The following is a 72,089-nucleotide window of genomic DNA, read 5'->3' on the forward strand; positions in this document are numbered from 1 at the left end:
CATGTTGCCCCTCCAGAACCAGTGGGGTATTCACCCACTTCGAGAGACTGTGGCCTTGCACTCCCCAGGACAAAGCACAGTGCATGCTGCCCCCTCCAGAACCAGTGGGCAAGACACCCACTTCGAGAGACTACGGCCTTGCACTCCCCAGGACAAAGCACAGGGCATGTTGCCCCCTCCAGAACCAGTGGGCAAGACACCCACTTCGAGAGACTGTGGCCTTGCAGTCCCAAGGACAAAGAGCAATGGGCATGTTGCCCCCTCCAGAACCAGCGGGGAAGACCCCCACTTGAGAGACTGTGGCCTTGCACTCCCCAGGACAAAGAGCAATGGGCATGTTGCCCCCTCCAGAACCAGTGGCCTTGTTCCCGCATCCGGCTGAGGTGCCCTCCTCCCTCCCCCTGAGGTCCGTGCCTATTTGACAGCTGATGCCCCTGCAGTGTTCTCTCCGGATTGGTGCAGGATTCGAATGGGGCCTTGGACTGTGCCCTGTGGCCATGTGGGCCCTGTGAACTATGAACTGGGCAGTGTCCCTTTGTTATACACATGTACAGATCTGTTTCATGGCCAAATCGGATTTTTCATTTTATTGTTGGACTGATTACAATCATTTCCATAAATTCCTGTTGCCTTTGCATTATTCTTCAGATTTCCATGGTCAAATTGTTTTTGTAATGCATATAGTTGTGTGTATGGCGTGCGTATGTCAGGTGTGTGTGGTGCATGTGTCTGTCACTCTTGTTTTCCTCCCTCCCTCCCTTGTGTGCTAGGTGTCTGTACTCACCGTTTTCGTCTTCGCCGACGTTGGTGTTCCAGGTGGAGCATAACGTTGAAGATCATCGGAAAGACTTGCAGTTCTGGTTCCATGGCGGCGTGGTTCTTCCCTATGTCTCCAATGGTGAGTCCTTTCTCTTCTGTGATGTGTTTCTGCCAGGCTTTTGATGGCATTGGTACCGCCCCGGAAAAGGTGGCGGAATCGTGTATCAAAATATGGTGGGTGGTACTTTGTCTTCCGCCTGGCTGTAGGTGGCTACCGCCATGGTGACTGTTGTTTCCACCCTGGCGGTCAGTGTGGTACATTGGCTGTCTGTGGGAGCTATCACCGCCATGGTCATAGTTTGACGGTAACTACCGCCAGCCTGTTGGCGGTATTATCGCTTCTTTATCACGACCGCCAGGGTCATAATGAGGGCCTTAATGCCTTAAATATTAGTTTTATCTCAGCTTCACATATTTTAAAGGCTCAGATCACAGATGGCAACCCATATTAATTCAGGAATTTATAAGCTCAGGCATTAGAGCTGGCTGGCTTGTACAAGAGAAGGTGCAGGCTTAAGCTTATAAGATATCCTTCGGGTTACCTAGTTCTTATAGATTTGTACTTTACACAGCAGCCTTATGTTATGTGTGCAGACTCAGGTCTTGGCCGGCAGAGATATGCCTCGGCCATCAGTGACCTTGCAGCTCAGGCTTCAGACAGCAGTCCCTTGGGTCACAGGAATCTTATGGTTCAGACATACTGGAGGCTACTGACATTGTAGAAGCATACATGGCAGGCAACTGTGCTATCAATAACCCTCAGGTTACAGAGCTTTCCGCAGGTCAGGCTTCCTTGACAAAAAATTTCCTCAAGTTATATTTGTTACAAACTCTCGGACCACAGAGCGGTGCCTGAATTTGCACACATTTTACAGGTGCAGGCCTCACACAGTAACCTCTCATTTCCTTTAGTATCAAATGTCAGAATTATCTTATAAATAGCAGATCCGAAGTATGCCTTGGATTACACATATTTTATTGGCATTGTGCAGCAAACCGATCAGATATTGCATGGTAAGGGTGAGTGGAAGTGTGGCTTCTGCCAAAAATTGGAAAATGCCATGTTCACCAAACCTCTGGTCCTCCTCCCCCCTCCACCACATAAGTTACAGATGCCGGAACCTGGTTTCAAATGGCTGTTTAAGAGTCCTTGAGGCCGGGACCTACTTTAAGGACTCCACATAAGGTTCAGTTTGCGTCTCCTGTATGTTGCCTACCACTGACTGACACTGATTACCAGTAAAGCTGAGACACAAAGTGGTCAGCACACCCATATGAGGGTTTTTCTCGGTTGTTGACTGGTTACTAAAGAACATGGATACAAGGTCTTGAGATGTAATTGTAGGCAAAGCATCCTACTCTAGTTTCCAGGACAAGTCCACCCCAGGTGCAGGTATGTAAATGTGAGGAGATTATAGGGTTTATTACAAGAGCTGTGTTTATTTGAGGGTATAGTGCATATCATACACAGGTCCCATAAACCCTAATGTGATTCTTTTAAAGGTTGGCACAGAATCAAGAATTATAAAGGAATGCATGAAGAACAGGAATATTTTTCACTGAAGAGTTCTCAGTGGAATCAGATAGACAATGAAAGCAACGACATTCAGAACCGCCAACATATCCGATATTCAGAGTTTAGCCCTCAACATTATTATATATAAATATCTATATCTATATACCTATATATAGATATATATATATATATATCTATATGCCTATATATATATATATATATATATATATATATATATATATATATATATATATATATATATATATATATATTACCAACAATCCTCCAGTTCTGGGAGGAAGCATTGGCGAATAAAGTCTTTTGGACCTCCACTTGGTGTCTGGGAACTTTCTGCATGTAACAGGAGGATTGTTGGTAATAATGTGTGGATGGCTAGGTCCACGCCTGGACCACTACTGAAATAGCAGCCTCGGATGTCTGGCAACGTTGGAGTTTTATATATATACCTAGTGGTGGTTGTAGGAGGCTGGCCCTCTATGTAGTGTGCAAAGCCAGACACACTGTGCAGGGGTCCAGGCAACCACACGTTGGTTTACAGAGGTAAAAACTAGATCACCCAATGATCTAATTTGTATGGTAGCCTGGTCAAGCAGTTAGGTCAATCAAAGCATTTGTTGTACTCACAGTATCAATCATGCAACTCACACATTTGAAGGAATAACTCCATTTATAAAAATACTTAAGATTTTTATATAATTTTTAAGACCAAGATTAGCTAAATTGGTTAAGTACTTCTTGAGATATGATTTTTTGAAGGTTAATAAAAATAGGCCCTCATTTGGACCATGGTGGTATATACCGCCTACCGCCGTGGCGACGGCTGCCAAAAGATCGTCGCCGTGGCTACCAGCCGTCCGCCGTATCATGGCCACAGACGGATTTCCGCCAGAAGGATGGCGGAAATCCGGCTGTGGCCATGCCAGCAGATGGCGGTAAGGTGGCGCTGCTGCCAGCAGCAGCGCCACGCCAGTAGACCGCCGCCGGCCGTATTATGAGAATTAATACGGCCTGGCAGTGTTCTGCTGGCAGATGCTGCTGCTGGCAGCAGCATCTCGTCCCGTCTCCTGCCGGAGGACCCCCTGAATCCAGGTGAGTGGGTGCTCCGACAGCCTCCAGCCCAGCGGCCGTTACTGCCATGGCAGTCGGTGTGGTACATTGGCGGTTTGGCTTCTGCCAAACCGCCAATGTCATAATATGGAGGAATGTACCGCCATCCTATTGGCAGCACTTTCCTTGATATTACCGCCGACCGCCGGGGTCATAATGACCCCCTTAATCTTTTGTGCATAATTATAGACCAATGGAAAGTCCCCTTTAAAAATACATATGAAATCACACAGTTGCTTTACCAAGTTCTCTTTTTGCAGGTTGGTCGAGATCGTTGGTGGGCACACTGTGCCAGCTGGAGAAGTTTGAGTGGCCCTCGGTTCCTGCGGGAGCAACAGTGAAATGTCTCTGGAGCTGGTGCAGGGCCACTGCGGGGAACCACTTGGAAAATGTCTGTGCAGGTAAATTTAGAGGTGGTTCCTTGGGGTCCCCTCGGAGTGTTGAGGTCACAAGTGGTGAGGGACCCTTAGGGCACAGCAGGTTCTTCGTTGCAGGGCACAGGGAGGCCGGGTGAAGAGCGAATTGGTGAGCCTGGAGGTAAGTCACTTTATGGGTCGCTTACAGGACAACGTGGGCACTCTGGCGGGAGGTCTGGGGTGTTCCTGAAGTCCCTCAACTGGGACTTCCTCCTGGTCCTTTTCAGTCCTAGACAGGCTAGTTTTCTTGGTGTCTGACTTCAGCTCATCAGTACCCAGGGTATTGGTACAGTTCGGCCACTGTAGGGTGCAGTGCCACCAAACTTGGCACACTTGCAGGGTTTGTCCTAACGGTTATTGGAGTTTAATTGGGCCTGACTGTCACTTCAGGTTTGGGAGTTAGCAGCCAGTCAGTGAAGTGACACTCACTGGGTTGCTGGTTTCTTCTTTGTTGCAGAGTGGTACCTCCACCCTGGAGGGGATTCTTGGGTGATTGGTGAAGCCTGGAGGTCCTCTGGGTTTCTTGAGATCAGTCCAGTTGTCCAGCAGCTCCTCAGCGGAGATTGTCGGGTTCAGGATGCAGCAAGCAGGGTTTGGCGCCTTTTCTTTGTGCAGCAGTTCCACAGTTCTCGTGCCTTGGATCTTCTTTGTGCTGGGCTTCTTTGTGTCCTTTGAATCTGATTATCTGGTCTAAGGGTGCCAACTAAATACTGTATTTAGTGGGTGTTTTAGGGGGAACCTGGTAGTGTCCAATGGGACACTTACCTTTGGGTGGCTACACACATTATAGTGACCACTTCCTGTGGGGAGAGTCACTTCCCTATCCCTGATTGGCTATTTTCCTTCCATCTAAAATGGAGGGAAATGAAATGGAGTGTCCACCTCGCAGGCAGCACCTTAGGGGTGGTGCATGCCGGGTGGGGCCACTCCCCCTACTCTTTGTGTGTCATTTCCCACGTTTGCTCCCACCAAAAGTGTGGGTTTGCAAAGGGGCTGGCCATCTGCTGCTAGCAGCAGGCCTGGGGGTTGAGTTTCAAAGGCAGTAAGCCCTTTGAAGTGCGTCGCCAGGGCAGTGCACATTCCTGAGGGGGGGGGGTGTTAGCACCTCCACCCAGGAAGGGCACTGTTCTACAAACCAGAAAGACAGCTCTCCCCCAAGGTTTGCAGATTGGGTGTCTGGAGGTGGCAGGCTGGATAGAACCAGTGAGCAACCATGCCAGGGTAGTTAGCTTTTGCAGGAGGCACCTCTAAGGTTACCCCAGGTACATTTAGGGATAAATCCAATACTGGTACCAGTTTAGATTTATCATTCTGAGTTGTTTGATACCAAACAACCCAGAGTTCAGAGTGACCCTCATGTTGCTGGGAAGCTCGTGTTGACCAGTGTCCAGCACATGTATTGAAATGGCTGCTCTGTTCACTCACTATGTCCCAGGTTTGGCAAGGACACAGTGGAGGCATACTGCTCATGCAGTCATGACCTCACATATAATATGGTGCACCCTGCCTTAGGGCTGTAAGGCCTGCCAGAGGGGTGTCTTACCCATAGTAAATGCAGTGTATGGTGGGCAGGGCACACAGGCAGTGTGCAATGTTAGTTTTCTGTTTTAGGTTTGCACTAGGACACTCAGGCGGTCATTCCAACCGCGGCAGCCATTCTGGCTTTCCCGCTGGGCCGGCGGGCGACCGCCAAAAGGCCGCCCGCCGGCCCAGCGCGAAACCCCCCTCAGCAATGAAGCCGGCTCCGAATGGAACCGGCGGAGTTGTAGGGGTGCGACGGGTGCAGTGGCACCCGTCGCGATTTTCAGTGTCTGCAAAGCAGACACTGAAAATCTTTATGGGGCCCTGTTAGGGGGCCCCTGCACTGCCCATGCCAGTGGCATGGGCAGTGCAGGGGCCCCCAGGGGCCCCACGACACCCGTTCCCGCCATCCTGTTCCTGGCGGTAAAAACCGCCAGGAACAGGATGGCGGGAAGGGGGTCGGAATCCCCATGGCGGCGAGGATTCCCTGGGCAAGGGGTAAACTGGCGGGAAACCGCCGGTTGCCCTTTTGTGACCGCGGCTTTACCGCCGCGGTCAGAATGGCCCAGGAAGCACCGCCAGCCTGTTGGCGGTGCTTCCGCGGTCCCTGGCCCTGGCGGTGATGGACCGCCAGGGTCGGAATGACCCCCTCAGTCCGCAATGGCAGTGCTGGGTGCAGCTGGATACATGGCCCTAGAGTGTGGCACAATTAGTGCTGCTGCCCTCAGGGATCTATCCAAAGTACCCCATGCTCTGAGTACCTAAGTATCCTTTTACTAGGAACTTGACGTGGTAGCTAAAGGTGTATCCAATTTTGCCAATGTATCACAACAGTTTTAGGGAAAGAGCTCTGGCCCTGGGAACCTGGTTAGCAGTGGCCCTGGGCACTACGATTTCTAGGCTGCATCATACATCAGGCAAAAAGTGGGGCTAATCATGTCAAAAAGAGGCCTTTTTTCACAGCGGTCGCCACAAGATAGTTGTAGTTAGGACTATGTTTCCATAGAAACAGCGTTTTTTGACTTGGCTATATCTTTGGCACCGTTTGACGAATCTTCACAATTATTTTCCAAAAAACGTGCCCCAGTGATTCCTGTTGTGCACTGAAAGTTTCAGGGTGATCCATCAAGCAGGGGCCGAGAAAAAGGAGGGGTCAATAAAGTTGAGTTTCCCATGTTAATTCCCATACGACATTTGAACACGACTACAGCCCGAACCACTGGACGGAATTGCACAAAATTTGACAGGAAGCTAGCTTTCGGTATGCAGATTGTGCTTTTGTTTGCTGTAGAACCATTCAGTAGGTTTTGAGAAATTTAAGGAAATACAAATTTGTATGTCTCTGGCCACAACAACTTCACAATTAATGACGAGGTCATGCAGGGAAATGCACAGCGCTGATTGGCTGGCAACACTTCAACCAGGAAGTGTTGGCAGCCACCTTGGGACTTGGCTTCAGCGCAAAAAAAAAGGAAAAGGGGCCAGTGTAGTGACACCCTGACCCCTTAGCTCTGGTGCTGGAGTCTCAGCGGGACCCCGCCAGAACAAACAGCACTTTTTACCAACATTTTTGCTGTGAATTTGTGGCAACATAAAAAAAAAAAAAAAATAATTAAAAGCATGGTCTCCTGCACTTGTTTTTACGAAGCACCCGGTTGGGCCAGGTCCTGGGGGGATATAGAAAACAAGGAGGGGCCACATGGGCCCCCCTACTGGGCTTATTATTGCTCCTGGGACCGCCACCTCCCCGGGCAAAATATATTTATTTGAGTAGAGATGGTCCTGAGGACCCCCCAAGCCACAGGGACCACCACCTCGCTGGGGCTTTATTTATATTGAATGCGGGTGGGCGGCCATGCAGTTCTCCCACAACCCTGGGACTGCCACCTCCACAGGGCGGTTTATTTATGATAAGGGGGAGCTGAGCTGCCACCCTGCAGCCCCAGGGACCTCCAAGTCCCCGAGGCTGAGAAATCCGATAAGGAGGGTGACTGTTAAGGGACCCTGAGCCACGGAGATCACTGCCTCCCCGGGGGCTATTTTAACATTGGAGAGGGGCCACACGGCCCCCCTCGAAGAGCTTATAATGGCCCTGGGACCGCCATCCTCTAGGGCTGGCTCCTGGTATGTCCTGCTGAATTTCTGTGGGTTTGTGTGAGTAAATTCACGAGTAGCGTCCCTGTAACCTTTGTTTTTTTTAAGTGAATTTATAAGGCTTTTTTTTATTATTCTATTTCCGAACTATAACAACCCTGTAACCTTTGTTTTTTTCAGTAAAAAAAACCCTATCCTCCCAAAATTTAAAAATGCATACATGGCCTCCTGCCACCCTCCACCAAACCGACACATACTTTCCTCTCGTCCCCAAAACTGAAAAATAAATACCCACCTCCTCCACCAGTGCCCTCTTCGACCGCGGCAAACAGCAACCCTCATCCTCGACCTGTCAGGTGCCTTCAGCACCGTCTCCCATTACATCTTGATCAACAGACTCCACCAAAGCAGACTCCAGTGAGACGTCTCAAATGGATCATCTCATACCTCACCAGAAGAACCTAGAAAATCTGTCTCCCAACATTCACCTCAGAACCCAAGAAGATCACCTGCGGCGTCCCACAAGGATTGTCCTTCAGCCCCACCCTCTTCAACACATACATGACTCCCCTGGCCAACACACTGTCAGATCACATGGACTCATCATAATATCCTATGCCGAGGACAAACAGCTCATCCTCTCGCTGTCAGAAGACCCCTCCAACATCAGAACCAACTTCCACAGATGTATGGTGAACGTTGCCGGCTGAATGAAGGACAATGTCTCAGGCTGAAATCAGACAAGACCGAAGTCTTCATCTTTGGAAACAACAACTCGCCATGCAATAACACTTGATGACCTGCTGAATTTGCCCCTTTCTGCCCCAACAGGCCACGCCCACAGCCTCGGCATCATCTTGGACAAAATGTTATTAATGCAGAAACCGGTAAACGCAGTCTCATCCATCTGCTTCCACACCCTGTGCATGCTCCATAAGATGTTCAGGTGGCTCCCAGTCGACACCAGAAGGCTGGATTACGTTAAGACTCTTTGCGTAGAAATCACTGCATGCCTTTTGAAGAGACTACAGACAACACAAAACTCAGCAACATCACTCATCCTTGACCTATCCAGACAGACTCACATCAGTTCGCACCTCAAGAAGCTAAACCGGCTGCTGATCCAGTAGTGATGCCAGTTCAAGATGCTGACCCACACACACAAAGCCCTGCACAATGAAGGACCAGCATACATCAGCAAATGAACGACCTTCCACCAACCAAACAGACACCTGCCATCCACCTCCCTTTTCCTTGCAGACACCCCCCGGACTTGCCGATACAACAGGGAAGAATGGTCCTTCTCCCCCCTGATGACCAAAGCCTAGAACTACCTTTCCCTACACTCCGCATTGCTCCGGGAACTCATAAAAAGACATGGCTGATCGAATGACCAGAGCACCGCAGAACAGCTCAATCAATGCTTATAAAGCGCGGCTACTCACCCGTGAGCGTCTCAAGGTGATGGGGAGGACCTAAACCGAAAGCCACAAGGGTTCCTGGCGCTGGTCGCGGACGGGCGCAGACGGGCTTGAATTTGGCACGCCTTTGGGGCAGCCACGATTAAGAAGGGGAGGGGGGTGGGGAGAGCAGTCAGTTGGGAGGTGGGAGGACGGGAAAGGTGTTTTGCGGGGGCAGAGGAAGAGGGTAGAAAAGAAAAAGCACTAGGGAAAAATGAGGGGTGATAGAAGAAAAAGGCAGAAAATGCAAAAGTGACAGAGAGAAGAAAAGAAAAGGCAAATGATAAAAGAGAAAGGCAGAAAATGCAAGAGTGAAAGAGCGACAGAGAGAAGAAAAGAAAAGAAAAATACTTGTGATGGCCACTAGACCACCAGGGATGAGGCACAGGGACAAGCCTGCGGGTGGAGGAGGGCCTCGAACTGAGAGTCAGGAGACTCTCAGTTCGTCCCAGGCAGAGGTAGCAGCAGCGGCAGCCAGAGGAGCTGGGAAGGACAGCAGACTTCGATCAGGAGGTCAGTGCAGCTGCAGCTAGCAGCTCTGGCACCCTGAGACCCTCACAGATGATTTGCAGCGCTTTATAAATCCTAATTGATTGATTGATATGAAATTAAACCTGTCCCCCCAAGACCAAATACGAAAAGAAATACCTTGTGTAGGAAGCTGGCTCTGTATATACTATATCAAAATGAGATATAGGGGGTCATTACAACATTGGTGGTAAAAGCCGCTTACCGCCGTGCAGAAGACCGCCAATACACCGCCGCGGCTGCGGAAATCCGCCACAGCTATTATGACCCACATCTCGGAATCTGCCGAAATTCAGACACCCACGCAAGTCTGCCACACCAAAGGTCAGTGATAAACTGGGGAAAACAAAACATCCACTGTCACGCCAACAGAAACACGCCCATGCTATCACGACCCACGAATCCACACGGCGGTCTTTCAACCGCGGTATTCCATTGGCGGTACACACCGCTGCGCTCAAAATACACACACATCTCCTAAACACCGCCACATTGGACAATTCCAAATACACACACCTGATACACATACAAACACCACTCCCACACACCCAACACAATATAAAACACACACCCACATCACCCACAAACCCCTACGACCAAAAATTATTGACGAAGGCCAGAGAGACTGCACAGCATAGACAACCCCACCACACAGAGGCACACAACACCATCACCCACACAACATCCACACACAAAACACCACACACCACTACACATCACCCCACTCATCACCACATACACCACCCCACACATCACCTACACCACCCCACACATCACCTACACCACCCCATGGCACGGCAAAGACACCCCAGGTTCTCCGAGGAGGAGCTCAGGGTCATGGTGGAGGAAATTGTACAGGTAGAGCCACAGCTATTTGGATTACAGGTGCAGCACACCTCCATAGCTAGGAAGATGGAGCTATGGCGAAGAATAGTCGACAGGGTCAACGCAGTGGGACAACACCCAAGAAATCGGGACGACATCAGGAAGAGGTGGAACGACCTACGGGGAAGGTGCGTTCCATGGTCTCAAGACACAACATCGCAGTACAGCGGACTGGCGGTGGACCCCCACCTCCTCCCCCACAACTAACAACATGGGAGGAGCAGGTCTTGACCATTATGCATCCTGAGGGCCTCGGAGGAGTCGTTGGAGGAATGGACTCTGGTAAGTCAAATCTTAACTATCATATCCCCCACCCTACCTGCATGCTATCACAGACCCCCACCCTCACCCCCTCCCCTATCACTCCAGCTCCTCACTAATGTACTAATAACACAAACCACACATCCCAACACCAAGCCCTGCATGACACAACAAAGCATGGACACCCCTCACTAAAGCATGCCACTGCACATACCCATAACACCCTCCCCAACCATCATCACACAAGCCCCCACACAGGAATGCTAGCACTGGGGTACACGCTCACCCACCCATTGCACACCATGACACACACAGATGCAATAATCAGGCTTTTACACCCCTGCAGGACCACTACCCAACGTCACCAGACAGGAGGGTCCAGACATCTCTACCCCACCCACAGAAGAGGCCCACAGTGATGACAGCAGCTCTGGCCAACTGGATCCAGATGACCAGCCCGGACCATCATGGGCCTCGGGACAGGTGGTTCCCCTTGCACAGGCACAGCCCAACACAGACCTTCCACCCTCTGGAAACACCAGCACAGCACCCACCCAGCGGGCCCATACCTCCGTACCCAGGACACGTCAATCAGCTGTGTGTCCACCACTACAGGGAACCCAGGATAACCCACCACCCCAACAACAATAGGGACCTGGGGGCAGTGGTAGTGGGCACACGGTCCAGGGGACGGAGGCCCAGGAACACAGGGGAACTGGGAGGGCTGCTGTGCGACAGGGGGTGGACAGGCCAAGGGAACCAACTCTCCACGAGGCCCTCTCCTCCATCATGGGAGCATACCACCACTCCCAGGAGACGATGGCTACGGTCCTGGCCAAGTTTCAGGAGACCCTGCGCATGCAGGTGGAACAGTATTTGGGGTTCAGGGAGGGACTCAGAACCATCAGCTCCGCCCTGGGCACCATCGTAGGGGTGCTGAAGGACATACTGAACACCATGAGGGACACCATGGCACTCCAAGGGGCCCCTGACACTAGCATGGACGATGAACTGCCCACCACCTCCGCCGGCGCTAGTGGACAGGACGCCCCGCCACAGGACCACTACACCAGCACCCCACCCCCTGCAGATGGAGAACCACCCCGCAAGTGGTCCCCGAGATCCAGGAACAGGACAGAGCACGATGGAAAGACCCCCGCCAAGAAATGAGACTACCCTGATTATCATCCCACTGTCCCACTTTGTAACCTTGTCCATATTGGAACTGCCCCAGCTCCACTTCCTATGCCCATATGGGCAGTGCACCTGTGAGACTAATAGACTGGACTCTGCCATGGACATTCCTCCACATCACCCCTCACCATTTTACCACCCCCTCCAATATTTAGCACTTCAATAAACACCCTTGAAGCACAAAACAATCTGGAGTCAGTCTGTGATTTTGAAAATGTGTATTAGCTATGACAGTGACAAAACCCGTTCTCAAATGTAATGTCAACATACCTATGTCACACATCACAAGTCCATGAAGAATGCAAGCAGATGACACACGTTGGTAACCACACCTGTGAAACCGTAAGGGAAATGTACAGCTCAGTTTCCAAATACTGCTTGAAATTGACAGACAGGATAGAGGTAGAAGTGTGAAAGTACTTGTAGTAGGCAAGAAAGTGTTCTCACCTGTGTGTCACTGGAAATATTGCTGGATGACTGCGTCCCTGTTGTCAATGTCTTCTTCCTCTGCTTCCTACTCATCACTGTCCACAGGCTCCACAGCTGCCACAACACCGTCATCTGGACCATCCTCCTGCAGAAAAGGCACCTGGCGTCACAAAGCAAGATTGTGAAGCATACAGCAGGCGATGATGATCTGGCACACCTTCCTTGGTGAGTAGAATAGGGAACCACCTGGCATAAGGAGGCACCTGAACCTGGCCTTCAGGAGGCGGAAGGTGCGTTCGATCACCCTCCTAGTCCGCCCATGGGCCTCATGGTAGCGTTCCTCTGCCCTGGTCCTGGGATTCCTCACTGGGGTCAGTAGCCATGACAGGTTGGGATAACCAGAATCCCCTAATAGCCACACCCGGTGCCTCTGGAGTTGACCCATCACATAAGGGATGCTGCTATTCCGCAGGATGTAGGCGTCATGCACTGAGCCAGGGAACATAGCATTTACCTGGGAGATGTACTGGTCTGCCAAACATATCATCTGTACATTCATGGAATGATAACTCTTCCGGTTCCTGTACACCTGTTCACTCCTGTGGGGGGGGAACCAAAGCCACATGGGTCCCATCAATGGCACCTATGATGTTAGGGATATGTCCAAGGGCATAGAAGTCACCTTTAACAGTAGCCAAATCCTCCACCTGAGGGAAAACGATGTAGCTCCTCATGTGTTTCAGCAGGGCAGACAACAGTCTGGACAACACGTTGGAAAACATAGGCTGGGACATCCCTGATGCCATGGCCACTGTTGTTTGAAAAGACCCACATGCTAGGAAATGGAGCACTGATAGCACCTGCACTGAAGGGGGATCCCTGTGGGATGGCGGATAGCTGACATCAGGTCAGGCTCCAACTGGGTACACAGTTCCTGGATTGTGGCAAGGTCAAACCTGTAGGTGATGATTAAATGTTGCTCCTCCATTGTCAACAGGTACACCAGTGGTCGGTACACCGGAGGATTCCACCATCTCCTCACATGTCCCAGCTGACGGTGCCTAGGAAGGACAACAGTGACCACAGAGTCGAGCAACTCAGAGGTATGTACCCACAGCTACACAGTACACGAAACATAATCCAAAAAGTGCCAGCTACACGTTGCTCTTCGCTGATGACGGCCAAATAGCCAGAAACACGTGTCCGAAGATACGGCACTCGCCACACCAACTTATGGTGAAAAACTTTCAAAACTCTATTCAAATTCGTGCTAATGACTGCATTTACCATGATGCCTTGGGGTCACAAATGCTGGAATGGAAGACAGGGTGCTCCCCATTTTGACTGTTGTAATTAAGGCTCCCGTGAGCCTCTGAGCTGACGAGCTCGGGTGAAGCACCTGTGCGCCTTCTTGAGTGGTACTTAAACCTGTGAATACTTTCAAGGCGACATTTCAAGCAACCCCGCCAGCTACACGTTGCTCTTCGCTGATGACGGCCAAATAGCCAGAAACACGTGTCCGAAGATACGGCACTCGCCACACCAACTTATGGTGAAAAACTTTCAAAACTCTATTCAAATTTGTGCTAATGACTGCATTTACCATGATGCCTTGGGGTCACAAATGCTGGAATGGAAGACAGGGTGCTCCCCATTTTGACTGTTGTAATTAAGGCTCCCGTGAGCCTCTGAGCTGACGAGCTCGGGTGAAGCACCTGTGCGCCTTCTTGAGTGGTACTTAAACCTGTGAATACTTTCAAGGCGACATTTCAAACAAACCCGCCAGCTACACGTTGCTCTTCGCTGATGACGGCCAAATAGCCAGAAACACGTGTCCGAAGATACGGCACTCGCCACACCAACTTATGGTGAAAAACTTTCAAAACTCTATTCAAATTCGTGCTAATGACTGCATTTACCATGATGCCTTGGGGTCACAAATGCTGGAATGGAAGACAGGGTGCTCCCCATTTTGACTGTTGTCTGTATGTGTGTTGAGTCCAGGCCTAGGTATGTGTGACGCAGTTGAAAATGAAGCCATGTGGGCCCCTGAAATCGCAGCTGTCTGACCTCTAAACTGGGACAATGGAATGTGAGGTAACTGCGCTGGCGTTGTACACCGTTGCGGTAGGCGGTCGAAGACCGCTGCGCAATGCTGCATTGGTTAACATTGGGCCCTATGGGTCCCAGGAGCCAATGACGAAGTGCGCCGGCGGTGATGATACGCACCGCCGCGGACGTCACCGCCATTTTCTATCTGTTGAATCACTCGATACCTGATCTTCGACAGGAAAGGACCTATACTGCAAGTGCTGCTGTGACCTCGGTCTGGAAGAGACAATGGCTCGTGCGTCTGGGGAAAGGGCCCCTGCCTTCACTGCACAGGAGTTGGAGAAGCTCGTGGACGGGGTCCTACCCCAGTACATGCTACTCTACGGTCCTCCAGACCAACAGGTGAGTACACAGGGAGCAAGTTGTATGGGCTATGCCTGGGTGGAGAGGGCTGGTTGTAAGAAGGAAGGGGGGCAGAGTTCTGCGAGCATGAAGGACTGTGAATGCATGTGCCACATGGCAAGGGTAGGGATGTGGGCCACTCACTTTGACAGTGCAGTTGGTAATGACTTCTCTTCTTCCCCTGTACATGTCATGTAGGTCAGTGCCCACCAGAAGAAGGATATTTGGCGTGCCATCGCCAAGGACGTCCGGACCCTGGGGGTCCACCAGAGACGGAGCACCCACTGCCGTAAAAGATGGGAGGACATTCGCCGCTGGAGCAAGAAGACGGCAGAGGCTCAGCTGGGGATGGCCTCCCAACGTGGGAGGGGTGCCCGTCGCACCATGACCCCCCTGATGTTCCGGATCCTGGCGGTGGCCTACCCTGAGTTGGATGGGCGCTTGAGGGCATCACAGCAGACACAAGGGATTGAGTACAACATCATTCAGCGGACTTTGCGCGCAGTGAAGGTGTCTGGGTGGGGGAGGAGGGCTGGTGGGTTTCCCTAGGCCAGGGCGAGTTCCATAGGCTAGGCCCCTCCGTAATGCAGGCCATGTTGCACTCCACCCCACCTCTGTAGAGTGACAAGTACAGGTATACATGCCCCTGTGTCATCTATGTGTGCTGATGTCCACCATAGCCATGTAGGCCATATCCCAGGAACTGCATCAGTAGAGCCCAACAGTACTGCGTAGTGCAGGGGGCTGCTGTGTCTGTATTGTCAGCCAACTGTAGCTGTAAGCCATGCACTCAACCTGTCTTTCTTCTGTCGTCCCCCAACCCCTTTTTGTGCTCTCCCTGTTCTTTTGTGCATCAGCATCATCAGGCAGAGGTACAGTGGCACCGGAGCACGAGGGGGCTGCATCCCACATGGCCATGGAGGGCCACATCACGGACTCTGAATACACCAGTGGGACGGAGGGCGAGGTGAGCTTCACGGCGGGGACAGGATCAGCAACCAGCGACACGGACTCGTCCTCCGATGGGAGCTCCCTTGTGGTGGCGGCAAAATCTGTGCCCCCCACTTCTACAGGTACAGCCGCCACCCCCTCTACCAGCAACGCCCTCACAGCAGCCCCTCAGCCTTCGCCCCGTGCCCGCTCACCCAGGAGGGTGGGCATCACCTTCGCCCCAGGCACCTCAGCCCCTGCCCCTGTCATCTGTGCTGCCCTCAGTGAGGAGGCCATTGACCTCCTCAGGTCACTCACTGTTGGGCAGTCTACCATTGTGAATGCCATCCAGGGTGTAGAAAGGGAGTTGCAACACAGTAATGCATTCCTGGAGGGCATTCATTCTGGTCAGGCTGCCCTTCATCGAACCCTGCAATCTGTGGCCTCAGCACTGATGGCAGCCATTGTCCCTGTCTCTAGCCTCCCCCCCTCCAACTTCCTCCACCCAGACCCAATCCCCTGTACCCCAGCCTATCCCAAGCACACCATCAGACCAGCCTGCACACACGTCAACACACAAGGGAAGCTCCGGCAAACATAAGCACCACACATCCCACAGGCACTCACGAAACCATCACACACATACAGACACACCAACATCCACTGCCTCCACTGTGTCCCTCTCCTCGTCGTCTCCCTCCTCCCTCCCAGTGTCGTCTACACTCTCACTTGCATGCACTACCAGTGCAGCCACTAGGTCCCGCACCGGTACACCCACCACCACACCCCGCTCACCTGCACTCACCACCCCCACTACCATTTACACGTCCCCTGTGTCCTCTCCCAGTGTGTCTGTGACACCCCCTCCCAAAGTACACAAACGCGGGCACACACCCACCCATCATCCATCCACTTCACGACAACCTCCAGCGCATGCACCTGCACCCAAATCAGCAAAAGTTACACCTCCTACAACCACCTCCTCTTCCTCCACTCCCAGACCCCCTCCAGCTACCCATCCTAGTGTTCGTCAGAAACTTGTCCTGAGCAACCTTGGCCTCTTTCCCGCCCCCCCCTCCAATTCATAGGTCCCGTACTAGCACCTCAGACAAAAAATCTCCGGTACCAGTGGTGCCTGTTAGAGGTATGTGGAGTGCACAGGGCACCAGGGCAGCCAGTGTGACACGAAGCCACAGCACAGCCAGTCCCCCCCCTGTGAAGCACCAGAAGTTGGACAGTGCCCGACGGGATAGGGGGAATACTCCAGCCGGCAAAGCCGCTCACAAGGGTCCCGGGAGGACTGTCCACTCAGCTGTGACTCCTCCCAAGGTGGGGAAGGGGCAGAAGAAAGCGCCAAAGTCTGGGAAGAGCAGCGCGGCGGAGAAGCCCGCCATCATCCCCGCTGCCCAGGAGGCCACCGCCAGCCCCATTGTCACTGGCCAGGAGGCCACCGCCAGAGTCAGTGCCCAGGAGGGCAGTCCCAGTGCCCAGGAGAGCAGTCCCATCGTCACTGGCCAGGAGGCCACCGCCAGAGTCACTGCCCAGGAGGGCAGTCCCACCATCACTGGCCAGGAGGCCACCGCCAGAGTCACTGCCCAGGAGGGCCCCGGCAGCCACAGCCAGCTGGGCAATGAGGGACCGCCATGGCAAACACCGCTGCACAGGTCAGAGACAGCAAAGTCAAGCACCGCTGAACAGGGCAAAGACCACTGAACAGGGCAAAGACCGCCATGGCATGCACCGCTGAACAGGTCAGAGACAGCAAAGTCAAGCACCGCTGAACAGGGCAAAGACCGCCATGGCATGCACCGCTGAACAGGTCAGAGACAGCAAAGTCAAGCACCGCTGAACAGGGCAAAGACCGCCATGGCAAGCACCGCTGAACAGGGCAAAGACCGCCATGGCATGCACCGCTGAACAGGTCAGAGACAGCAAAGTCAAGCACCGCAGAACAGGTCAAGCACCGCTGAACAGGGCAAAGACCGCCGTGGCATGCACCGCTGAACAGGTCAGAGACAGCAAAGTCAAGCACCGCTGAACAGGGCAAAGACCACCATGGCAAGCACCGCTGAACAGGTCAGAGACAGCAAAGTCAAGCACCGCTGAACAGGGCAAGCACCGCTGAACAGGGCAAAGACCGCCATGGCATGCACCGCTGAACAGGTCAGAGACAGCAAAGTCAAGCATCGCTGAACAGGGCAAAGACCGCCATGGCAAGCACCGCTGAACAGTGCAAGCACCGCCAACTCAAGCACCGCTAGCCCATGTGCGGCAGGGGCAGTGACGGAACTGGGACCGTCACGGGGAGAGTGATGCACTCTGGGCACCAGTCCCCCTCCAGAACCAGTGGAGACATGCATCCACTACCTCTGTCCTTAACAGGATGAAGCACTCTGGGCACCAGTCTGCCTCCAGAACCAGTGGAGAACAGCATCCACTCCGTCTGTCCTTAACAGGATGAAGCACTCTGGGCACCAGTCCCCCTCCAGAACCAGTGGAGAACAGCATCCACTCCGTCTGTCCTTAACAGGATGAAGCACTCTGGGCACCAGTCCCCCTCCAGAACCAGTGGAGACATGCATCAAATCCGTCTGTCCTTAACAGGATGAGGCACTCTGGGCACCAGTCCCCCTCCAGAACCAGTGGAGAACAGCATCCACTCCGTCTGTCCTTAACAGGATGAAGCACTCTGGGCACCAGTCCCCTTCCAGAACCAGTGGAGACATGCATCCAATCCGTCTGTCCTTAACAGGATGAAGCACTCTGGGCACCAGTCCCCCTCCAGAACCAGTGGAGAACAGCATCCACTCCGTCTGTCCTTAACAGGATGAAGCACTCTGGGCACCAGTCCCCCTCCAGAACCAGTGGAGAACAGCATCCACTCCGTCTGTCCTTAACAGGATGAAGCACTCTGGGCACCAGTCCCCCGCCAGAACCAGTAGAGAACAGCATCCACTCCGTCGGTCCTTAACAGGATGAAGCACTCTGGGCACCAGTCCCACTCCAGAACCAGTGAAGACTGTTAGTGACTTGAGAGACTGTGGCTTTGCACTCCCCAGGATAGAACAGTGGGCAATCCACCCACTGTAGAGACTTGAGAGACTGTGGCTTTGCACTCCCCAGGATTGAACAGTGGGCAAGCCACCCACTCTGGAGACTTGAGAGACTGTGGCTTTGCACTCCCCAGGATTGAACAGTGGGCAACTCACCCACTGTAGAGACTTGAGAGACTGTGGCTTTGCACTCCCCAGGATTGAACAGTGGGAAACCCACCCACTGTAGAGACTTGAGAGACTGTGGCTTTGCACTCCCCAGGATTGAACAGTGGGAAACCCACCCACTGTAGAGACTTGAGAGACTGTGGCTTTGCACTCCCCAGGATACATCAATGGGCATGGAGCCCCCTCGTGGATCTGGTGTGGTGCTGTCATCCGGCTGAGGTGCCCCCTTTCCCTTCCCCCTGAGGTGCCTGTTGTATTTGTATCTGATGCCCCAGCAGTGTTCTCTCCATTTTGCTCAGGTATCGTGTGTGGGCCTCGCCCATGCATTTTGGGCCCAGTGGTCCACGGACATTGAATGGTGCATTACCTGCACTACTAATCATGATGTATATTTTGTTGAATGTGTATATATATATGTATATATTTGGTTACTGTATTTTGATCTATTACAATGGTTGAACTCATTTCCTTTTGTCTTTGCATTCTTCTGGGGTGGTTGTTACTGTAATGTTTGGATATGCATTGGTGTGTGTGTTGTAGTGGGTGAGGGTCGGGTGGGGGTGGGGGTGTTGCGTGTGTGTGTCCCTGACTTTTGCCTCCCCCTTCCCCTATGTCGTAGGTGCAGTACTCACCATTGTCTTCGGCGCTGGCGTTGATGATGATCGTACAGGAGCAGGTAGACTATCGCAGGGAGTATTTGGAGTTCCAGCTCCATGGTGTCCTGATTCCTCGTGGAGTGTGTAGAGGTGAGCGTTTTCCCATTGAAATGGCTGTTTCTGCCGTTTTTTTATCTATGGTGAATCTGCCCCGGAAAAGGTGGCGGATTGGTAGGTTGTGATACTGTGGGCGGTACTTTGTCTCCCGCCTGTCTGTTGGCGGTGACCGCCACGCTGTTTGTCTGTACCGCCGTGGCGGTCGGAGTGTTAAAGTGGCTGTCTTTGTTGGCGGTTTCTGACACGGTCATAATTCCCTTTTTTTACGCCGGCCTGTTTGCGGTCTTACCGCCGCTTTAACACCGTCCGTCAGGGTTGTAATGACCACCATAGTGTGTCTAGGGTGCAAGGGTTTCCCAGAGGCTTAACAGAGGCTAAAGTAGATAATACTAATGCTCTCTTTTGTGGTAATGTGGTCGAGCAGTTAGGCTTATCAGAGGCTAGTGCAAAGCATTTGTTATACACACACACAGACAATAGAAGAAGCACATACTCAATGACTTAACTCCAGACCAATAGCTTTTATATAGCAAAAATATATTTTCTTAATTTATTTTTAGAACCACAAGATTCAAGTTGCAGGTAAGTACCTTAAATGTTTCGTATTTCACACAGGTATTAACAGTACTTTGTTTTAAATAGGTAGGTAATACAGTTTTTGAATTATTGGCAATAATCTGTTTTAAAAATGGACACAGTACAACAGGGGGTGCAGAGGTCAAAGTTGAGCAAATTTAACATGGGATCCTATGGAGACAGGGGGTACTTGGAATCAGGCCTGCTTGCAGGTAAGTACCTGCAGCTCGGAGGACAGACCAGGGGGGTTTATAAGAGCACTGAAGGGGCCAAAAGTAAGCACCAAACACACATCCTCAGTGGCACAGGGGCGGCTGTATGCAGGGTGCAAACTGGACGTTGGGTTTTCAATGCTGGTCTTGGAGGAGACCCCGGGGTTCACTCAGAGGCTGCAGACGAGGTCCAGGGGGGTGTCTCAGGCACAGAGGTCGGACAGGGAGGAGAGCCGCCTGCTGAGCGAAGAGGCACCGGGGATAGGTTTTTCCAAAGCCTGGGGGCTGTGGGTTCAGTGTGTCTTTAGGCGTCGGATATCTTCGTCTGGAGCTTCGCGGTCGGGGGGGTCCTCGGTATTGCCTCTGCAGGTGTCGTCGTGGAGGAGTGGAGAGGTCAACTCAGGGTGGACACTTGCTCGCAATCGCCTGCCGACCCTCTCTTGCTGGGTGGACCACCTGGACATGGGCCATGCACGTCGGGTGCACAGGGGTCAAGACTCACAAATTTGGAGTGAGGTGGGAATCCTTGGTTGTAGATTTTCTTAGACAGAGCACTGTCTTCAGGAGTTCTTGGTCCTTTTGGGTGCAGGGCAGTCCTCTGGAGTTGGCAGAGGTCGCTGGTCTTTTGCAGGTTCTTTGAAGCAGGAGACAGGCTGGTAGGGCTGGGTCCAAGAAATTGTTGTCTTTCTTCACAGAAAGGTCACCAGGAATCTGGTGAGTGGGGTTCAGGGAAGCCCTTAAATTCAAGATTTTGGGGCGTTACAGGGGTCAGAGGGCAGTAGCTAATGGCTACTGTCCCTGAGGGTGGCTACACCCTGCTTGTGTCCACTTCCTCTGGGGAGGGGGCATGTTCCTATCCGTATTGGTCCCTGTCCTCCAAACCAAGATGGAGGATTCTGCAAGGAGGGGGTCACTTCAGCTCTGGACACCTTAGGAGTTGTCCCAGCTGAAGTGGTCACTCCTCCTTGTTTTTCTAAGTTTCCAGCTAAATTTGCCATCAAAAGTGGGGCTTTGTCTGGGGGGCGGGTATCTCCACTAGCTGGAGTACCCTGGGGCATTGTAACACGAAGCTTGAGCCTTTGAGGCTCACCGCCAGATGTTACAGTTCCTGCAGTGGGGAGGTGTGAAGCACCTCCATCCAGAGCAGGCTTTGTTTCTGGCCTCAGAGGGCGCAAAGGCCCTCACCTCATGGGGCCAGAAACTTGTCTGCTAGTGGCAGGCTGGCACAGACCAGTCAGTCCTACACTAGAGGATTGGGTAAAATACAGGGGGCATCTCTAAGATGCCCTCTGTGTGAATTTGTTTATAAATTCCACACTGGCATCAGTGGGGTTTTATTGTGCTGAGAAGTTTGAGCCAAACTTCCCAGTATTCAGTGAAGCCATTATGGAGCTGTGGAGTTCAAAATGTCAAGACTCCCATACCATATACTTAATATGGCCACACTGCACTTACAATATCTACGTATGGACTCAGACACTGTAGGGGCATATTGCTCATGCAGCTATGCCTTCACATGTGGTATAGTGCACCCTGCCTTAGGGCTGTAAGGCCTGCTAGAGGGCTGACTTACCTATGCCACAAGCAGTGTTTTGTGGGCATGGCACCCTGAGGGAGATGGAATGTCGACTTTGCCTTTTTCTCCCCACCAACGCACACAATCTGCAATGGCAGTGTGCATGTGCTAGGTGAGGGGTCCCTTAGGGTGGCACAACACATGCTGCAGCCCTTAGGGACCTTCCCTAGTCACAGGGCCTATGCTACCACTGGTACCTTTTACAAGGGACTTATCTGTGTGCCAGAGGTGTGCCAATTGTGGAAACAATAGTACATTTTTAGGGGAAGAACACTGGTGCATATTGCCTTCAGAAAAGCATCAACAAAGTTCAACAAGATGTTATCAAACAATGGGCAACTAAACTGATAAACCTATTAGCTAATGCATGAAAAGTAAAACGATTTTGAGTCCTGGTATCAAGAACTCACTTGTAATGAGAATGTTCTTTTAATCAAATGGTCAAAACTCTTCGTCCACGCCCCCGCCCTTTGTTCCTGCTGAAAGCCATTCTAAAATACAGAAAATCCAGTCAACACTCTGGTGCTGCCGCACTATTGCTGGTTTTTGGAACTTCGTTTCTTATCAGAGAAGATTGCCGTACAGACTTTCTCACAGCTTTCTATTGCTAGGTTCAACTGTCTGGATTTGGAGTCCCTCCAATGTGGGACACTCCTGCTTCTCCATGAACTATCTAAAAGAGGAGGTGTCTCAGGCCATGCATCCTTCTTTCGCTTTCACGTGCAAAACGCTCTGATTGTAGTCTCTAAACTGAGAAATGATTCAAGGATGTGCCAGAAAGGGGACGTGGCCTGGAAACGTGGCTGACAGGATGTGTGCTCGCGAGCTCCAGGCCAGACAGGCAGTCAAATAACCACAATCCTGCATAATCCTGCTTAATCCCGTCCCTGTGGTACTGCAAACAACTGCCAGAACATGCTGCTGCATCCTGTTCGTTGAAGGGCCGAATTTAGGGGCACAATTGACCTCCGACGTGGTTGAGGCCTAGCCGACCTGGGAGGAGAGTGTGTGGGACCAGTGCATGGTGAGCGGCCCTGTGACTGCTGCGTGCCTGGACGATCCAGGCCCTGAGGGGACTCACTTTATAGCTACTTGAGCAGCAGGGGGAGTCTGCTGACACCGTGTAGTGGCAGGCAGCGAGACATGGTTGTAGCCAGCGCATCCTTTCCTCCTGATTGGAAGTGTATCCTGAGAAGCAGCGAGTGTGCTGGTTGGGGCACCTCGGTGGGCGACGGTGGCCTGGTAGTAAGGAGCTTCCCTTCGCCTCATCCACTGCGGTACGGCAGAAGGGAGAACCACCCAAAGTCTCCATGCCACTCCAACACAGGACGGCGCAGGGTGGCTGCAGGTTTGTGCTGAAAGTTGATTGCCTGCAGAGACCCCCTCTTGTACCGTGTCAGTCTTGGAGGACTTTTAAGGAGATGGGGCCCCTTGAAGTGTGACTGTGAGCCTTGCTACCTCAACAGCCACGTGCTGGAGTGGTGACAGAGTGCTGCTTTCCTGGGGGCCTAATTTGATCACTGCCTGCTGCCCCAGCACCTGGAGGGCCCTACTGCACCAACCCTCCCATTCTTTGCCACTGGGCCCTGACGGACCTCTGGTCACAGGCCCCTCGGCTGCATTCAACTTGGGCTGCAGGTGTTGCCCATCAGCGGTGTGGGAGTCATTGTAACCTACCACATATAAAATCAGCGGGGGACAGAGGGGCCCCCACACTGCCTGTGTACTTGCCCTGAAGCCCTGGAGGTGCAACACACACAGAGCAAGTTCTCACAAACACAGGATTGGCACAAGAACTAGAGAAAAATGAGTGCCGTTTCAGGTGACCTTGTGACTGTGCAGAGGCCCACTGTCAGCAGGGACAGTGCTGGAACTGCAGAATTGGGTACTGATGCAGAGAATCTCGTGGATGTTGATGTGTCTCTGTTCCTGGTCCTCCACGAGTAGAGCTCAGGCTTGTTTGGCAGGAAGGACATAGCTCCCATCCTGGAGTCGCATTACTTCCTTGTGGGAAGACCCTCTTATTGAAGAAGCTCATGGTGGATGCCTCGACAGGAACCCTCGGAAGTCCTGCTACTCAAGCCTCTCTGCAGCAGGTACTAACTTCACATCTGAGGATAACATGTGAAAGGATAAATCATCTCATTCACATGCCTTGAACATCACACCTCGGCAGCCCTCTCAAAGATTGACAAGACAATCCAGAATGACTGAGGTGAGCAATGCCCCAGAGATGTCAGTGAAACCGTCTAGGGCTGAATTGTAAGCAGCTATTAAAGGATCTCACACTTTCCTAGAGCACACAATCGAGACTGTATCCATAGACATAAATCTACTATGAAAAGTAGCAGACAAGGTCAAAACGGCAGAAATAAACATTGAGGCACCACAGGGTGAAGTAGTCTCTTTGAAGTGTCAAATGGCAGCGATGACAACTACGGAGCTGGGCAGACGGGCTGAGGACGCTGAAGGCTGCTCTCTCTGCAAAAACATCTGGGTTCTGGGCATCCCGGAGAGATTGGAGGGAACCTATGCAGAGTACTTTCTTGAAAACTGGGTGTTTACTGTGTTGAAAACTCATGGCTCCTCAGATCTGTTTGTGGCGTAGAGGGCACATAGGGCCCTGGTGCCTTCACCTCACCCGGGGGCACCTCCCAGGGCCATCATAGCAAAAGTTCTTAACTATCGAGATAGAGACTGCATTTTGAGAGCGGTACAAGAGGTACCTCTATTCGAGAACAGTAAAATCACCATTTATCCAGATTATACGAAGCAGGTCCCAGATCAACGGAAAACCTTTCTCTCTGTTAAACAAAATCTGAGAACACTGAATTTGTGATGTATGGTCTTGTGCCAAGCTCACCTAAAAGTCATTTTTAAAGACAAAGCCCATTTCTTTGATAGGCCAGAGGAAGTATGGGAATGACTGCAACTCAGGGATGAGCCCTCGATCCATAGGCCCAGCGGCAGTAAGCGGCACACATGGGGCACACAACCCAGCCCCGCCTTGGAAGATACAACCCAAACCTATCTTCCTTGGGCTCCCACAGGGTGCAAGTCAATGAAGACGGCAGCATGCATCTTTCTACTGCAACCCAACTGGCCAGGAAGATTCCTCCCCCTTCCCGGGAGGCACTGGAGAGTATGGGGACCTGTCTTTGAGAAATGGCATTCTGGACTTGCGCTTGCTCCTGGGGTGGTGTAAATGCATGAGTGAGACTGATGAGCTGGAAGATAACCTGCAAGGATTCTGGCACTTGGTCGAATGATTTACACGTGTAGTAGGAGAAGTGTTCTCCCTTTAGATATACTGTTCTTAGAGGGGACGATTGCATAGTAACCTGGCTGGCTGGGCTGTTCCCCATTTTTATTTACTAGCACCATTTGGGACGTGGGTGTAGCTGTGTTCGTCCTGTCACATGCTTAGGGCTGGCATTAATAGACTCATGGTTCGTTTGTGTTTGTTCGAGGGTGGGGGGCGGGGCATTTACATTTGATTGGTTTGTGTTCTGATGACGTTATTTTTGTTTTTACAGCAGAGTGTGGGCACAGGGATGGTATGTGGGGAGGGGATCTTGTCAACGTATACCCCATAAATGATGCTGGGTGACTACCGGGTACTCACCTGGAATGTCCGAGGTCTGGATACCTAGGTTAAGAGATACAGAGTTCTTTCATTTCTCAAAAGGCATAAAATAGACATTGCCTGCCTCCAAGAAATACACCAAGACAACGCAGGGACACTAAAGCTAGCTAAGAAATGGAGGCGACAGATGTTTCACTCCTCCTATTCAACGTATGCTCGAGGTACTATAATCTGGGTGCCCTCTGGGGTCCCGTTTTCCCTCACCTTTATGGAGGCTGACATACATGGCCAATATGTCTGTGACTATATTAAACTCATATGCACCAAATAACGACAACCCAGGATTCTTCTCTGATATGCAGAATCTGATGTCTCCTGCTCTAGATTCACCCCTGATCTGGTTGTGCTACTTTAACAGTATCCTCGATCACCATCTGGACAGAATACCATCTAGGACGGGGACTAAACCTAGCATGAATAAAGCCCTATTCAAAATGCTACATAATTTAGGACTATATGATGTGTGGAGACTGTCACAGCCTGCACAACAGACATTCACATGCCACTCCTTAATGCACAAGACTCACAGCAGACTGGACAGGGTGCTGGTGGGAGGATTCACCCAACTAGAAGACATTGAGGTCACACATTTAGCTCAGCTTTTATCTGATTACACCCCAGTGTGCTGTATTATGGTCTGGGGGGACTCATCCCGTCTGGGGCGAACATGGTGACTACTAACTGATATTCTTAAAGACGCAGTGGGTCGCAAAACCCTGGAAAAAGCCCTCACTGAGTATCTGGAAATAAATTGGGGATCTACATGCATAGGTCAATAGAGTGGGAAGCATATAAGGTGGTTGGAAGGGGCACCTGTCTTGGCCTTACATGTGGTGTACGTAGTCAGCTTCAGGCGCAGTGAAGAAACAGACTAAGATAGAGGGTGGTCTCCCAGCCACCCTGGATCTACAGAGACAGGAGGTTCAGAGCCATAGATGACTGGGAGATCTCTGGGACTGACTCGATAAATATACACTGTGCCAGTACCATCTGAAACTCCACATGGAGGGAGACAAATCTGGCAGACTATTAGCGTGGCTACTGTGTAGGGAGCAAGCCCTGCCTCATGTCACCCACTTAACTACTAATGAGGGTGATAGGGTCACTTCTATGGTGGGCATAGTCCAAACGTTTCAGCAACACTTACAGCATGTTTATGCAGCAAATCAAATCATAGTGTCATTGAACAACGGTATGCCCTCTTTTTGGCTGATGTGGGGCTCCGTAGCTTAGACCTGGGGGTCATTGAGGCCTTGGGCGCCCGCTGACACTGGAGGAACTCAGGATGGCACTGAGAGCACTCCTGTGCTCCAAGACCCCTGGTAGGGATGGCTTCCTGCCAGGGTTCTACTAGACGTTTGTTGCGACTCTGACTCAGAAGGTCATGGAGGTCCTCATAAAGGCTTGTGAAATGGGTATGCTGCCACAGTCCCTGGGAGAAGGGGAAATTTGTATGCTTCTCAAAACAGGTGAGGATGAATCTAACCCATCAGCATACAGACCCCTCACAATGATAAACCCGGATATGAAAATACTATGTAAAGTGCCTGCTACTCGTTTTTCAGTGTGTATGCCATCCCTGGTGCATGAAGACCAAAGCGGTTTCATACCGGGACGTAGTACTGGTTTCAACCTGCATCAATTGACTTGTGTACTTCAGGAAGTCCTCTATCAGCAGCAGGAAATGACTCTAGTAGCCATAGATTTGAAAAAATCGTTTGACACCATGGACTGGGGTTACCGCGTAGAAGTACTGCATGAATGGGTTTTGGCCCTCAGTTCTGTGGGTAGATATGCCTGCTTTATACAGCACCTCGAGCCAGAGTGCAGGTGGGGCAATACCATTCAAAGTCATGGACACTGGGACAGGTTATTCGTCAGGGTTGCCTCCTCTCTCTTCACTCCTGTTTGCAATAGTGATAGAACCCTTGCTGGTATGGGTACAAAGGGAGCTGCGGGAATGGGGGATGCAAATGGGAGGCAACTGCCATGTCATCTCATTATACGCTGATGATGCATTGTTATACTTATCCTCCCCTCGTGAGGCCCTGCCAGTGCTACTGCAGTTATTGGAGGACTTTAGGAATATATCTGGGCTACGGCTCAATAGGGTCAAATCGTTGTTGTTCTCCCTTGCCACTTTGGCATCAACCGTGCTTGAGAAATTATCTGATGGGGGTCCTGATGGGAGACATCCCATTTTCGTTACTTAGGGATCAGAGTGGCACACACTGGGACATTACAGCTCAATCTCAATTTGGAGAGGGTAATTGAGAGCTTGAGGAAATCTATCCTTTTTTGGAACACATTAGCTCTCACCTTGATTGGCCCTTTAGCCATTGCCAAAATGGTCTTGCTACTAGGATGTCTGTACATGCTGTAGAACTCCTTAACCATTATTCCTCACAGGCTTTTTCACAAGTTGAGTTCTATCCTCATCTCTTGTGGGCAGGAAAATGTAGTAGAGTTACCCTATCAACTCTGACAAAACAATATGAAGAGGGAGGGTTGGAAGCCCCATGGCTGGACCTGTAATATTTTTCAGCACACCTGCAACACACAACAAGATGGATGGACCCAGCTGACAACTCAGAAAAGTGCCAACTGACCGGCGGATACTGAGCGTCAGCCCGAGCACCTTATGTACGGTGCTGGCCTCAGAAAGGATGCCCCACATATAGTCAGGCAGACTGCGGTTCTCTGGTACTTGATTGTTCAGAATGTTCTGAAGTGAGCCCTGTTTCACATAGAACCCCCGGTCTGGATATTAAATCCAGTCAGACACATGATGATTAATACATCCTTTCAACAGTGGCAAGAATCGGGGAGTGCAATCCTTTGGGAATTATACCCAAATGAAACCTTCATTATATTTGAAGAGGCCCAGGACACTTTCTCCCTTGAACCAGGTCAATTCTTGCATCATGCAGGGGTGGCAGAAATAGCAAGGGAAGCCTGGCCAACTTATCCAGCAGCCCCTAAAACGATTCATACTCTAGGGCTACTCTTGACTTGTGGAGCGGGCAACCATTTGATATCATTATTATACAAGGCTATGCACTCAGACTTTGAAGGCCCTCCACCATGGGCCCCCACGGCCTGGGATATAGACTTGGGCACCCCCCTCACTGAAGGAGACTGGGTTTGAGTCAATAATCTCACACACATTGTCTCCTGCAATGCCCAATTTAAATTGGTGCATTATAATTTCCTCCACAGGACATATCTCACACCAAAAGGCTTACATCAGATATCCTCCCTCCGCTCAGGTGCTTGCACTAGATGCTCCAGCAGTGAGGTGCCCCCCCTCCCCGGGCTCCATTGTAGTGGTCAGGCTCGCTTGCGCTTCACCATGGAGGTTGGTCTGACAAAATTTGCCAGAGGTGCTTTAGGTTCCCAGTCCGGGTTTGTGGCACACATAGGCCCTCATTATGACTTTGGTGGTCTTTTTCCAAGACTGTCAAAGCCGCCACTAGACCGCCAGTGATGGCCGTCTGCAGACCACCATATTATGACAGCTGGCAGCTTTCCGCCATTCTTTAGGCAGAAAGTCGCCAGCAGTTGTGCTGGCGGTTGGCAGTGCAGAGGCAGTTCCACCACCGGACCAGCCCTGCTAAAAGGACTCCACCAGCTGTATTACGACCTGTAATAGGGCCTGGCGGTGTCCAGATGGGGGGGTGCTGCCGGCAGTGGGAGCGCCAGGTCCCGTCCCCTCAGGGAGGAGCACCTCATTGGACGAGGTGAGTGTCCACCGCAAGGGGAGAGGGTGAGGTGTGTGAATGGTTGTATGTGAGTGTGTGTATACGTGTCATGAATGGGGGGAGGGATGGAGAGTGTTTGTGCATGCTTGTGTGTCTGTATGTAAATGTGGTGATGGCAATGTGTGTGTGGGTGAATGTGAATGCTGGGTCGGGTGCGTGTGTGCATGCATGTAGACGGGTGGGGGTTGTGTGTGTATGTATGTTGAGGAAAGGAGGGGGTGAGGGGATGGAGCGTGTATGCTTGTCAATGGGGCTGAAGGTAGTGAGTGTGTGTGTGAGTGGGGGTGTTGTGCGTGTATGGATTTGGGGGGTATTTTGTGTGTGTGTGTGCATGAGTGTAAGGGTGTTGTGAGAGTGAGTGTCAGGGTGTGTGTGTCTGTGGGGTGCATATGCGTGCGTGGGGGGTTAGTACAGGGATCGGGTGGGGGAAAGTACGTGTACGCGTGGGGTGGGGGTTTACTGCGGGGGTACCTGGGGAGTTTGGGGGTGGAGGTGTGAATGTTGTAAGGGAAGGGGGGCTCTTGGGTAGATGGGGGGAGTCATCTACCGCAACAGGAATGCAAATTCCTAACCCCAGTAGCCCTTCCGCCAGCACAGCCACAAAATCACTGGCGGAAAGGGGACTCGTAATACCGCCTGCGGTCTTTGATGCAGTGCCGGGTTGGAGATGCTTATCCCGGGCCCAGCGGTGTAGGAACAGGAAAGTGATGGTTTGGTACAAGGCAAACTGCCACACTCGTAATATGGCGGCAGGACCGCACCCGTGAGTCTGGAGGTCAGTAGACCGCCAGACTCCTAATGAGGGCCATAGCCTTGGCTGCAGCGCACAGAGACCTTACACTGCTGCACACAGAGGAAAAAAATTGAAGGGAACATGGCTGCAATCGCTGCATAAAGATTGTTGCCGTAGTCCAGTTGGCTGGAGATGAGATCCTGAATGATGATGTGTCTTGAGCTTTCCATGTCATATGCCATGTGGACCCCGCTACATGTCATGAGCCTTTCCATGGCAGGGTTCGTGCCATGGAAAGGCTGGCGGAAACTGGGTTTGTGATCAGCGCGGCGGTGCTGAACTCAGCGCCGCTGTGGCTGGTCATAACTCCGACCGCTGCCGGGAACCATGTTCATGGCAGTGATGGTGGTACCCTGACAGTCTGACCGCCAGGGTCGTAATGTGATGGTCAAACCGCATGGACTGCGGCGGTCCAACCACCACCGCGAGGCTGGTGGTCTCAAGACCGCCAGCCTCGTAATGAGGCCCTTTGTCTTATGAAGAAAATCTTTTCCGCTAATGGGGCAATCAATCTTAGCTTTAGTAATCTCTCACCTATATTTTGTCAACAGTGCACACCTGGGCTTGCGCAGGAAAACGCAGCTAATGTGCAACATTGCATAACTCCACTGCGTGGGCTCTAATCTACCTGAAATTAAGAAAACACATTTGCGGGTGTGGCAAGTCCTCCATTGGCTTACCTGCATTCCCTAATTAAAATCCCACTGTTTCTCCCTCATTCTCACAATGCCATGACTGCTTCAGTGATGCTCAAGAATCCCTCCCAAAGATAAGCATAACTTGGACCTGGAAATGCTGGAAAATGTGTTATGGGGCTCGAAACCGGAAGTGGACCAACACTCAGCAGACCGGATGGAAAGGAGAGCGGAGGTGAAGTGAAGAGTGAGAAACGCCATAATGACCAGTCTTCACGTGTGGGAGAGAACCAAGGGGTGTGAGGAAGGCCCACCGTCATTTCGGTAGAGTACAAGTGAAGATCCAGAGTGGTGGCCTACCTGAAGGTGGACAAAACAAAACCTCCTCAGAGAGAAGGAAGGCCCGAGAAGCCACAGCCTCAGGTCGACCCAGGGGCCGAGGACAATGTACAGTGAGGAGGACATAGCTCTGGCAGGAGCAGGAGGCTCAGTTCCCTTAAGCTATGACTCGAAGGCAACGGTAGTGGCTCAATGCAAACACAAAGGCAGCACCAAGATGCAGGACAGTAGCAGACAGACACTAAGGATGGGAATAGCGAGGAGGGAAAGAATGACAAACTGACACTAAGGAGAGAAAGCCTGACAAATAGGCTCTAAGGCAGAAAGAGAGGGAGAGAAAATGCATTAGGGTGAGACCAAAGCTGTAAAAGGCACCAAGAATGAGATCCGGACATCTTAAAGATGGAGCTAGGCTACTATATATCCAAAAAGGAGACACTAAATCTGTACTTGTTACACTCTGCTAGGCATACCCAGTGCCTAATTTGAGCCGGTGGTGACCGGTACAGGGCACCGGCACTTATTTTTGATGACCAGCACTTAGTTTTTTGCATCAGGCATTTACTGGGAGGAAATACACTTATGGGAAAGAGGAAGGAAGAGAAAGAAGAAAAAGTCACTAAGGAAGAAAACAGGAAGCTGCAAGGGTGAGCTGAATGGGCAGGGAGTGGCTGTAAATGGATTAAGGAGGCCCGAGATGGCTTCAGGATTAGGCTGCCTCAGCATTCAGTGCTCACACATTTAATTGTAGCAGCCGAGTATTTCGGAGGGCACCGGCACCTTTTTATTTCCAAATGAAGTACTGGGCATACTTAGCATGTTTTCCTGAGTCCAAAAGAAAAAAGAAAATCTCTCTTCCTTTCTTATACTTACTACTTTCCTGGATTTCAATCCAGACGCTCTAGTCCCGGATTGCACACATGGACCGCACTTTAAAGAAGCAAGGAAAACAATCACTCCATTACAGCGGTCTCCTGCTGAAGGAATGAGTGTTCCCTAAAGACCCCAGTTTCAGTGACCACAATCTTTACATTAATAGACCTCTGCAGAGCACTGAACTGCCCTGGCGCTGTGGGCAACTGTGCCTAATCTTGGGGAAGGGTGATTAGTGGGTTGGGGTCCATCTTCAGAACCTGATGCAATATTACCTGTATGGGCTCCCATCACTTTTGTGGCACACGTTTTTAAAAGTTATGTGGCCAGTTCAAGACTTAAGGATACACTGGGTCGTTCGGTATGCTCTCGGTTTAATATCCTTTACTTGTGACTAAGGGCTTAAAGGGACTTCCCCACCATAACGGAGCACAGTGAATGGGACATGCTGCACTTTAATACACATTGGAATGACGGGATTCGGAATTTTGAATAATGGTTTCTGGAACAATTGCATCGAATAGTTTATTGGAAAACTCTCTGCCAGTCCCAGGTTTCTTGAGCCAATAGGACTTAAAAACAACTTCCCCAAGATATATGGGTATCCTCCCCAAAAAACCTGAGAGCAAACTGTGCATTATAAGCATGCCTCTTTAGTAATTATCCTGTTAATACTGGATTTTAAGCACATAATATGTTTATGCTATTTGCAGGATAGGTTATGAGTACCGGAGATTCCTCGTTTGCTGTCAGAAGCAAGATACCTCATCTGCAGCCTCCATTCCACTTAGAATGGTGACGCACTACTACATGGTAACTCAAACTTTCAGCTACTGTGAAATATTCTTCGTTTTTTATATTCTCACAACTTGAAATACAACCAACATTTGGGACATGTTCTCACTAATAACATAAAAAGCACATAAACTGAGACCAAAACCATGAATGTCAATTCACCAAAATTCCAGTGGAGCGGAAGTGACTCTTCACAAAAAACTCTACACCTGATGACATCACAGAATGTGACATGACCCCTGTGATAATGCGGGAAGTGACATGTTGCAAGTTTGACTCCATTTGCTTCACGGAAGGTGACCTTGTGAGATTAGAAAGATGAATTCTAAATATAGTGTAAAATGCATGCATTAAGTACCAGATGTAGCAAAAAAATATTTTGCGACTTGCAAATTGCGAGTCATATCGACTCGCAATTTGCAACTCGTAAAATATTATGCAGAAAGGTGTTTCAGACACCTTCTGCGACTCACTATGGGGTCGCAAAGACCCACCTCATGAATATTTATGAGGTGGGTCGCAATTTGCGACCCCATAGCGAGTCCCTGCACTCACAGGGAGGGTGGCCTGCTGGAGACAGCAGACCTCCATGTCTGTGACTGCTTTTTTTAATAAAGCAGTTTATTTATTTTTTTAATTGCAGCCAGTTTTCCTTAAAGGAAAACGAGTTGCAATTAAAAAAAATAATGAAACCATTTGGTTTCATTTTTTAGAGTAGGCAGTGGTCCATTGGACCACTGCCTACTCTGAAAAAATATTTTCAGCGACATTCACAAAGGGGAAGGGGTCTCATGGGGACCCCTTACCGTTTGCGAAAGCATTACCACCCACTTCAAGTGGATGGTAACTGCGAGTTGGTTTGCGACCGCTTTCGCGGTCACAAAGCAACTCAGCATCGCGATGCGGTCGCAAATAGGAAGGGAACACCCCTTCCTATTTGCGAGTCGGAATCACATTTTGGGAGTCGGTACCGACTCGCAAAATGTGACTCTGCATCGCGATGGCCGTTTTGCATGTCGCAAACTGCGTTTTTCGCAGTTTGCGACATGCAAAACGGTTGCTACATCTGGCCCTAAATCTCTCTTCATCAAATACAACTGCCTCCAAGTTAATACGTTTGTATAAATTGCATTCAGATTGCACACTCAAGTGCCTTTCTTGTTCGCAAGTAATGGCTATAGCCCAACAAAATTAGAAGTAATACAATAATGCAAAGTAATACAATGATGTGAATGGCTGGTACATGTCAGCTAAAACATACCCCTGCCAACACCTCATATCTGTTGTTTGCAAACAGCAGTGCTTGCTCCACGCCCTTGGAGACATTTGGCAGTCGTTTGTGTTGCAAGATTATAGACATAAAGTTGCAAAGACTCTGCAAAACCGTGATCCAAGACCCAAATCAGTGTTTGTGTGTTTTGGTTTTTAAGCATATGTTAATAATAAAACACAGAGACATACTCTATACTTCGGAGATACATAAAAAAAACAAGACCAGGTCATGCGCTTTCACAATGTAAACTAGACTTTTTATATTTCTGTAAAACCCACTAATACAATAACTGCCAATTTCAGACAGCTTCCAGTTATGCTTAGTAGGCATTTCTAGTTTGGATACATTCCATTAATACACTGTTACGTCTCCAGTAATTCACAGTGTTACTTTCGAGTACACCAAGTAAACACATAATGCTACCTCTCACAGAGTTATCTTCTTCTAAACCCAGAACAGCGTCATGCTCTCCTCCTGGCACCCTCCCTGCTCTCTCTTTTTCAACTTCTTCACCCGGATCTCTGTCACCATCCTCAGTATTCCTGCCACTGCATTGGCAAAAGGATAGGTGTTCTATACTGCCTCAATGTCCCTGCGGTACCTCACAGCCACCAAATAGCTTTCATTCAGGGCCGGACTGAGAACCCAAAGCAGCCCTGGCAAATTTTGTAATTTTGTCAGATCGGGCCAAATTGGGTACATAGCGAGTGTGCCTTCCCACTACAATGGGGCTTTGGGAGGTGGGAGCTTGCGGGGGGGGGGGGAGGGGGTTCTATCCCCACAAGAACGTTTGGAAACAAATGGCAAAAACGGGGCTTTCTTAATTGTATTCGTTTTTAAAGCACAGTAAATAATGCCATTACAGAGCACCCGAATACAGCGAACTTTATTGATGCTTTTCAGTGAACCCCTCACCATCACCCTCGATCAGTGCCTCTCAACTTTCCATAGCCCTGCTCTCACATGTACTTCATTGTTTTATAGCGCCTCTATTACCAGTGTAGGGTGTTGGAGCACTTTACATCACACACACATACAGAGACAATGAATAATGCATGTGCAAATTAGAGTATAGAAATGTTCTATAAGCCAAAGGGGACTAGAAGGTGTAGGATTCACGTCATCCTCACTGGTAGGCATTTTTTAAGAGTGCCCGGTCTGGGAAGCATAAACTCAGGATTCCGAATGCAACACAGTGGTCAAGGTTGACTTTACTAATAATTTATTTCTACCCAAACACACCATTTTTTAGCAAAATTAGGAAAATCAAAGAGTGGGAAAAAACATAACTTTCTAACCTGTACCAGCAGCTTGAATGCAGCTCTTTGATAGCAGTTCATTGCTCACTTTGGCAGATCATGACTGTGACTTATGAACTGCAGAGTAACAAAAGCAGTATCCCACTGACCATTGCACATAAAATACTGTTCTGTGATCTGCATAGTACAGGCTGTTTGCACCAGGCATATTAACCCTCTGTGCTACCTTAGACGAGCCAAAACTGCCGCTAGACAAAATCAGGATCCCTCTGGCAGGTACATTAATCATCAGAGTTATCTTGGCACTTTCATTGTTGCCTGGAAACCGTTGGATAGTCAAGGAACTGAAGTGCTATTTAATAAAAGGGTCCCCGGTCGGCCTTGTTTTCAGTACAAGCATGCCTGACAAGATCACCAGAAAGGCTGAATGAATGAACAAAATAATCTGTTCTGGAAGGTGCTGCAGTTTCCACGATCGCATCTACTACTAAGGCATTTGTAGGATGCAGGCGTACAAAAACTTTTATGTGACCAAATTTAGACTTATGCCTTTTATACCTAATCAGACCTAACAATATTTTGTTAGGTGCACATACAAATGAAGCCATGGAGACTCCTTGTCTAGGTTTGCTGTTAGATTTTTTAACTGCAAAAAAGAAGAGTTACCCACTAAAAGGCAGTCATAGCACATTGGTCTCAACTGGTTCAATATCTCATTATCTGGAATGTTCATTAAGGCATCCTACACGTTATAAGGTCCTCACGATGTAAGTCCCATAGCATAAGCGTTGAATTTAGAAGATGAGATTGATATGCTGTGTTGGTTAGCATGCATGGACTATTTGTAGGGCCTTGACAGGAAGCAGTTCAGCCCTTCAAGTTATTGTTACTGCAGAAGGTGATATCAGATCCTACTCGTGCCTGCACCTTGCTAAAAGTACTTGCGATCTTCTATTAAAACGAATGTAAAGGTTCATGTGCTCATTTTTAAAAGATATGTAAACTGTTTTATACCAGTAGACTAGAGTAAGTACATCGTAATTACAAAAGTTCACAAACTGGAGTAAGCCAATGAACTAAGAATGCATGCATAACTTACTTGTGTGTTACTTACACACTACTACGTTTTCTCTTAAGCGTCTGTGTATTGTATGAAAGTAGTGGCCAGTGACATCCTGTATAAATGTAGTGAGCACCCATTCATGTGTCTCGTTGTGGGTTTCTATGAACGTGTGTAAGTGCACTCCACACACCTATTTGCATGCTTGAGTTACAACTGAGAGGTCCATTCGTAATTGTTTATGAAAGCGGTTGATGAGCACCAGTTACTCCAGTTTGAACAGAGGTAGTTTTGAGAAAGAAAATGCCTATCAGACAAATATCGTTTTAGATGTGAGAAGAAATAATTTTTACATATAGAATAAAAATGTGCCAAATTTCTTAAACCTAAGCTGGCACATTATACTCAATTCATGCCATAGGCAAACTCCGTGGTTGAAAATCCCAAAGATGGTTCCTTAAAACGATTATAAAGTATGCCAGCTTAGGATGAAAAGTTTAGTAAATACGTCAACAGAGACATAAGTGAGGGACTAACCTAGATGTAACCTACAACATTTTGTGGTTGCTTTAGTAAATCAGGCCAGCATCTGCTAAGGTGAAATGAGCACATTTGCATCAACCAAGGAAAGAGATGGCAGTGAAATGATCACTCTGTTACTCACAGATAACTCCTGGTGCAAAATTTAAGGATCGACTCAAACAGCACTGATCTCAGAGGACTGCAGCAAACGATGTACCAGAGTGGTGTGAGGGCAGCGTTCATACGAGGCAGGACTGACAAGGGGTCCGTAGCCTCATTGATTGGGGGAGAGCATCGTATGGGAGTCATATTGCATAGGAAAAGACGTAGGAAGACTGGAGCCCAGAGGAGCAAGAAGCTGCCTGCCACAACTATGATCAGGTAAAGGGAGCTGCGCTTGGCTTCCCTCTCTGGGCTTTGAGGGTCTCTCCCCAGCTGATGTCTCGCAATGAAGTACAAGCGGATATTGAGACCAACCATGATTCCCACAGTGATAAAGTTGGCCACAAATGTCCCATAGGATATTATCTGGACAGCAGCGCTGGTGGGTGCCAGATTCTGGGCAGTCAGAATAGCAGTGGTGTATAACCAAAGGCACCCGATGACCAGCACAGTCTTCCTCGGGGTCATTCTCTGGGAGTACAAGATTGGCGAGCTAACCGCGTGGTACCTGTCAGCTTGAGCCGCCAGGATGACCAGGTAGGAGAGACCTGCGAAAGATGGGGCAACTAAGCAGGTGCTGTTCCTTCCAGGAAAATAATCTTTGACGTCAAAGAGCCCTAAGTAGTACCAAGCAGCCCCCGTCAAAAAGTCGCTAACACAGGTGCTCATCATATAGATGAACCTGTTTTCCTTCCTGAAGGACTTTCTTAGCACCATGCAGAAGAAGAGGGAAAGGTTCAAGGCCACAATGAAAGTGGCAAGGCAGCCGTGGAACACCAAGAGCACAATGTTCCCAGCGGTGGTGGGGGTGACGGCGAGAGGGACCATCGCAATCTCCCTGCCTCCCATGTGAGATTGCTCTATCTGAAGGATTTATAGAAGTTCCACCTACAGGTAACCAGGGAAGGGAAATGCTGGCTCCACTGAGCTAGTACCTAGAGGCCATCCTACCATGCTGGCCCAATCCTTTTGTGATTGGTGAACACTCATGCACTATGACAGCCATAAAAAACAGGTTCTGTTTTTTTCTCAAAGGATATACAAGACTACTGGGAAAATTTCAATGTGAAGACAGCCATGAGATATCATTGCTCTCTTCTTGCATCTTAAAAACATAAATGCTAAAACAAACTTTTCCACATATTGTAATGCAATGAAGAAGATTCACCTCGCAGGTCCTCTTTGTCAGAGCTTTAATAGTTGCTAGGAAACCCAGTTTGACAGAGAGACCTTGCCTCGGTGTCAGAGGCTACTAAAGAGAAGACATGATTCAGTATGCAACGAGGTGCAGCCCTTCCTAATATTTTAGCTAGTGATCATTGGTGAAGTTTTTTTTGATGTGTTGATTGTTGTTTTGGAAAGTCACCCTACTAAAGGCTGTTTCTGTTTTTAAGTCATTGTGGAGAAGTCCATCTACTAACAGCCACACCTATTTTCAGTTGAATTGCTAGTTGGACCCCTTCTCACTCCTAAGCGCTTCATTCTTTGATACATTCTTTTTTGGCTTCCTCTTACTATCCATCTCCTTCCTTCTCTTGCCTTTGTTCACTGGCTACCCTTTCTTTCTTATCTTCTCTTTGAATTTCCTTGTATTACTTTGAAAAGTATACACTGTCAGGGACAGATTGAAAGCTTCAAGCAACTCCGAATAGATATCTTCAATCAACCCACCACACTGACTCTCTGAGCTGGGTATAGGTGCAAAGTGAGAGGCTAGTGTTTGTTGAGTTAGCATCACCAGAGGAGGGGCACTGCATCTCTACCTTTAAAAATAAATTTTCTTTTAGAAATTATAAAAAAGGAGGAATGTGAGCATCTGCAGTGAAGTGGCACTAACCTGTCAATCCCTATCAGCAACTCAGTAGCACTCTCGAGCATTGGTAAGATGTAGGCGGTGGTCACTTACCCAGAAAGGACTTCAATAGTCTTCCTACTGTGTCAATGACGGAAGTTGGCAATGCCCACGTGCGTCTCAAGTCTAGTCAGGTACACATACATTTGATTATATTGATTGACTTGCTTCGGATACCAATCATGAATGCTTCATTGGGTCATATGGCATTTTTTCTTAATGTCTTTATTTAAAATTTCAAAGTTAAAACAGCATCAACAGTATGAAATGGTTGCATCATTACGCAGAGTACAATCATTAATACCAAAAAGTTAATTGGGTGAGATAGGGAAAAAGCAGACGAGGTAGTCGCAGTACAATCCATATGGCACCATGTGAGTAGCAGTTCAACCATTCATAATTCATTTTGTAGATAAAATGTCGCAGCAAGCGATCAGATGACACTCATACTAATGGAGTGGTCACATAAAGGGCTATAGAGTCCACTCAGGGTTCAGTTGGCAGCGGCAAAGGCTGCATCAGCATATAGTCCTGGAACAGCGTCCAAATGTCTCTGGGTTGACTTGGGGGCTTGGGGATGTGCAGCAGCATGGAATAATATATTGTTAACCGCTCTTGGCAGTAGACCACATCCAATAACCAAACACGAATAGTGGCCATATATCTAAGGCCCAGCGTACAGGCCACCCTTCGCTTGGCAAGGAGCATCGCCAGGGCAAGAAAGCTTTTACGTTCATCAGGCATTTCCACTGAGACATAGCAGCATTGGCCCAGACCAAGGGTGTAGCGTGATGTGCAAAATGTGTAATAGGGTAGTGAAGACAGTCTGCCAGTATGTCAGAACTGGGGGACAGAGCCAGGCAAATGTATGAAGTCCTCCGCTGCCCCTCCGAACCCCAACCCCCCAATCGCCCCTCATCCCAGTGGAAGCAAGCGCATTCGTAATGGGCTCTCAACTAAAAGTGACACAATTTAACAGGTGCATAGTTCGTCTGATGCAGAAAGTGAAAATATATAAGGCGGAGTTTGCCATTAGGGGTGGAGAGTGCGTGAGGCCGCACATACTCGTCCAATCCTTATCGAATATGGATTTATCGAGGACCATCGCCCAGTGATGCTTAGAGCACTGGGGGTTCAAGGGCATCTTATCCTGCGCAGAGGATTAAAGACGGGAGTGGAGGCCAAGAGCAGGAGTGTAAAAGTATTATATTCTACTGGTTCATTTGGGAAGTCTGGATAAGAGTAGCGAAGTTTTGCACATATGCGAAAAAAGGTGATATTGTAGAGCTTTCTAGCCATAGATTCTTTACCTTAGAATGTTCCCAGACTGGATCTAGATTTTTCATGCGCAGCACCCTTGCGCGCTGGTAGGTGGCATTGTTTAGCTCTGCGTGTGTTGTCGGCATTGTCCGTGCCAGAAGTGACATCTGCAGCACATATATATCAAGAAGTCACATTGGTACAATGACATCAATTCCTTTCTTTTGCTGCCAGCCAGTGCAGATCCGGAGAATAGCTACCCAGTCAGCCATTTTTGACTGAACTTTTTTTCAATGTTCTGCCGACTTCTTTTTGAGGTGTGGCTGGGATGTCACTGAAGAAGGCGGGCTTCAAGCCTGTCATTATTCGATGTCAGTGATGGACCTGCATCTTGTTTGCCTTCGGTGCCTCGGGTGTGACCATGACCCCAAGTCGTGCTCTGACTGCCATGCCATTAACCTGAAGAGCTTAAGAGAGTGATTCCTCAAGCTCCTGGCAGCTCGTTGTGCGATGCCATAAAGTTTGAGGTCCTGCTTAAGAGGAAGGTCCCAGAAGCAGTTGTGCAGTTTGAAATCCTCTTTATACTCCAAGTCACCAGGCCACTTGGGTAAGTCCCATCACAAAAAGAAGTTTTTGACGAGGTATTAAACTTCTACACGTCAGTTAGCTGAAAAGATGAGGGAGCAGCTGCATTCGAGGTCTGGCTCCACGGTACAGCCTAGGCCGACTCTGTGCCTCCCTGATTTTCCAGAAGCCTAAGTGGCCCCCTCCCAAATGAAAGAATTCTATGAGGCCATGGACCTCATATCTGGGCAGCCCGACCCCTCTGGTGTGCCTTCAAGCCCCAAAGGGTCAGCAGGGGCCCCCTCTGGTTATGCCCAAGTGACCCCAGCCTTTGCTGACTCGCTGTGCATGACTTTAGGACTCTGGGCACTTCCCCACTGTCTGGTAGTGGGAAAGTGGGCACGCCTATCCTACTTATGATTGGGAGGGGTGGTTAGGAACATGGTTGAGGTGCTGTATCCAGGAGGGCCCTGCAAAACAGATATACCACATACCCGGGGTGTTATGACCCTGGCTGATAGGGAGACGCGCACCGGGAGTGCCAACCCCTAGAAGACCCCAGTTAACCATGTTCTAGGCCTATGGGATTGGCATGCAGGGGCTCTAGCACACCTGCACTAAGTGGGGGGCAATCCCTTTGTGGGGGTCAACCCTGAACTGCCTTATGCCTTTCCCAAAGGGCCCGGACAACAGGGCTGGTGGTAGGCGGAGGGCAGGGCAGGTAATACAAAGGTGTACCCTGGCCAGGCAGGAAAGCACCTCAATGTGGGTGTTCCCTACCTAAAGGAGTGGTCGGGAATTTCATGTATGTTGCCCCTGGCCCAGCTGGCCAGTAGGTGCACCCTTGCAGGGGGTGCCTAATCATATAGTGAGCCGGGCCTCAGGGGCCTCTTTATGCCCATATGCATGTGGGAACTTATGTATATGGGGAACTTGGCATAACTTGCCTCTAAGTGCCTACTTGCACAGGGCATCATATAGTTAATTGAGACTGGCACAATTTGCCAAGGTGTGCATGCTTGCACACTGGTATTGACATCTGCAGACGGAGACTGGCAGCACTCACCGGTGTGGCATCACTTGCCAGGGTGTGCACATTTGTGCATGGGTATTCTAATATAGGAATTTATTGTAATAGAGGAGCCCAGTGTTGGCACACTTACACCTTTGTGGTGGTTTTAACGAAAGTGTCCCACCTACCTCAGCAGGGTTTGGTGTGCGCAATAAGTCAATAACTTTGTATGGATACTGAGCTATTGCCATTCTATACAAAGGTAGTATCCAAATTTAGGAGTAAATCTAGCGCTACACATGTCCTACAACTGGTACTGCAATACCTTATCACAGAAAATGATGGAGGTAGGGACTTACACAAAAGAGTAAGTTATTACTAAAGAGCATTTTGTGAATGTCAAAAAGTAGTAAACTTACTCCAAAGTGTAAGCCACTACAAAATGCAGTTTATGAATCAGGCCCTGGGTGTACCTTAATTATTTAAAATTAAGCACACTAAGGTAGACAGTATTTCCAACTACTTGTACAAAATAAATATGGGCAGCTACCCTAGGACCTATTTCAACACCTACCTTAAAGATCACAACCTGAGGGATCTGGGTGGACTCTAAGCTTTCTGTGAATAAATAGAAAAGGTCTTTGTCTTCTGAAGAAAATCTTTTCCTCTAAAGGGGCAATCAATCTTAGCTTTAGTAATCTCTCACCTAGATTTCATTAACAGTGCACACCTGGTCTTGAGCAAGAAAATGCAGGTAATATCCAATAGTTGTAAAAATCTACTGCGTGGGCTCTAATCTGCCTAAACTGAAGAAAATAGATTTGCAGGCGTGGCAAGCCTTTCCATTGGTTTCCCTTCATTCCCTAATTAAAATCCCACTGATTCTCCCTCATTCTCAGAATGCCATGACTGCTTCAGTGATACTCACGAATCCCTCCCAAAGATAAGCATAACTGGGACTTGGAAGTGCTGAAAATGTATTATGGGGCTTGAAGCAGGAAGTGGACCAACACTCAGCAGACCCGATGAAAAGGAGGAATGGGGAGTTGGGGTGAAGTGAAGGGTGGGAAAACACCATAAGGACCAGTCTTCACAGGTGGGAGATAACCAATGGGTATGAGGAAGGCCCACCATCATTTCAGGAGAGGACCAGTAAAGTTCCAGGGTTGTAGCCTACCCCAAGGTGGACAAAACAAAACCTCCCCAGAGAGAAGGAAGTCCGAGAAACCACAGCCTGAGGTCAACCCAGGGGTCAATGTACAGTGAGAAGGACACAGCACTCGTAGGCAGAGGAGGCTCAGTTCCCTTAAGGTGTGACTCGAAGGCAGTGGTAGCGGCTCAAGGCAAGTATTAAACACAAAGGCAGCAACAATATGAAGAACAGTGGCAAACAGACACTAAGGATGGGAATAGCGAGGAAGGAAAGAATGACAAACTAACACTAAGGAGAGAAAGCCTGACAAATAGGCTCAAAGGCAGAAAGAAAGCGAGAGAGAAATGCATTAGGGTGAGACCAAAGCTATATAAGGCACCAAGAATGAGATCCGGACATCTAAAAGATGGAGCTAGGCTTCTATATATCTAAAAAGGAGACACTAAGGGGGTCATTAGGAGTTTGGCAGTACCAGGACCGCATGTTGGCGGTGGCGGTCGAACCACCAATAGGCTGGTGGAGAAGACCGCCAAATAAGGACCATGAGTTCACACTTGCTTGGCGATGGCACACCAAATCCCCTACTTCTGATGGGCGTTGACTTGAATGGATGACACAAACAAAAGGAGAAAGTCATGTCCATATGCATATTGTGGAGGCATGTGAGCTGAGAGGACGGTTATGTGTGCCAACTTGATGTGACTGATGAGTACTGTCCAGTCCAATTGGTATGGTGCATGTGGCAGGGACTGGTCAGCCTACACTAGAAGTTGGGTATTTTTTCAAGGGGCATCTCTAAGATGCCCTCTCGGTGTATTTTACAAAAAATTGTACAGTGGCATCAGTGTGCATTTATTGTGCTGAGAAGTTTGATACCAAACTTCCCAGTTTTCAGTGTAACCATCATGGAACTGTGGAGTTCGTGTTTGACAAACTCCCAGACCATACACTCTTATGGCTACCCTGCACTTACAATGTCTAAGGTTTTGCTTAGACACTGTAGGGGCATAGTGCTCATGCACATATGCCCTCACCTGTGGTATAGTGCACCCTGCCTTAGGGCTGTAAGGCCTGCTAGAGGGGTGCCTTACCTATGCCACAGGCAGTGTGAGGTTGGCATGGCACTCTGAGGTGAGTGCCATGTCGACTTAGTCATTTTCTCCCCACCAGCACACACAAGCTGTGAGGCAGTGTGCATGTGCTGAGTGAGGGGTCCCAAGGGTGGCATAAGACATGCTGCAGCCCTTAGAGACCTTCCCTGGCATCAGGGCCCTTGGTACCAGGGGTACCAGTTACAAGGGACTTACCTGAGTGCCAGGGTTGTGCCAATTGTGGAGACAAAAGTACAGTTTAGGGAAAGAGCACTGGTGCTGGGTCCTGGTTAGCAAAATCATAACTTAGCATCAGCAAAGGCAAAAGGTTAGGGGGTAACCATGGCAAGGAGGCATTTCCTTACAGGGGGTCTGGAGGGTAAGGGGAGGTGGGGGAGACCTGGGAAGGGGTAGAGGGAAGGGGGGCAGGGAAGACCCCTATCAGTGACAGGGAAGGGATTCCCTGTCACTGATAGTGCCTACCGCCATGGTTTTTGTGGCAGTAAGGTTGCCACGAAAACCATGGCAGTAGGCGTGGTCATAATCCTACAGGTGGGCAAGTGATGGCCGCTGGGATTGAGAGTGAAGTCTCCAGCACGGCAGTAGTTACCGCCGTGGCGGCTGGTGTGGTACATTGCCGGTTTGGCTTCAGCCAAACCGACAATGTCTTAATATGGAGAAAAGTATCGCCAGACAGTTGGCAGTACTTTCCTTCATAATTATACCGTCCGCCGGGGTCATATTGACCCCCTAAATCTTTTCGCAAGTCACAACAGCTTTTCATTAACTATGGCCCAGTTTGAACAGGCCTGGCCACCTCCAAGCAATCTGTGTCCAGATGGATTGTTTCATGCATTTTGCTCTGTTACCAGCTAGCCAAAAGGTCCCTTGCTGGCAGACCTAAAGCACATTCTACTAGGGGCAAGGCAGCCACGGCTGCATTAATGAGAATCATTCTGTTAGCAGATATTTGCAATGCTGCTACATGGAGGTCTGTCCACACCTTCACCACTACTGTCTTGATTCTTATGCTAGGAGAGATGCTCAAGTAGGACAGGCTTCTCTTAGAAATCTCTTTGCATGAATAAATATCACTCTATTGTTCTGTCTACTCCACCGCTCTCAGGGGAATGGGCTTGCTTATCTATTCAGCGCTTATGACTATACATGGAAATCCCCTACAAGAGAAGGAATAGTTTCTTACCTGTAACTCCAGTTCTCTCGTAGGGGTATTTCCACAATAGTCATAAGCGACCCTCCCTCCTCCCTGGTGGAATAGACCTAATAATATTAGTAATAATGATAATTCACAGACTCCTTCATCTCAGCTAGTAAAGCCTACAAAAAGAACTGAGGCTGCCTCTTGCTCAGCATGATGGGATATGGGAGGACCATCCGCTCTTAAAGACACAGGCCCTCATTCCGACCCTGGTGGTTTCAAACCGCCAGGGTGGAGAGCAGAGGAAGCACCGCCAACAGGCTGGCCGTGCTTCCCGGGCCATTCTGACCGCCGCGGTCAGAAAAGGGGAACCGCCGGTTTCCCGCCGGTTTTCCCCTGGCCCAGGGAATCCTCCATGGCGGTGCTGCTTGCAGCGCCGCCATGGGGATTCCGACCCCCTTCCCGACAGCCTGTTCCTGGCGGTTTACACCGCCAGGAAGAGGCTGGCGGGAACGGGTGTCGTGGGACCCCTGGGGGCCCCTGCACTGCCCATGCCACTTAGGGCTGTAAGGCATGGGCAGTGCAGGGGCCCCCTAACAGGTCCCTATATAGATTTTCAGTGTCTGCTTTGCAGACACTGAAAATCGCGACGGGTGCCACTGCACCCGTCGCACCCCTGCAAATCCGCCGGCTCGGAATGACCCCCACAGTTTTATTTTGATTCTATATAATGGAAGCCTTTGGGCTACACTGCCTTGCATTCCTTCATTCCTTCATCCTTATATAACATTGCAAAATATTTTTTCTGTGAAATCTTTAAAATTTTCTTGCATTTGAATGCACATATACTTTACTGTACCCTTTTTTACAGCCAAGTAGGATGAAGAATTTTGGCATTTGTAGCCTCTCCTTTAGGCTGCATATTGACATTCTTAAGTGATTTTGCAGGCCTCCCTGAAGAAATGCGAACATCAACACTTAAGAAGACATTTTCAGAACAGTGCTCCGGTGTCCCCATAGGCGGGCGGAACTATTCAGCGCTTACGACTATCATGGAAATACCCCTATGAGAGAACTGGAATTACAGGTAAGAAACTCTTCCGTCTTCTTTACCGACCCAGGGTATAAAGATGTTGAAGAAATCAACATTGTTTAACAGGTAAGAAATTAAAGTCTACTGCATCGTCGACGTGCATACTGTCAACGGCTCAGTCAAAATCGACATGTGAAACACAAATCATGGATCCATTGACGACAACCCCCTCAACATCAGTTTCAATGACACCGGCACCGTTGATGGCAGCTTCGTCGACGACAACTGCAAAAGTAGTCACTCCGTCAAGGACGACTCCGACGACGAGGTTACCGTTGGCGAGCACACCATCGACGAGACTGTTTACAACAGCTTCATCAACAGCCCATTTCTTCACCACAGATGCACCGTCGACGACAGTGGATTCAGGAGGATCTTCCTTTTTGCCCTAAAGACTAGTAGCAATTAAACATAAATCCACTCAAAAGGCACTGCTAACTTCACATACCTCACCAGTAAGGTGTCACCTGTACCTCCATAACATTTCCTTGATGAGGATGAAGAGGAATATGGAGATGACTACTCTGATGATGGTCTGTTTTCGGTGGCACGTAGTCCTTCAGACCTAGAAATTAAGTGCCAGGAAGAGGAGGAGGAAGAGAGTGAAATCATTTCAGGATCAACAACACACATGCACCCAAGGACAACAGCGCGAGCCAACAGTGCAGATGCCAGTGTCACTAATTGCCGATTTACAGAATATGATGCAAGATTATTATACTAGATTCCCGCCACCAGGATCATCCACTTGACTGCAAAATCTGCAAATACCGTTGAGTCCTGCACCCAGAGATCGATCCTCAGACTTTCAAGCACCTACAGTACCGTTACCACCTCCATCTCCACTTCCTGAGAACGAGCCACCATCTTCGGAAGATGGTCAGGAGGAAGGAGAGATACAGATCAAATCAAATCAAATCATTAACATTTATAAAGCGCGCTACTCACCCGTGCGGGTCTCAAGGCGCTAGGGGGGAAAGGGGGGGTTATCGCTGCTCGAACAGCCAGGTCTTTAGGAGTCTCCGGAAAGCGGAGTGGTCCTGGGTGATCCTGAGGCTGGTGGGGAGGGAGTTCCAGGTCTTGGCCGCCAGGAAGGAGAAAGATCTCCCACCCGCCGTGGAGCGGCGGGTGCGAGGGACGGCAGCAAGTGCGAGGCCAGCGGAGCGGAGGGGGCGGGTGGGGACGTAGAAGCTGAGGCGTCTGTTGAGGTATTCCGGTCCCTTGTTGTGGAGGGCTTTGTGTGCGTGGGTGAGAAGACGGAAGGTGATCCTTTTGCTGACTGGGAGCCAATGCAGGTGTCTCAGGTGTGCGGAGATGTGGCTGTTGCGGGGTACGTCGAGGATGAGGCGGGCCGAGGCGTTTTGGATGCGTTGCAGGCGGTTTTGGAGTTTGGCTGTGGTCCCGGCGTAGAGGGTGTTGCCGTAGTCCAGGCGGCTCGTGACGAGGGCGTGGGTCACGGTTTTTCTGGTGTCGGCGGGGATCCAGCGGAAGATCTTACGGAGCATGCGGAGAGTGAGGAAGCAGGCGGAGGACACGGCGTTGACTTGCTTGGTCATGGTGAGAAGAGGGTCCAAGATGAAGCCGAGGTTGCGGGCGTGGTCTGCGGGGGTCGGTGCGGTGCCGAGGGCTGTGGGCCACCAGGAGTCGTCCCAGGCGGACGGGGTGTTGCCGAGGATGAGGACTTCCGTTTTTTCAGAGTTCAGCTTTAGGCGGCTGAGCCTCATCCAATCTGCGACGTCCTTCATACCCTCTTGTAGGTTGGTCTTGGCGCTGGCGGGGTCCTTGGTGAGGGAGAGTACAAGTTGGGTGTCGTCGGCGTAGGAGGTGATGATGATGTCGTGCTTGCGTACAATGTCGGCGAGGGGGCTCATGTAGACATTGAAGAGTGTCGGGCTGAGCGATGAGCCTTGAGGTACGCCGCAGATGATCTTGGTGGGTTCTGAGCGAAACGGAGGGAGGTAAACTCTTTGGGAGCGGTTAGCGAGGAAGGAGGCGATCCAGTCCAGGGCCTGGCCTTGGATCCCGGTGGAGCGTAGGCGGGTGATTAGGGTGCGGTGACAGACGGTGTCAAAGGCAGCCGAGAGGTCGAGGAGAATGAGGGCGACTGTTTCACCGTTGTCCATCAGGGTTCTGATGTCGTCTGTGACTGAGATGAGGGCGGTTTCCGTGCTGTGGTTGGTTCGGAATCCGGTTTGTGAAGGGTCGAGCAGGTTGTTGTCTTCCAGGAAGGTGGTCAGCTGTTTGTTGACGGTCTTTTCTATTACCTTGGCTGGGAAAGGTAGAAGAGAGATGGGGCGGAAGTTTTTCAGGTCGCTTGGGTCAGCCGTAGGTTTCTTTAGTAGGGCGTTGACTTCAGCGTGCTTCCAGCATTCGGGGAAGGTAGCAGAAGAAAAAGAAGAGTTGATGACGGTCTGGAGGTGCGGGGCGATGATGTCGTCGGCTTTGTTAAAGATGAAGTGCGGGCAGGGGTCCGAAGGGGCGCCGGAGTGGATAGAGTTCATGATGGATTTGGTTTCTTCCGTGTTGATGTGGGTCCAGTTGTTGAGGGTGATGTCCGGGGAAGCGGGTTCAGTGGTGTATGGTTGGGTCTGGTGTCCGAAGCTGTCGTGGAGGTCGCTGATCTTGCGATGGAAGAAAGTGGCGAGGGATTCGCACAAATCCTGTGATGGCGTGACGGCGTTGGCGCTGGCGCTGGGGTTGGAGAACTCTTTGACGATGCTGAAGAGTTCTCTGCTGTTGTGGCTGTTTTTGTCTAGTCTGTCGGTGAAAAAGTTCCTTTTGGCAGTGCGGATCAGGTGGTGGTGTTCGCGTGTAGCGTTCTTGAGGGCGGTCATGTTGTCAGCGGTGTGGTCCTTGCGCCAGGCCTTCTCAAGGGCACGACAAGTTTTCTTTGATTCTTTGAGGGTGTCAGAGAACCAGAGAGGTTTTTTGGTGTTGGTCTGTCGCTGCGTGCGTTTGAGGGGAGCAAGGTTGTCAGCGCAGTTGGAGATCCAGTTTGTGAGGTTGAGAGCTGCGACGTTGGGGTCGGTGGTGAGGGTGGGTTGGTTGGCGGCGAGAGCGGAGAAGAGTTGCTCTTCAGGGATCTTGTTCCACTGTCGATGAGGGATGGGTTGAGTGCGGAGGTGGGAGGTCTTGCGTCGGAATGTGAAGTGGACGCAGCTGTGGTCGGTCCAGTGTAGGGCAGAGGTGTGGCTGAAGAAGACGTGTTTGCTGGCGGAGAAGATAGGGTCGAGCGTGTGTCCGGCGATGTGGGTGGCGGTGTTCACCAGTTGTTTGAGGCCGAGGTTGGCGAGGTTGTCGAGCAGGGTGGTGGTGTTGGGGTCGTTGTTTTGTTCCAGATGGAAGTTGAGGTCGCCCAGGAGGATGTAGTCCGGTGAGGCGAGGGCGTGCGGGGAGATGAAGTCGGCGATGGCGTCGCTGAAAGAGGCGCGAGGTCCGGGAGGACGGTAGACGAGGGATCCTCTGAGGGTGGTCCTTGGGTCGGTGCGAATCTGAAAATGCAGGTGTTCAGCGGCGAGGGGGGGGTCTTCGGTGGAGGTGGTGACGCTGATGGAGTCTTTGAAGATGATGGCGACACCTCCTCCTACTTGGTTGGTGCGGTCTTTTCTGGAGATCTTGTAGCCTTCGGGGATGGCGGGTAGCGATGTCTGGAGCAGAGGAGGCGTTCATCCATGTCTCCGTGATGAAGGCGACGTCCGGGGCTGTGGAGTCCAGGAGGTCCCAAAGTTCAACGGCGTGCTTGTGGACGGAACGAGCGTTGATCAGGATGCACTTGAGGTGGTTGATGGCACGTGGGCTTGTGGTCGTGGTAGTTGCGTGGTGGAAGATGCGTTTGCAGGAGTTGCAGGCGAAGGGTCCATGGGTGCGTTTGGGGTGAGCTAGGAAGCAGGTTTTGGAGCGCCCTGGGTTGAGGGCGTGGAGGGTGGTGAGGTCGTAGCGGATCAGCGGGGCTTGGGGGAGCTGGGGACCAGGGGTCGAGGTCGCGCAGCGGCCGCCATAAGAGGTAGGAGGGGGGGGGAGGGGTCAGCTGGGGGCGAATGGGAGCTGGGGGGGCGGGGGCGTGCAGGAGGTCGCGGCGGGAAAGCGCGAGGGAGGGGGGGACAGGTAGAGTGAGAGGAGCTGGGGGAGGGGGTTTAGGGTGGAGGAGGGTGAGTGTTAGGAGGTTTGGAGATTAGGGAGAGAGATAGGAGTAGGGTTGTGAAGATAGGGGAGGGGGGGTTGTAGAGGTGGGTGAGGGAGAGAGGTAGAGTGAGAGGATAGGGAGATAGGTAGTAGAGGGGGTGGGGGGAGGGGGGGAGAGATAGAGAAATAGATAGAGAAAATAGATAGAGAAGTCGATAGATAGGGAAATAGATAGATAGACAGATAGGTAGGTAGGAGGAGGTGGAGAGTGGGGGAGTTAGATAGTGAGATAGGGAGCTAGAGAGATAGGAAGATAGGAGGAGTGAGGGAGGTAGATAGCGAACGGGTTAGCTAGGGGTGAGAGAGGGGGAGGCGAGTGAGGGAGGGGGATGAGGAAGGAGCAGGAGGGCAGGCTCGGGGGAAGAAGACGGAGGAGGTAGAAGAGCCGAAGACAGGAGAACAGAAGACAGAAGAACAGAAGACGGAAGAACAGAAGAACAGAAGAACAGAAGAACAGAAGAACAGAGAAGAACAGAGAAGAACAGAGAAGAACAGAGAAAAACAGAGAAGAACAGAGAAGAACCGCGAAGAAGAGCTCAGAAGCACCGAGAAGAACAGAGAAGAAGAACACAGAAGACCGGAAGAACACAGAAGAACAGAAGAGAAGAACAGAAGAACACAGAAGAAGATTGCAGAGGGGGGGCGAGGAGGAAGAGACAGAGAGGAGGAAAAGAAGCAGGAGCAGGAGAGAAGGTGAGTGGCGCGGGGCAGGGCGAGGGGCTGGGAGGAGGGGGGTACTTACAGTTAGGTGGGTCTCAGGAACACAGGAACTCGGGAACTTGGAGGAGCTGCAGCGGCAGGGGGAGCGACCTATCCTTGGGTCAAGGGTCGCTACCACTGTCGCGCAGCGGCCGCCATAAGAGGTAGGAGGGGGGGGGAGGGGTCAGCTGGGGGCGAATGGGAGCTGGGGGGGCGGGGGCGTGCAGGAGGTCGCGGCGGGAAAGCGCGAGGGAGGGGGGGGACAGGTAGAGTGAGAGGAGCTGGGGGAGGGGGTTTAGGGTGGAGGAGGGTGAGTGTTAGGAGGTTTGGAGATTAGGGAGAGAGATAGGAGTAGGGTTGTGAAGATAGGGGAGGGGGGGTTGTAGAGGTGGGTGAGGGAGAGAGGTAGAGTGAGAGGATAGGGAGATAGGTAGTAGAGGGGGTGGCGGGAGGGGGGGAGAGATAGAGAAATAGATAGAGAAAATAGATAGAGAAGTCGATAGATAGGGAAATAGATAGATAGACAGATAGGTAGGTAGGAGGAGGTGGAGAGTGGGGGAGTTAGATAGTGAGATAGGGAGCTAGAGAGATAGGAAGATAGGAAGAGTGAGGGAGGTAGATAGCGAACGGGTTAGCTAGGGGTGAGAGAGGGGGAGGCGAGTGAGGGAGGGGGATGAGGAAGGAGCAGGAGGGCAGGCTCGGGGGAAGAAGACGGAGGAGGTAGAAGAGCCGAAGACAGGAGAACAGAAGACCGGAAGAACAGAAGACAGAAGAACAGAAGACCGGAAGAACAGAAGAACAGAAGAACAGAAGAACAGAGAAGAACACAGAAGAACAGAGAAGAACACAGAAGAACCGCGAAGAAGAGCACAGAAGCACCGAGAAGAACAGAGAAGAAGAACACAGAAGACCGGAAGAACACAGAAGAACAGAAGAGAAGAACAGAAGAACACAGAAGAAGATTGCAGAGGGGGGGCGAGGAGGAAGAGACAGAGAGGAGGAAAAGAAGCAGGAGCAGGAGAGAAGGTGAGTGGCGCGGGGCAGGGCGAGGGGCTGGGAGGAGGGGGGTACTTACAGTTAGGTGGGTCTCAGGAACACAGGAACTCGGGAACTTGGAGGAGCTGCAACGGCAGGGGGAGCGACCTACCCTTGGGTCAAGGGTCGCTACCACTGTCGCGCAGCGGCCGCCATAAGAGGTAGGAGGGGGGGGGAGGGGCCAGCTGGGGGCGAATGGGAGCTGGGGGGGCGGGGGCGTGCAGGAGGTCGCGGCGGGAAAGCGCGAGGGAGGGGGGGGACAGGTAGAGTGAGAGGAGCTGGGGGAGGGGGTTTAGGGTGGAGGAGGGTGAGTGTTAGGAGGTTTGGAGATTAGGGAGAGAGATAGGAGTAGGGTTGTGAAGATAGGGGAGGGGGGGTTGTAGAGGTGGGTGAGGGAGAGAGGTAGAGTGAGAGGATAGGGAGATAGGTAGTAGAGGGGGTGGGGGGAGGGGGGGAGAGATAGAGAAATAGATAGAGAAAATAGATAGAGAAGTCGATAGATAGGGAAATAGATAGATAGACAGATAGGTAGGTAGGAGGAGGTGGAGAGTGGGGGAGTTAGATAGTGAGATAGGGAGCTAGAGAGATAGGAAGATAGGAGGAGTGAGGGAGGTAGATAGCGAACGGGTTAGCTAGGGGTGAGAGAGGGGGAGGCGAGTGAGGGAGGGGGATGAGGAAGGAGCAGGAGGGCAGGCTCGGGGGAAGAAGACGGAGGAGGTAGAAGAGCCGAAGACAGGAGAACAGAAGACCGGAAGAACAGAAGACAGAAGAACAGAAGACCGGAAGAACAGAAGAACAGAAGAACAGAAGAACAGAGAAGAACACAGAAGAACAGAGAAGAACAGAGAAGAACCGCGAAGAAGAGCACAGAAGCACCGAGAAGAACAGAGAAGAACACAGAAGACCGGAAGAACACAGAAGAACAGAAGAGAAGAACAGAAGAACACAGAAGAAGATTGCAGAGGGGGGGCGAGGAGGAAGAGACAGAGAGGAGGAAAAGAAGCAGGAGCAGGAGAGAAGGTGAGTGGCGCGGGGCAGGGCGAGGGGCTGGGAGGAGGGGGGTACTTACAGTTAGGTGGGTCTCAGGAACACAGGAACTCGGGAACTTGGAGGAGCTGCAACGGCAGGGGGAGCGACCTACCCTTGGGTCAAGGGTCGCTACCACTGTCGCGCAGCGGCCGCCATAAGAGGTAGGAGGGGGGGGGAGGGGTCAGCTGGGGGCGAATGGGAGCTGGGGGGGCGGGGGCGTGCAGGAGGTCGCGGCGGGAAAGCGCGAGGGAGGGGGGGGGACAGGTAGAGTGAGAGGAGCTGGGGGAGGGGGTTTAGGGTGGAGGAGGGTGAGTGTTAGGAGGTTTGGAGATTAGGGAGAGAGATAGGAGTAGGGTTGTGAAGATAGGGGAGGGGGGGTTGTAGAGGTGGGTGAGGGAGAGAGGTAGAGTGAGAGGATAGGGAGATAGGTAGTAGAGGGGGTGGCGGGAGGGGGGGAGAGAGAGAAATAGATAGAGAAAATAGATAGAGAAGTCGATAGATAGGGAAATAGATAGATAGACAGATAGGTAGGTAGGAGGAGGTGGAGAGTGGGGGAGTTAGATAGTGAGATAGGGAGCTAGAGAGATAGGAAGATAGGAGGAGTGAGGGAGGTAGATAGCGAACGGGTTAGCTAGGGGTGAGAGAGGGGGAGGCGAGTGAGGGAGGGGGATGAGGAAGGAGCAGGAGGGCAGGCTCGGGGGAAGAAGACGGAGGAGGTAGAAGAGCCGAAGACAGGAGAACAGAAGACAGAAGAACAGAAGACAGAAGAACAGAAGACCGGAAGAATAGAAGAACAGAAGAACAGAGAAGAACAGAGGACACTGCCTCACTCTTCACTAAATGGGATGAGAACCAGACACAAGCACCAACCCCTCTACGCCACCACCAGTAGATTCTCCACCACAGGATATTGGGGAGCTCCATAGTGTAATAGAAAGAGAGGCTTAAAGGTTCCAGCTTCCCATTGTAACTAAACAGTCGGATTGCTTCCTTTATGAGATCAGCTTGTGCGATCCCGATTGTAGACTTCATCTGGGAAGAGGGCCTTAAAGTAATGTAGACCCCATCTTCCATTCCAGTGGTACTTCCTAGGCTGGACAAAAAATACAAAGCGCCGGAAAATTCACCAGCCTGTTTAATTGGTCAACCTAAACTTGACTCCGTAATATCTCAGGCTGCCCAGCGCAGGTCCAGAAATCCATCCTCTCTGCTTTCCGCACCCCCGGATAAGGAAAAAAGGTGCTTAGACACAATAGGGGAAAAGTTCTGCACAATGGCGGCTACAACAGTCAGGGCAGCAAACTCCTTGGCGATTCTAGGCAGATACGACCGACAGATGTTGTCGGACATCTCCCAATACATCGATCTCCTTCCCGAGGATGCTAAAGCTGAAGCTTGGAAGATATTGCAAGAAGGAGAAAATATTTCTGCCGAGATCATAGACTGTATAATAGATGTGTCATCCACAGGTTTCTGCCAGCTAGCGGGAGTGGCAGTACTAAGGGAACAGGGGTTGCTAAAGGCCGCTTCCTTCCACCCGGACCTTCAGATGAAAGTCCTGGATATGCCATATGATGGAGAGCTACTATTTGGCAAGCACGTCGATGACTCGCTTCAATCACTAAAAATGGACATGGACACAGCTAGATCGCTGGGTACTCTTCAATTCAAAAGGCAGCCCTTTCGAGGAGCAAGAGGAAGAGGACTGTATTCTTACAGAGGCGGCCTGCACCAATATCGGCAGTACCAGCCTGACCAGGGACAGTTTCGTTCAGCCACCAGTCAACAACGGCAGCAGCCCGATCGGCAACCACCATCTGCAGCCTACAGACACACCACAAGTGGAAAGTCTACTTATAGAGGCAAGTACACAGCCAGAAAGCACTGACCTCCACCAAGTGCCTGCCTCCAACCCCTATTCCAGCTCTCAGATAGGGGGCAGAATTTCCAGCTTCTCCCACCAGTGGTCCCAGATCACCTCAGACCAATGGGTCCTCGATATTAACCTCTTCCAGAGGTTCTACCACGAGGGCCCTCACCTGCCCACTTAAAATAGCTCCTTGTACAAATTTCCAATATGATAGACAAGGGAGCAATAGAGATCGTACTAAAGTCTCAGAGGGGAACCGGCTTCTACTCTCGCTTCTTCCTCATCCAGAAAAAGACAGGGGACTGGCGACCTATATTACATCTTCAATGTTTAAACAAATTCCTGAAAAAACAATCATTTCGGATGATCACTCTTCAGGATGGATTACGATTGCTCAACGGGAGGATTTCATGATGGACTTGAATCTCCAAGGTGCCTATTTTCATATTCATATTCACCCCAGCCACAGGAAATTCTTACGCTTCAGGGTTTCAGGGACCCACTACCAATTCAGAGTGTTACCTTTTGGTCCAAGATCGGCTCCTTGAGTTTTCACCAAGGTCTAAGCTCCAGTGGCAGTGCACCTCCGGCAAAAAGGAGTTCAAGTGTTTCCATACTTGGATGATTGGCTAATAAAAGCACAAACAGCGTCCAGGGCAGCCAGAGACACAGCAACATGCCTGTCCCTCTTCCAGAGATTAGACCTCTCAGTCAACTACCAAAAATCACACCTAATACCGTCAACCAACATCACCTTTCTAGGAGCCGTATTAGATACGGAACAAGCAAAAGCTTTTGCCTCTCAGGACAGGCAGAAGAGGATAGGGAGTCTAGCGCTCCGCCTCAGCAAAAGAAAGTCCACTTCTGTCCAGAGTTACCAATCTTTTCTCGGGATGCTTTCTTTGTGCATTCCGTTGATACCAAACTGCCAAGCATGAAGGATTGAAACACACAAAATTACAGTAAATAGAGCTTTCTCATACATTTCAGACAACCATTGTTTGAAATCTGCTCTGGTTCCCTCAACATGCAAACAGACTTCTGATACTTTACAGTGTCCTGATATGGTCATACTTCTTCACAGTTGTAGTCTAAGTTGTGAGACTTGATTTGTAGCATTACATTTTAAATGTTCGTCAACTACTCTTATTCAAGCAGTGCACTGGAATGAGCACTAATTTAAGAGCCAGATATTGCCACCAAATGTACAATGTAGACGTGTAGGAATTGCCTTGGTGTGTACCATAAGTACCTATGATGCACATTTCATTTACTACAATGATGACAATCTTCCAAAAATGGCATCAGTCTGTCCTGCATGCAGAGGACAGATGGAAGTGACCTCACTCCGCCAGCGTCTGAACCGCAGTGCAACTCCTCATTGGTTAACATTGATGTCTGTGGAGAATAGGGGCCAATGATGATCACCGTTGGCGGTGACGTTGATTACCGGCGTGGACGTGACCGCCATTTTCAGAAGCCCATCTCACTTGACTCCTGACTCTCACTCTATCAAGACCTCCACTGCGTGAGCTGCTGTGTCCTGTGTCTGGAAGCCACAATGGCCTGTGCTACAAGGGATAGGGCCCAACATTCACTTCAGAAGAATTCGAGAAGCTTGTGGATGGAGTCCTACCCTTGTCTGGACATTCCCCGCATCGAAGTGGGAGTCCCGCAGTAACTTAATAAAGCAGTGTATATATCACTATCATAGGCTATAATGGAAATAAAAAGGTCAGTTTAATAGCCTATCCATGTCCTTTCATAAAAAAGGATCAAACTTAATCTAAAACCAATCAGGCTACAGCACACTCTTGAACACTTCCAACCGATGCTGAGTCCCATAGATTTTCTACTGCATGTCGTGTGAAGGAAGTCTCCCTGAGCTCTGCTCAGTTCTTCAGCTTTGACTTCTCTTTGAATCATCCAAGATTATATTCCCTGTTTCATTTCTCTAACCCTGACACTAATATGTCAGAATAGCAGAAAACAAGGTAAAAAACGAAATAAATATTTCTAACCTTTTCCTCAAAAACTCTCACGTTCTGAGAGATGAGGCTATTTTATTGGGACTATAGAATCTTGAATCTGTCACTAATAATGAGGACAGTGAGGATTCCTTCACCTCACAGGAGAGGTCAGAGGGAGACGTTGCCCCAGGCTCCCCAGAAGGCACGCAGGAAAGCCATAAAAAGACTTACTATGAGTCTTCATAAGGCACTTCTCACAGGGAGAAAAAATGGAAGAAGACCCTCAACCCCCTCTCTGACAATATATCAGAGAGATGCTCCTAACCTTACAATGGGGCGTCTAAAAAACACCTGTAACATTATCATTAACAAGAATTACGATGATGTAGTTGATGACCATGTTGATTATTATTACCTAGTCTATGATGGCCTAGTCTACCAAGGGCCTAGTCTACCAAGGGCCTTGTCTATGATGGCCTCATCTACGAAGGGCCTCATCTACGGTGGTCTCATCTATAATGGTCATCTATGACAGTCTCATCTATGATGGTCGTCTATGACAGTCATCGACAGTGGTTGTCTACAACAGTCATCTACAGTGATCGTCTATGACGGTCATCTACAGTGGTCTATGATGGCCTCATCTACGAAGGGCCTCATCTACGGTGGCCTCATCTACGATGGTCATCTACTACAGCCTCATCTGCAATGGTCATCTACTACGGCCTCATCTATGACGGTCGTCTATGATGGTCATCTACAGTGGTCGTCAAAGACAGTCATCTACAGAGGTCGACTATCACGGTCATCTACAGTAGTCTATGACAGTCATCTACAGTGGTCGTCGACGACAGTCATCTACAGTGGTCGTCGATGACGGTCATCTACAGTGCTTATCGACGATGAATATCTACAGTGCTCATCGACGACAGTCATCTACAGTGTCGCGACAGTCATCTACAGTGGTCGTCAACGATGATAATCTACAGTGCTTGTTGACAACAATCATCTACAGTGGTCATCGACGATGGCCATCTACAGTGGTTGTCGTCGACGCGTCTACGGTGGTCATCGACAAAGGCTCCATCTATGATGGTCATCTACAACGGCCTCACCTATGATGGTCGTCTGCGATGGCCTCATCTACGATGGTCGCCTACGACAGCCTCATCTAAGATGGTCGCCTACGACGACCTCATCTACAATGGTTGTCTACGATGGCCTCATCTATGAGCGTCCTCTACGACAGTCATCCACAAAAGCCTGATCTATGATGGTTGTCTATGACATCCTCATCTATGATGGTTGTCTGTGGCATCCTCATCATGATGGTTGTCTACAACAGCCTCATCTATGTTGGTTGTCTACGACAGCCTCATATATGATGGCACTATCATCTATGACGGTCATCTACGGTGGCCTCATCTACGATGGTCATCTATGACAACCTCATCTACAATGGTCGTCTATGACAACCTCATCTACAATGGTCATCCATGACAACCTCGTCTACGATGATTGTCTACCATGGTCATATACGACGGTCTCATCTAAGATGGTCACCTATGACAGTCTCATCTGCAATGTTTGTCTGCGACAGCCTTTTCTGATAGTATTGTACTACGGCAGCCTTGCATACAATGACCTAGTCTACAAAACCACATCTACAATGGCCTCGTCTCTGTATGCTTTGTCAACAACGGCCTTGTCTATGACTGTATCCTCTACGACGGCCTTGTCTGCGGTAAAGGCCTCGTTAACAACAAACATTGTCTACATCAACATAGTCGTTTACTTCCGCCTCGTTGAACTTGATCACAACACAAATTAAGACGAAAACATTTAATTGTCAACAAGAACAAAGCACACATAATCAGGATAATTTAGTGTCAAGCATTAAGGTACCAATATGAGCAGGTCTTCAACAGTCAATATATTGAGGGGCTATATATGGAGCAATTACACCACTCCACCTCCAACTGCAGAGCATGGGTTAGGTCCATGTATCTCTAGTACTAGAGCTTCACAGCATATTACACCTGCAAGTGGTGGATTCCCCCACCAGATTAATTTTGGTGGTTTCCATACCCTTCAGAGTGAGCGACCAAACACTTCCAGCTTCCTATAGCAAACAAGAAATTAGTTTGTTTTTTCATTTTGATTTTAAACAGGAAAGCTGTAAAACTTATTCCAATTGTTGATATATCCAGGAAGAATTACAATCATGGGCAACCCTGTCATTCATAAGTCCGCCTAACCAGCAAGGACACATTCTCATCTAGGTCTAGACTACTGTAAGGGCTGCCAATTCACTGGCAATATGGGGCAGGTATAGCCACCAGAAGTGGTCAGACATGGCCACATAAAATGTTTGCTGGAAGATAAAATGTTGCTGTGTGGGGGTGAGAAGTCATCATATGTCATCATAGATCGTGCTATGGGTAAAGCTTCAACAGGATTCCCACAACTAGCAGGGTCATTGTCCAGTGGATGCTACTGTTCAAGGCCACAACACTTCAAATTTGAGGTACAAATATATCTGATATTTGTATAGTACTATGCCGACGCTCTGTTTGCCAGGCACGGTGACGACTCCTTGCAAGCAGTCAAGGCTGACTCTTAACACTGCACAATCTTTTGGGCATTCCAATTTCGAATGAAACTATCTTTAGAGGGACCCAAAAAAGACCCTTATCCTTTGATAAGTATCTGACTTAGCAACCGTCTCAGCAACCCTTAGGCTAGCTTACCTACAGTGACAACGTTGTGGTGCTGATTACACCATCCAGTGGGAAAAACAGTTCCAAAAATGTTGTCATCCATGGCAGAAAATAGCTTCAGACAAATAAGTACTGGATCTTGTCACATATAGATATATGCTGCAGTTCATCCAGATTCTGCCACCTCCTTCGAAAGGAAGTGCTAGATACGCTGGCCAAAGATTCCATAGAGAAAAGCCCACATTCTCAGCAAGGAATAGTCTTCTATTCTTGGTTTTGCCTCATAAAGTGTCCATCCATCTTACACCTCCAGAAATTAACAAGTATTTCCGGAAACAATCCCTTTATGTGGTCTACTTCAGCACACAATTTATATTTTTTGCATTCCCACCCACTCAGAGTTCTTCCATTTGGCTTCAGATCAGCTTTTTCAGGAAGGGTTTCCCTAACTTCGACAACTCGTTGATAAAAGCACCAACGGCATTTCAAGCGTCCTAGACCACAAAGGCTTGCGTAAAGTTGTTGCACAAGCTGTCCCCTTGTGAATTATCAGAGATAATCAACTCCTCAATCAAAGAAGATAATGTCTGTTCAATTAACTTTTGAGCGTCAGGTCCTCAGCGATCACTATGATCCCTCTTGTACGCCTGAAAATGAATGCCTTACAGAAGCAGCTGTAAAAAACAATAGATTCAATCAAACAAATCATTTGAGGACCTGGTGAATTTTCACATAGGTATGATGGAAGCTCTTGTCTGGTAGTCTCAGAGTACAGATGCTTCACTGGAAAGCTGGGGCAGTTATCTACAGATCCTCTAATTTGAGGTAAGTGGTCTCTGCTCCAGAAGAGCATACCTATCACTCACCTAGATCTCAAAGCCATCTGTTCGGTCTCCAAACTTTCCTGCCAATGTAGTAGAGTTTTCAGTGTTAGTTCGCAAGGACAATACCATCAGCATGCAATACGTGAATAAAGAAAGCGGCACAAGATCTTTGGCGCTGTCCAAGGAAGACCGGGAAATCTGGAGTCGGCTAATGACACACAGGATAACGCATCGGGCCGAACATATTCCCTATACTAGAAATCTCATAGCAGACATGCTAAGCAAAACTGGAAACAGCTTCCAAGAAGGGGAATTTGATCTTTCAGCTTTAGGTATGATCTCATTCTGGCAAACCGGCTGTACATCCCCTTGCAACAAACAAAACCTGCAAATGCCAGTTCTATGCAAGTTGGCATCCACAACAAAGATCTTGGAGATCAAAGATCTTGGCCTTTCGAGAGATGGTCCAGGAGCTACACCTGCCTTTTTCCCCAAAACCTTTAATACCAGAGATTCTCACCAAGAGGGAAGAAAATCAATGTTCCCTTGTCCTGATAGCCCCCAGGTGGCTAGCGCAGCATTGGTTCGCTGAGCTTCTCATGCTATCAAAACACAACCACATTCACCTGCCAACATTCTGTAAATCTTTGACGATAAACTAAGGCAGGGCCCTTCATCCTGACCTGATGTCACCTCTTAGGCGCACATCTCCTAAATTCCATCAATTGAAATATCTCAATATTCCTCAGGACTGCAGGTGTATTCTCTCCAAGTCAAGGAGGAGGCCACGATAAAGACATGTAAACGTTAATGGAACCAAGCACACAGCCGCCGCCGCTACCTTCGTCGCTGCAACGACCGAAACGAGGATCGCCCCCCGCCAGGAACCAGGCGCCCAGCCGTTGCCGCTGCCGCAGCCGCAATAAGGATCGCCTCCGCACCTTCCGCGGAAGAGAACGAGGGGGCGTCTGGCCGTCGTCATCTATAATCGGAGAGACGAGGTGAATGTATAATTGGCGCTTGGAGCGAGGACGCCGGACGCCAAACACCGCGCGGCGGTAAAAAAAAAAAAAAAACTTTCAAAGTACAAGGGAATCATCTTGAACTGGTGAGCGCGCTGGTCCCCCAGAAGACCCTGGATTTTGGTGTTGTGCCGGGAGACTGAGATTAAGGTGTTGGGACTTACGGAAAGTGGTGTATTCTGGCCCTCACCCAAGGGGAGAAGAGGGCTCGAGGAGCCTGGGATATCCTTCTGGCTCCCAAAATTGATTACTTGACAGCCCGGGGGAGCCGCGCACATTGCAGCAGGAAAACAGCACCGGAGCTGGGAAGAGGGCTGCGTTGCTCACCGAGGTGAGGGGGCCGGGAAGCGGGAGCTCGAGAAGTCCACCGAGAGGCTCGTGGCAGCCGCCCCCGAGGCTGCCCGGCAGAGGAGCAGCGCCGTCGTCGCCCCCAGAAAACACCGTGACCACCAAACTGCACATATTGCAGCTGCAGTGCCTCTTTCCATATCCTACTAATCCTGGTTCTGCGTCACACGCCTGGGCCGGCTGCGTCACACGCCCAGGCCCGCGGGAGAGCGCCGAGGGACGACCCCAGGGGCCCGGAGACAGCCCGGAGACAGCTGAGGGGAGACCGCGGGGGGCCCTGAGACAGGCTGAGGGACGACCCCGGGGGACACAGAGATCGGCGGGGGGGACGACCCCGGGGGCACTGAGGGCATTGAGAGCGGCCGAGGGGCGAGCCCGGGAGAGGCAGAGGCCCCTCAGGACCCAGAGACAGGCTGTGGGACGACGCAGAAACCTCGGGGGACCCCCGGACTCCTCGGGGAGGTGACCCGACCCCCGGTAGGCCCCTCTGACGCCCTGTCGTCTCCCGGGCGGACTGAGACCCTTGGAGGAGAGCCGAGAGCGCCACCGGAGAGACCGCTGACCCGCAGACCCGCTGTGTGCAGGGGCAGCCGGTGACCTGCGCCCTCCACCGAGACTTCCACGGACCCCAAGGGCGCCATATTAGACCCCATATTAGACCCCATCACACACTCCATCACCTAGAGGGACCCGAGGAGCCAGTGACCCGAGCACCGGAGACCGACTGTGGCACCAGAGAGAGGTCCCGGAGACTGACCCCTCACCACAGACTGACCCAGGGTGCCAGAGACTGACCCCGGCCACAGGGTACCAGAGAGAGGCCCTGGAGATTGACCCCTCACCGGAGACTGACCCCGGCCACAGGGCATCGGAGACTGACCCCGGCCACCAGAGCCTGACCTCCAGGCACCACAATCTGACCTCGGGTACCAGAGAGAGACCACAGAGACTGACCCCGGGCACCAGAGAGACAGATCGGGTACCAGAGACTGACCCCGAGCATCCGAGACAGGACCCACATCAGAGACTGACCCTGGGCATCATACCCCGGGCACCATACCCCGGGCATAAGAGGCAGACCCCGGGCACCGGAGACAACCAGACGCGCACCCCTGTAGGACACAGGGCTGCCGGTTCGGACCGCCACCGCCGCCGTTGTAGGCTGCCTGCTAAAACACGCTGGGAGGACTACAATACCCAGAATCCTCTGGGTTTCCTGTGCGCCAAGTGGCGCGAAAGTGCTGTTGCGCCCCCCGGGCCCTTAAATTGCAACAAGGTACCACGCACCGCGGGGCGCGCACGGGCGGCGCCGGGCAAAGGGTGGGCCCTCTGTGGCCCTCTGCGGCCTGTAGATATTGGACTGGGCACGGGACTCTGCCTAAACTGTAAATTAGCTGTATTACATCTTGATTACGCGGTTTTGTGTTTTGTACAGCTGAATTATAGCTGGTGGTACTTACTGCAACCAACCTATGCTGACTAACTGTAATAACTCCGCCAAAAGTCTAGGGGCTACTATGCTTGATAACTACCTGGTTAAGGTGGTTAAAAAGATTAATAGCGATCACAGAGTCTCCCTAGGGAAAGGAGGTTCCCCCGTTCAGACATACCCTAGTTCCTCGCCACATATAGGCCCTCATTCTGACCTTGGCGGGCGGCGGAGGCCGCCCGCCAAAGTCCCGCCGTCAGATTACCGTTCCGCGGTCGAAAGACCGCGGCGGTAATTCTGACTTTCCCGCTGGGCTGGCGGGCGGTCGCCTTCAGACCGCCCGCCAGCCCAGCGGGAAAGAGGCTTCCACTATGAAGCCGGCTCGGAATCGAGCCGGCGGAGTGGAAGCTGTGCGACGGGTGCAGTTGCACCCGTCGCGTATTTCACTGTCTGCGCGGCAGACAGTGAAATACATGTAGGGGCCCTCTTACGGGGGCCCCGCGACCCCCCCTACCGCCATCCGGATCCCGGCGGTCGGACCGCCGGGATCTGGATGGCGGTAGGGGGGGTCAGAATCCCCGCGGCGGTGCAGCAAGCTGCGCCGCCGTGGAGGATTCTATGGGGCGGCGGTACACTGGCGGGAGCCCGCCAGTGGTGCCGGTCCGACCGCGGCTTTACCGCCGCGGTCGGAATCCCCATTGGAGCACCGCCGGCCTGTCGGCGGTGCTCCCGCGGTCCTCCGCCCTGGCGGTCAAAGACCGCCAGGGTCAGAATGACCACCATAGTGTCTACTTTTGAGGATCTGGGCGTCAACACTGACAAGGATATGATACTAACTGAGGCACAGATACATTCTAATCCCTTAGACTCAACGGATATAATTGGCGAGAGCCCATTTAGCCCCGTGGTTATGGCAGTGACTCCCCCCAACCAGCAAGAGCAGTTAGGGCTTGCAGAAAGTCGTTGGGCAAAAGAGGAGTGGGGAAGGTCAGCAATTCTCGAAAGCCCCTCGAAGCAAAAACCCATACTATTAAAACAAAAGGATTAGACGGGGATCTGATAAGCCAGTGGGTTGCTGTCATAACAGGCAGTATATAGAAAATATACTGGCAACAGTAGAGGATAAGTTAGCGACAAAAATGGCTGAAATTTTTAGCACATTATTGCTGAAAATTGAAGTACTTACCCAAGAGGTTCATAGTCTGAGGGTACAAGCAACATCGACACCAGCAGATGTACTAACGGTACCTCTAGATTTACCATCTGGAAATTGTGTTGAGCAGGCAATACTCGCGGGCAGCAGTTTAAGACATAAAGCCCCATGTAACGAAACAAGTTTGGAGGCGGAGCCCACTATACCTAGGGAACCCGAAGTGATTCGAGGGTCCCTAGAGGGTAGGCCTCAACCAACTCGAGTCCATAAGGTAGCAAGAGAGCATAACAATTATTATAATGTTAGGATTGATCTCCCACCGGAGGCCGCTCCATTTGTATGTATATTGTCAGGAGTCCCAGAACTTAGTTCAGGTAAAAAAGAAGGTTACAATGATTTAAAAAACAAAGTAGCCTTCTGGCTTACTAAGAATAGACCCCTCCCCCCTACCATTGATGGTAAAATCTTAAATGTGAGAAGGGTGGGTTGGCTTGGCCACATGATTAAAGATATCCCAGGTGATCTGGTAATAGTTAATTTCAGGAGTATTAATGTGGTCCCATTTTTGAGAGGCTGGTGCCCGCAACTTGCCGATGGACCAATAGTCACGTGGGAACTATTAGATTTTTATCCTACGGTGTATCCCGAGGTGAAGGTGCCTTCCCAGATTAACAAAAATGTCATTAACCCTCCCAGGGGTTGGTTCGCACCAGAAAGCATTGAACCCTTGATTACTGCCGGGAGATATGGGCCGTTATCCTGCCTAGATGAGAATGATTGACTCATTGGTAGAGAAGAATTAGTTAATTTAACTTTATTGAAATCTCCCCACATAGAAGATATAAGTTGGAAGGCTATTGCCACAGATCAAAGTAATAATCCTGACACTACCCCTGTTGGTACATTGTCTGCATTACCCAATTTTAGTACGGACTCACCCTCTGCTTTAGCTGAGCCTGTTGATATGTTATCAAGGTATATATCCTGGAATATAGCCGGTCTGGAGTCCAGCCAGTGTATTCCTGATTGGAGGGACTTCATAGATCAGGGCGATATAATTGCATTCCAGGAAACTTGGGCTATCACACCGATATTTCGGGTGGGGTATCTGAACTTTAGCAAGCCAGCAATTAGAGGCCAGAAAGGGCGTCCTGTTGGAGGTCTTACAATTTGGGTCCGCCAAAGTGCGGGTGTAAGAGTTGAAGAAGTGACAATTGATAGTCCAGACATAATTGCCTTAAAGATAAAATCCACCCAAGGTACAAACATCATTTTGGTTAATATTTATGTTAGGGGCCTCCAGGGAGGAAGCGTTTCTCCGACCCTCCTCCTGTTGGATGACATTCTATCAGGAACAACGACCGATGGCCACAAGATTGTGATGGGGGATTTTAATACTTGTTTTGAGCCTTTGGGTATTGAGGACGGCCCGCTCACTGAGGATGAGGATCTATCCTGGGGTATTCCCCAACTCGAGATACCTCCGATTGCTAAGTGGTCGAGCTCAGCCACCTATATCAAGGGGCTATGCCTGGATATGGGTCTAAGAGCTGTTAACGGAAGGGTCAAGTCAGATAGGAAGGGCAGGCATACGTTCAACAACGGCAGACACAGTAGTCGTATCGACTATATTTTGGTCGATGTGAGGCAGTGGTTTGCAGTTGTTGATATGTTAGTTACGGAACGCCCAGAGAGCGATCATGACCCGCTGGTTTTGACCTTAAGGGATTCCAGCTTTCAGAGGTCTGAGGGCAGTGGTCCTAATATAATAGAAAAAGAGGTCATTGTGAGCAATGATACGCGCAGGGTACGCTGGCCCAAAATAGCTGTGGACGCTGGGGCCCGCAGGGTGATAAGAACCTTAGTGTCTAGTTCTGTGGAGCTTTTAAACAATTGTGGCTCACAGGACGAGATTAACAGCGAACTTATACGTACCCATTCTGACTTGTTTCAGGAACTTAAAAAGTTGTTCATCAAATTTATCCCTAAACAACCCAGGACCAAGAAATACTCATCCACTACCTGGTTTGATAAAGAGTGTAGCAAGACAAAAAGAGTTCTCTTTGAGGCTATTAAAAACAAAAATCATAGCCAGATTAGATCTTGTAGAAAACTCTATAATGAGGCAAAACGCAAAGCAAAACAAAAGTGGGACGAGGAACGCTAGCTTATGCTGTCAGAAGCCTGTGGTAAACGCAATATGCAACAGTTTTGGTACCTCATAAAATGGGGTATCTCGCAGGACGCCCACTATAGTCCAGCATCTGTCTCTAATCATCAGTGGGTAAATTTTTTTGAGGATCAGTTTAAGTGTCATACAGTAGAAGTGACTATACCCTACTGTCTTGAGCCCGTCGAGTCGTTAATTTTCTCAGTTACTGAAGTCATTAATTGCCTGCAAAACATTCCCAAAGGGAGGGCCCCTGGCCCAGATGGTATTCCAGCTGACATTTTTTTGGAAGACCAGGACCTGTGGGTACCTTATATACTCCACCTGGTGAATGCAGTTGCAGCAGGCGCTAAAATTCCTGACTCATGGTATGGGGCAGAAATCCTTCCTATATACAAGAAAGGCGATCGCTCAGTACCCTCAAATTACCGGCCTATCAGCCTTATTGATGCGATCCAAAAAATCATAGCGCGCCTCATTTTAGGGAAGATACAGGAATGGATAACAGACTCAGATATTTTGACTCCGTTGCAGGCGGGTTTTAGACCTCATGTAAGCACCCTTGATCAAGCCTTTCGTTTTGCCCTTTCATATTGGAAAACAGTTTTTTTGGGTAAGGGCAAGTTGTATGCAGCTTTTGTGGATCTAAGATCTGCATTCGACTTGGTTCCTAGGACTAAATTATGGGATTGCATACTGGAACAGGGAATGCCCAGGGCTCTAGTGCGACTTTTAATGAATCTTCATGCATACACTTATGCCCAAGTCCGCTGGGGTAAGCCTGGCGAGGTTGCGGACAGGTTCCATGTTTTGAAAGGTGTTAGACAAGGATGTGTCCTGGCTCCCACTTTGTTTTCCCTGTTTATTAACGGGGTTACCAAATATTTTGCAACACATCCCACGGATGCTCCCCAGATAGCGGGAATGAAAGTACCATTGCTCATGTTCGCGGATGATACCTTGTTATTATCTAAGACAAGGCAAGGGCTTCAGCAGGCCCTACTCAGATTTGAGTTATTTTGTGACGAGCATGAGCTAGAAGTAAATGTTTCTAAAACAAAATTCATGGTACTAAGAGGTCGAACACAAACTGTGGCAAGGGTTAAAATGGGTGGTGCTATTCTTGAGCAAACTAATGTATTTACATATCTGGGTGTGCATTTTAGTGATAATTTTAGTTGGAAACCCCAGATCGATATTCAAGCACTTAAACATGTTCAATTGGGCGGTGCCCTTCTTAAGGAATATAAAAGATCATTTACCCGCCCGATGTCCCCACTTATGGAAATCTATGGGTCAAAAATTCTTCCCTCAGTTTTGTATGGGGCAGAGCTTTGGGGTTATAGCAATCTGGACCGACTGATGCTGGCCCAAAACAGATTTACAAGAGGGGCGGTTGGTCTTCCGAGGTCATCCCCACGCATCCCGCTCCTTTATGACCTTGGGCTCCAACCGGTGGAAGATCAAGCCAGATTTCGGCCTTTGGCCTTCTGGCGGAGGTTGTGGTCTACCCCAGAGCTGTTATTATATGCGAAAGCATGTCTCGAGGTAAGGGACACCCTAGGATCCGATAAGATTGGTTGGGTTAAGGGTGTTAGAACCACCCTTTGTGCCATGGGTCTAGGTGCCCTTTGGCACAACCCAGACTCAGCTACTTTTCCTTAAAAAAAAGAGCTGAAACAACTATATTGGGAATGGGTGGTAGGCATAAGACACTCTTCCCTTATAGGTAGTTCCCTTACAACAACATTTGTACACGTGAAAGATGTCTCTACAATTGAAATGTATTGGGATGTTATTACAAAACCTATGGACCGCAAATTATATCACCAAGTTAGAGTGGGCTCAATACCATTAAGGTGTTTAACCTCAACCTGGGGCATTGGAGGCCCAGATAAATGCCCATTGTGTACTGAAATGCGGGAAAATGTGAGCCATTTGTTCTTTGTCTGCCCATTATATGCTGCCCCAAGGAAGAAGTGGTTGGTACCCCTATGCAAAAGTCTGGGCACACAATCGGCCGAGACTGCTTGTAGGATCCTTAAAACTGATCTTTCACCTACTATAGCAATAGGGGTGGCCAAATTCCTGGGGTGGGCATGGATAATTCGTTCTGAACTACTAAAACAGTTACATGTTTTAGATAAGTAAAATATCTTGAACATTAGAACTGAGTTTTTTTAAAGTAATGTACATCCTTTTTTAATATGTTAAAATATTTAACAAATGAAGCATTAGTAGCTTTTATGAAATATTGTATTTATTGTTTTAATCGTTAGCACTGTTAATTTTATAAGTATTATGATGTGTAGCATGTCTTTTATGATGAAATATCGAATAAAGACTTAATTGACTTGACTTGACTTGTAAACGTTAATGGAAACATTTCTGCCTGTGGCACCAGAAGATCAGACCTACATCCTCTACTAGCATAATCTGGCAAATAACTGTCCTATCTCCTCTCACTAGCTCAGTCACAGTTGGTGCATGTGCCTGTTAAGGTATGGCTTACAGCAATATCAAGATATAGCTCATCATCACATTTTTTCTTTCTACTCTTGCAGAATAATCAAACAGTTCATAAAAGATGTATTCAGTGTTTTCCTACAGAAAGGGCTCCTTCCTCAGACTGGCACCTGAGCATACTTCTATTTCAACTCATGAATAGTTCATTCAAACCCATTTACAGAGCACACCTCATATTTCTCACATGGTAGGCCATCTTGTTACTAGCGCTCACCCTGAAAAGTGGGGTAGAGGAGATCCAGGCTTTCTCAACTCAAGAGCCTTCTTGCGTCTCACAGGCAATTTAGTACTTCTCTGAACCAATCCAGAGGTTTAGTCCCATGGTTCCTTCAATTTTTCCTCAATTAACCTATTATATTTCAGACTTTTCTCACAAATTCAACATCACCAGCAGAGAGGTCTATTCATACTCTAGGTATCAAGTAATATCTACAATTTCTACTTACATTGCACAAAACAGCTAATGTGAACTGACCAACTGTTGGACTCAGATAGTCACACTTGTCAGGGTGCCTTAATTGCTTAATGAATTTCAGCTGCAACCCAGTTCTGCCAATCAAAGACTTGCAGTCCCCTCACAGAGAAAAGTAGGGTGCATTCAACTGGGGCAGTTCCACTTCAACTACTTTGTTTGCGCAAGTACTTCTGGAGAAGATATATTGTGATCTGACTTGGAAAAGTGTGCATATAATTCATGCAGCGTTATTAACTGGAAATGGCACAGCGTAGTCATACAGCGGTTGGATTGGTTTTACTATACCACCTATTTCATTAAGGGGAGCCTCTTGTAGTTCCATGTGTTTATGTATTCGTGCAGATTTTAATGTATGATGTGTACATATGGGTATATACAGTTATATAATTATAAGGCATGAGACAGTTGGGGGATCCTAGCTGCTGTGCCAAATCCAACTTTAATTAAGTCAAGCAGTCAGATAGAATTTATAAGTACATGCTTTATGATTTGAAGGAACAAGGTCTTCTAGAGTGGGAGGAATATCAGTTCTTCAGATGCGACCACTGTAAAATTCCAGTCCTATATCTTTTGCCCAAACTACATAAGGACAGGAGTAATCCTCTTGGGAGACCCATTGTATGTCCAATTGGGTCTCTACTGGAAAATACCTCTAAATATATTGATTTTTACTTTCGGCCTTTTGTAGAGGCTTTACCCTTCTACATTAAAGAAACCAGGCATTTTTAAAGGTCATTGAGGGCATCCATTGGGAATGAGATTATTTCATGATGACATTGGATATTGCCAGGTTGTATACTTGCATCAAACATGAACTGGGAATAGTTGCAGTAAGACAGTATATGCGAGCTAGAGGCCCCTCTTTCCTGTTACATACCAAGATGATACTGGACATGATTGGATTCTGTCTTAAAAATATCTATATCTTTTTACATATTTGACAAATCTGTCTACAAGCAGGCACAAGAGACAGTGATGGGCAACTGCTTTGCCCTCAGCTATGCAAATTTATTAATGGGCTGGGTGGAGGAGCAGGTGTCCATTGGATGTACTAAATTTAGGGAACAGGTGATTTTGTGGTGTTGTTACTTCGATTATGTGTTTGTCATCTGGAAGGGGGATGAAACATTGGCCAAGAATTTTGTATCTGATTTAAATAGTAATTAATATAATCTTCACTTCAGTGACAATTTCATTAGGAATTGCATTGAATTCTTGGATGTGGAGATTATGGTGAAGGAACTAGGTTATCCAGGAAGAAAACAGCTGTGAACAGTTTAAGTGCACACAGTGCTCATCCTTCTAGTCTTATACTAAGTATTCCCTTTGGGGAATTACTGTGTGCAAGACAGATATGTAGTACTTTGGAGGATTATGAGCACAAGTGCAGTATTATGTGCAAAAGGTTCAAAGACAGAGGTGATATCCCAGGGAATAGAGAAAGTCAAAACTGTTACAAGGGATAGCTTGTTATATAATGCTCCTAGGAATGAGACACCACTCAGTCAGACAATAAGATTTATTACAATGTCTTCCAGAAATCGTACAATGTTCACCACATATTGAATAAGAGTTGGCATATTTTACAGACAGATCTTTTGTTGGCCCAGTATTTACATGATTCACCACAAATCAAGTTCAGGAAGAATAAATGTATTTGGGATGATCTTAGTCGGAATATGATTTCTTGTGACAGGGCCTCCCATGATAAGATGAGTCCGGGGTTCGTGTGCTGCTTACAATGCAGGGCATGTTCCAATAGCAACAATTGTAAAAGTCTGCAGATAGAACCAGGTAACAGGCAGTTTTGCCTTAGAGGTTTTTTAATTGCAACACCGATTTTTGCATATACTGCTTGATTTGTCCCTGTGGGAAGCTGTACATTGGCAGCACCATCCACCAGGCTAGGATATGCACCCATTTTGCATATACTGATTGATTTGTCCCTGTGGGAAGTTGTACATTGACAGCGCCATCCACTGGGCTAGGAAAAGGATCCTTGAACACAAGAGAGCTATTTGCCATAATGACCATATTTATCCTGTTGCTAAACATTTCCATGAATTGCAGAGGGGAGATGAGACGTTATTGAAATTTGTGTTAATAGAGCATGTGAAAAGAGATATTAGAGGAGGAGACAGAGAACTAAGATTGAGAACACTGGAATCCATATATATTATCAATTTTGAGACTCTTATTCCAAGGGGTCTCAATTCGAGTGAAGAATTAGCCATACATTTAGGGTAGGGTATTGAAAATGTAGGTATTTTACCCTGTATTATGCATTAGTCACTTTAGTTAGGTTAGCTATTGGGAGTTTTCAGTATTTTAATGGTGGTGATTGCAGCTTTATTAGTTGCATTTTTTCTGTTTTTTCCTTTTTCCTTTTTTCTTTTTTTCTC

This window comes from Pleurodeles waltl, chromosome 11 (assembly GCF_031143425.1).
Source record: "Pleurodeles waltl isolate 20211129_DDA chromosome 11, aPleWal1.hap1.20221129, whole genome shotgun sequence".
Classification (NCBI taxonomy): domain Eukaryota; kingdom Metazoa; phylum Chordata; class Amphibia; order Caudata; family Salamandridae; genus Pleurodeles; species Pleurodeles waltl.